Below are 56,709 nucleotides of genomic sequence, written 5' to 3'. Positions count from 1 at the left end.
ACAGATTACTTGGAAAGTTTCGGTGTGAAGGTCGAAACGTAGTACCTTGGGTTCTTCACAGTTGGTGAACCAATAAAGTGACCCATCTAAATACACGGGTTTATGGTAAGCGTTGATCTCATAAGAAGAAGAAGGGACAACGTACCTCCATGCATTGGTGGTAAAATCGAAAAGCTCACACGTAGTAACATTGTCTAGGCCAAATATGGATGAATTATATAACCAAACCGGCTTGTACGTGCCGGTTACTTTGTCTCTACCGAGTCCAAGCTTAGCACTTGGGAAGTTGACCTTTTTTCTATCGAACAAAGGGATGTGGAGCTGTTGATAGCTGCAAAGAGGAAAACTCGGATACCATCCAGTTGCAGAATTCACCACGTAACTCGGATTGTGGATACTGTAGAGGCATAGCATACCTTCGCAACTGCCATAGCAGAACAAGGGGCCCAAATATGGGAACCTTACCGTCCAAGCTATTGATGACCCGAACTTAAATGATTGATAATCTCTTAGTCTCACAGTATTTTCACCATTGACACAGATGAAAAGGACATCGACACCTCGTGATTGCCTACAGTGGTCCAGACGTCGTTCCTTGAATTGTCGAGAATCGATTGTCGATTTCCAATTCTTGCACACAGACCTGTATACAAGGAGAGACTGGATGGGAAGTCTCTCGAGGATGAGCTCTACCACATCGTGGGGGGGCAATTCCACACACAGACGAAGTCTTTTCAACAACATTCGTATCGTCTTCTAATTGATCAGAGGCTATAAATATATATTTATTATTTATAGGATACGGATTGAGCAAACCGACTCGGAAAAGGAAGTTTGAACACTTTCTCCCTTTCTAACATTTTTTTTCTTTTCGTTTTTGTCAATAATTTAGTCGGAAAAAACTCTACAATATATTACAGATTTCACCAAATCAATTCAATTCAATCCGATACTAGAATTATTATTATTATTTTATTTTATTTTGTCGTCGTCAGTCAAATACAAGAATTATCCAATTGAGTAACTAACTCTAAAAATTGATTATATTCATCATGTTGGTACTATGATATTTTATTAGATTACAAAGTGGTTAATTTAAAAATATATTTTCAATTAGCATCAAACAAATTTAAATACAATTATTGTAATATATATATATATATATATATATATATCACGAACTAATTGAATCATTTTAATATTAATATTTTAACAACAAGTTCAAACTACTATGCAATAATTTTTGTTTTTTTATCTGAAGATTTTCCATTATAAAATACGATTGTGAAACAAGGGTGGAATACGTTTTTGAAACACCAAACTGGAGGAAAGCAAAGATATCTCCAGAAACTAAAGCCGAAAAGAGAAAAACTACACCCAAACGAGTGAAACTTATAAAAAAGCAATCTACGTAACATGAAGGAACCACGAATGGAATAGTCCCAATTACGCCCAAACAAGTGAACCACAGAGAAGGCGAGTTGAAGTAGAACGAATCGCACAAGGAACCTGACTGAGAATTTGACAAAGGAAGATGAACGCACTAGCTCAAAGAGGACGACCAAACCAACCTTCTTGCAAAACTGGAGGAAACCCAATCAAGTTGGTAAACTGAACCATCCACGATTTGCAATAAGAGTAACCCGATTGAATACTCAGCCATGGAAGGGCAATCAGAGACGAACCACAATCATTATCCAAGACAGGTTACCGTAGCAGAACAAGTTAATCAGGCTAACAACAAAATCAAAGAAGAGAGGCCATAAAAGAGCTGATACTAGATTGCACAAAAAGGCCAACCCGTAGTTTAAGGACCTCTAAATCCAAAGATCTAGCCTGATTAGACCATCCTAACATTACAAGAAAACCTGCATTTTGGGACTCCTATTTGTGACTGTTTTTTTGTCGCAAATATTTGTGACATTTTTGTGACTACTTTACTACGTCTTAATGACAATATAAAAGACGGATGGAAACATGTCGCCTATTAACGACAAAAGAAAATCGTTGCAATTCCGTCTCAATTTAGTGACCATATTCGTACACTTTTGTGACTAATAAATTTTCGTTGCAAAATATACGCAATTTGTGAATACTTTGCAACTACCGTTTTGGTACGTAATATTTGATTTTTCAAGAACTGTGTAGAAATTGTGCGACTTATTTGCTACGACATTAGGACGTCTTTGCAAACACGTTTGCAACCGTTGTGCGACTAACACCTAGAGTAGCGACTACTTTTAGACGAATTATCCACTCTCGATCTTTTTATATTTCAAATTTCATATTTGAGATGTGTTTACATCCTTAGTTATACATTTATGCTTGTATTTGATTGAATTTAGTCATTAAAACTTTTTAAATGTCTTAAATTTCAATATTTACAAAACAAACATGCATAAGTTCCAAAACTATCTTAACTAATACATGTCACCATATAAGAATGTGTAGGACTTTAGACTAAATTTGATCTTGTGTTATAAAAACAAAGCTTTACTAACTCTTGCTATTGTATCTACTATTTACTACTAATATGAGTGATTTATGGTGCAAATCAGCTCATAATGTGTGAAAATCAAGCTTTTGGGTTGCAACTAATAACAGATAGTCACAGAAGAGTAACACTTTGCGACTAAGTTGCCACCCTTGTCCTACTGTTTGATTTTTGGAAAACTATGTAGACATTGTGCGACTGATTTGCTATGGTATTGGGATGTCTTTGCAACCACATTTGCGACCGTTGTGCGACTAACACCTGAAGTAGCGACTCCTTTGAGACTATTTATCCACTCTCAATCTTTTTGTATCTCAAATTTCATATTTGAGATGTATTTACATCCTTAGTTATACATTTATGCTTGTATTTGATTAAATTTAGTCATTAAAACTTTTTAAAGGTCTTAAATTTCAATGTTTACAAAACAAACATGCATAAGTTCCAAAACTATCTTAACTAATACATGTCACCATATAAGAATGTGTAGGACTTTAGACTAAATTTGATCTTGTGTTATAAAAACAAAGCTTTACTAACTCTTGCTATTGTATCTACTATTTACTACTTATATGAGTGATTTATGTTGCAAATCAGCTCATAATGTATAAAATCAAGCTTTTGGATTGCAACTAATAATAGATAGTCACAAAAGAGTAACACTTTGCGACTAAGTTGCCACCGTTGTCCTACTGTTTGATTTTTGGAGAAATGTGTAGACATTGTGCGACTGATTTGCTACTGTATTGGGACGTCTTAGCAACCACATTTGCAACCGTTGTGCGACTAACACCTGAAGTAGCAACTCATTTGAGACGATTTACCCACTCTCGATCTTTTTGTATCTCAAATTTCATATTTGAGAAGTATTTACATCCTTAGTTATACATGTAGGCTTGTATTTGATTGAATTTAGTTAATAAAACTTTTCCAAGGTCTTAAATTTCAATGTTTACAAAACAAACATGCATAAGTTCCAAAACTATCTTTACTATTACATATCACCATAGAAGAAAGTGTAGGACTTTAGAAAAATTTAAATATTGTGTTATAAAAATAAAGCTTTACTAACTCATACTATTGTACCTACTATTTACTACTAATATGAGAGATTGATGTTGCAAATCAGCTCATAATGTTTGTAAATCAAGCTTTTGAGTTGCAACTAATAACATACAGTCACAAAGGAGTAACACTTTGCGACTATCTTACCACTGTTTTCCTACTATTATGTTCTATGACCAGTTTGCTACATATTTACGACTTCTTTGCCAACTGGTTGTGCGACTGTTTTGCTACTGCTTTTTGGCGGTTTATTTTCCCACCACTAATTTTGTGGATTTTGTCTAATTATTTTGGCGTTTTTTCCCCCAATTATTTAATATGCGACTCGTTTGCGACCAAAGAGCAACGTTGTTTTGTTATTAACTAGGTAAACACTTAAACGATTAAACACTTGTTCCTTTCTTAAAACACTCAATCTAGGGTTTTCTCACAAAAAACTTCTCTACTCTCAAACAGATCAAACAATTTTCTCTCAAACAGATCGATCTAATCTATCAATTCTCTCCTTCCTCAATCCAATCTTTCAACTCTCTCCTTCTCTAAATTGTTTCTCGTCCATTCTCACATTTCTCTAAATTGTTTTCTTACTTCTCTCTCAATCTTCTCATTTCTCGATCTAATGCCTCCTAAGGGTAAGGGTTCTTTCAAAGCTCGCGGTGCCAGAACCGCCATAGGTGTCTGAATCTTTAATGGTAATAACAGATCCTCTTCTCATTCGTGGAACCCATCTGAACGGACACAGTCTGCGACACAGTTTGCAACCCAAAGCCGTCCTTCACAGTTTCCGCCGAGGACAAATCCAGCGCCGATAACAAGTCCATCGCCGAGTACACATCCACCGTCGAGGGAAAATCCTGAATCGAGTACACATCCACCACAGAGGACAAATCCAGAGTCGAGTACACATTCGCCGCGGAGGACACTTACACCGCCTTCGAATCCTCAACAACTGCCTCCTCCTCAACCGGAGAATGATCAGTTTTGTTTGCCGCATCAAAACCTTAATCATGAAGAGGAAGATAATGGTGAAGTAGGAAACCAAGAGCATCAAAACCCTGACCCAAATGTCGATTACTACCAAAATCTGTTTCCTAACTCTTCCGAGCCGAGAACATCTACCACTTCTGTCTGAGCATCTTATCCCTGGAGTCGATACTCTATGGTATTAAAACTCTCTCCTTTGCTTTTGCTTTAAGTATCTTGAAGTGTAGAAAGGATATGTTGTTACTCGGTTTGCTTTAAGTATCCATAAGTGTAGTTGTTGCTTTAAGTTTCTATAAGTGGATGTCAAATTTCAAACTCGATTGTTACTCGGTTGCTTTAATGTGTTCACTAGTTTGCGGTAATGGGTTCACTAATTGGTTGTTGTTTGATATTCAATAGTTTCAAGTCCATATTTAGTAGTAGAATTACTCAATTAATGTAACAGGTTTAACCGGCACAAGGAAAAGCTGTCTCGAGCGATTGTTGGAATCTTTAGGAGAAAGTTTGATGGGCCATACTATAGTTGGAAGGTTACTCCACTGCCCATTCAAGAGCAATATTTCAGGACATTTGCGGCAAGGTTTACTCCCTTATTTTTGTACTCAATATATGAATTGGTATTGTTGCTAACTAAACTAATTTGTGTTATTGTAGTGGAAGTATAATTGGGATATCGGGATTATTGAGCTCGTTAAAGAAGGTTTCTTGAAGATTGCCACGAAAAAGATGAAAGGCATTGTCAGCCAAGCTAAGAGGAATGGTGTACAACCACCATGTATTCGTGATACATTATGGGCTCTTATGTGGGAACATTGGAACATCCATGATGCCATTGAGAAGAGTGAGAATGCTTCACAGTGCAGAAACTCTACTCGTGGAGGTCTTGGAGTGCACAAACACTTAGCTGGTCATAAATTATTTGTGCAAGTTCATCAAGAAATGGTAAGACTTCTCTTTCCATCCACTTCACCTTAAAGTTTTTCTGATATTACCATGATTTAATCTGTTTCACTATCATTGTAGGAGGAAGAGTTGGGGCGTCCTTTATCAATGGTGAAAGTATTTCTTAAAACACACACTCGGCCCGATGGATCATTTGTGGATCAAAAAGCCAAACAAGTTGCTGAGACGTATGAGAAGACCATAGAAGAGAGACAATCTGAAACGGACGATGATGGTCAAGATGTTTCAGAGAGTTCAACACATCGTAATCTTTCCATTGATGAAAGAAATGAAATCTTCTTTCAGGTAATTCGTTTATGTATTTTTTTTACTTCTGGTTCCATTTAGTCTATGATGATTACTGAATGTTTATCTTTTGGTTTAGTGTACTCAAACAAATAACAAAGGCAACCCATTTGGACTTGGATCACTTGTGGAGACACTAAAGAAAAGAAAAAGGACAGAGAGTTATGCGAGCGCTTCTCCATCAACTCTTGTGGAGCTTGAAGATCAACTTCGGCACAAGATTTCTGAACACGAGGCTGAGAATGCACGACGTGATCAGGAACACCGAGAGTCTCAAGCTGAGATGAAGAAGCTTTTCCTCTTCATGAAAGAAAAAAATCATGAGTTCAAATCATTTGTGGTTTCTCCTCCTGAATCATTCACAAATGATGCCACCCATCCAGCTACCGCGCCTGCAACCACTGCACCACCCAACGAAGGAGGCACCAGTCCAGCTGCCAATTCCCCTTCCTCTAATACCGCTTCCAACTAATAAACTTCCAATTCTCCTTTTTTTTAATGAACTTGCTTTGAATACTATTTGTTGGCTCTTTAGGATGATCTTTTTGTTTTGGATGTTTGCTTGATTAGTACTTTATATCATCATTCCTTTTGATTAATATCATTTCAAATCCGGAATTAATCAGATTTAGGATTGCTAAACCATGACTAATATGTGACCAAACCAATTAAAAAAATGTGACTATTTTGTGACCAAACAAATTCAAAAAATGTGACCACTTCGTGACTAATCCAAATTACAAAAATTATCGCTAAACCCAGAATCTTAAATTAGTCCCAAAACTGTCATAAGCATAGGACTGTTTTATACAGTCGCAAAAATGTCCCCAAATAGACTTCGTTGCAATTTAGTCAGAAATGTGCAACTATCACAGCCAGTCACATATACGTCGCTAATATACGACTATATTGTAGAGTCCGAAACCAGTCGCAAATAAGCGACTTTGTTGCGACCAACATATTTGCGACCGTTTTATAGTGACCATCTTAAGTGGTCGCGAAGGAGTCGCAAAACTCTTATTTGCGACGATTATTGAAGTTGCAAATGGCCTGTTTTCTTGTAGTGTAAACAAAGGAAGACATAAGCGATCAAACAACATAAAAACAAAAGCCAAGTCACTCAACACAACCAAAAGAGGAGGAACCCAAAAACAATGAGACCATTGTCGCAAAACCAAAGAAAACTTCAAAGTGAAGTCAGGGATATAAGAAGCTGACTAAATACAAGCCTCATATGAGACAGCACCACCGCAAAGCCAAAAAAATCCAAGAAAAAGCTCTTCCGATCCACCTTGAAAGCAACCGGAACATGCGACAAGTCACCACTGACTCACAATCAAACGAGAACAGAGCAGATGAACTAGAATGTCGAGACATTTGAATAAGATCGGGAACATGAAACCTCCACGACCATATCGGAAAGACGAGAAGGAGCCGTCGGGGAATAGATCCACTTTTGAACATCAAAAATCGGCGACCAATTCTCCGAGATAGTCACCACGCTGGAAAGAACTACCATCACCGAGAGAAAAGGACAAAAGGTGGAGACAACGAAGCTGAGGTTTGACAAAGCTATGAAAAAAAATAGGGACAACCTAAAACAAGAAGAAACTGAAACCGACGATGGTGCTGTGGAAGCCACCCATCGCCAACCATCGAAGAGAAAATATTGGTTGACGATTAGGGTGAACGCTTCCTCACGAGACAGAGAAAAAAAGGACACTCTTGTCTTCCTTGACTAGACTACTATGCAGTATACAATCTATAAATTCTATGTAGTCTAATCTAATTTAAGTACGTATTGACATTGTTCATTTTTTTTTGTGTGTGGAAAAGTGTACTTTTGTGCTCACGCAATGCCACTTACACTACTTTAAATTTTTGGATGTTTACTTAGATTGAAAATATTAATCTGGTATATAATAATCCGAGCTTAAGACCACCTCTATTGGTTATGAACGAGAGGTTAGGTGTCTTAAAAATAATCATAAACTAAGATTTAAGACATCTCAGTTTTTTTGTGTCTTCATCAAGAGATTAGCATCCTTTCTTTAGTTCTTTTAGACGTTTTTATTAAAATAACAAAAAAAATTATAAAAAACGTTTAAGACACTCATATTGAATATCACCAATAATAATGCTCTAATCAAAGATATGACCTCTATTGGAGTGTCCCAAAATTACGTACTAGTTGAATATCATTTTTAAACAATACTGAAAATAAAATAATTTAATGGTTCATTCACAAAGAAACAAACACAATTTCAAATAAAGATCAAAAGTTTTCAAAGTAATAATTATTAAAGCAGACAAAACATAGTTTAAAAAATAATTGCATACAAAATTTTAAACATATACTAGCTATAAATCTAGAAATGTTGATTGTTAACAGATGGCCAAACCTTATTGATATCAGACGACCTCACATCAGCAATATCTTCCTCATCATTACACTCTCCAAAAGTTGTTCCATTAAGAGGTGGCTCTTGGTGGGTATCATTGTTGATTGATACAATGTTGCTCCTCTCGAGAAATTGTGAATCGTCGATGCTAACAGTGCTTCCTCCATTTACTCCAAACTCAGGGCTCAAGAAATCAAAAAGGTGTTGCCTTGGTTGCCTCATAGACACAGTTGGATTATCAAACATAACATGATCTTGTAACTGTTGAGAGATTGGCCCAGCAAAACCATGAAAGGTCGACATTGGGGCCCCAACTGGCGCTATATCCAAATTAGGGTTTTCGTTGCTATTGTTACCTTGGTATAGAGCATGGTCATGGTTTTTGTTGTGAGATATCATACCCATCTTGATGTCTTGGTCGTTTCCTTGTTTAGGCGTTAAAGGAGATGGAAAAAACCATTTATCAATCAAGTAATGGCTTTGATTTTCCCTTAGTGCATTACCAATGCTAATCCTTTTTGTTTCTTCATCAGTCTTCCAAGATCTCTCATCATTTCTGGTGTTCCTAAGCTCCTCGAACTGTGCCTCAAATGGAAGAATCGGTGGATCGCGAAGAGGAGAATATTGCACAAATTTTGACTCTTTTCTGCGACGTATAATATTATCCCTTGAGAAAGATATCAACGCAAAAATCTCACTCAAGTCAAGATCATCAATTCTTCGACCACGATGCAGTTGCACCATCAGCTGATCAATGACATAACCCATATGCTTCTTATTACTCTTCAAGAATTGCTCATGAACCTTCTCTTTCTTTTCTTTCAGGTATGACTCAAGATTCATTTCTTTTTTCTTCTTTTCGATCTCCGGTAAGGAAAAGAAATCGTCGAGGAGACCACGAGCCTTCTCAACAGAAGGCCATACCATTGGCTCAACCTCCTTAGGGCTGAACATGATAATGCACACCATTACATCACACAATATCGTAAGTTCTTTTACCTTTTTCAGTAACCCTACCCTTATTTTCTTCACATAATTATTTTCTTCAACCTCCTTAGGGCTGAACATGATAATGCACACCATTACATCACATAATTATTTTCTTCAATTTCTCCTCTCTTGATTTCTCATTCTCAACCCACGCGAGTTTTAATTTTTTTATTGCCATGGTCACTCTTTGATTTTAAACTTTAAACAAGGAATAAAATCCTTAACACTAGTGCTAGTCAAAAGAAAAAAGATACGTTGAATAAATTTGATAAGATGTAAAATTAATTATTATATATTTTAAACTATTTAATTTTTATTTTCAAAATCAAACCAAAAGAGTAACACTTAAATCCGAATTGAACCACCAACATGTTCTAATCTTTATGTGGTTGTTGTGTTCTATGGAATTAAACACATTTTACATAAAATTAATTTTACTTCTAAATATATGCCAAATAGTATAGTCATAGTCAATACATAATGAATATGACTTTTAATTCATATTTTTTATGATTAGTTAGTACAAATAATTTTATTGACTACATTGTTTTCATTATTTTACAATGTATTAATTATTTTTTTCCTACAGATATTTTGGAAATTAAATGTTGACTATACATTCCAATTTAATTGTTGTTTTAGTACTTTTTATGCAAAGTTAACTTCCAAATTTTTATTTACTAGAGAATATAACCCACATGTTGCGTGAGCTTAGTACATTATTATGTTTTAATTACTATTTTCCAAATTTTTAAGAGTTTTTTTTTTTTTGTAATCACAACACAACTGTAGTATTAAAGTTTATGATAGTGTTGTCAGTGTGTTACATATGGATAAACTTGATACTAGGACTTTTGGTCTATCCTAACAGTTTCAATTAACCTTATGCATGGTAGTACTTAAGGTGTCAATCCAAATAGGATGATGCTAATCATAAAAGATGCAATCAAGATAGAAAAAGTTTTAGGGGAGGGGGGTTATCTATTTACCTAATGAAGCAAAAATGAAAATGCAATGAACTAAACAACTTAAAGAAGTAAGCAGAATTAAGCTACAGAACAAGTGCAATAAACGATACTAAGCAGAATTAACTAATAAGCCGAAGTTAACAAGAAACTAAAACAGAATAATGCATAAATAAGAAAGTAAACTGGAGAGCGAGTGACTGCTCGATCGAGCATGGTATGAACCAAGTTCGAGCACTAGGTCGAGTGATGCAGGACTAAAGATTAAGAGCAAAAGTAAAGTGCAGAAACTATAAAGCAGACAATGGCAAGTAATTAAATGCAAGAAACATAAGCAAACAAGTAGTAAAAAGATCCTAAGGATGGTAATAATTGGTTGGTATTTGACTTAATCTATCTAGGTTGCTTAACAAAACTCAATCAACAAAGAGCTAATCCTTAGACAATGATCTCATAAACTTGTTAATCCACTTTCATGACAATAGCAATCAAATTTAGTAAACTCCTAACCTAACTCTCATTGGTGAAACCATACTGAACAGGCATTAAGATCCTAATGAAGCAAAAATGAAGCAAAAATGAAAATGCAATGAACTAAAAAACTTAAAGAAGTAAGCAGAATTAAGCTACAGAACAAGTGCAATAAACGATACTAAGCAGAATTAACTAATAAGCCGAAGTTAACAAGAAACTAAAACAGAATAATGCATAAATAAGAAAGTAAACTAGAGAGCGAGTGACTGCTCGATCGAGCATGGTATGAACCAAGTTCGAGCACTAGGTCGAGTGATGCAGGACTAAAGATTAAGAGCAAAAGTAAAGTGCAGAAACTATAAAGCAGACAATGGCAAGTAATTAAATGCAAGAAACATAAGCAAACAAGTAGTAAAAAGATCCTAAGGATGGTAATAATTGGTTGGTATTTGACTTAATCTATCTAGGTTGCTTAACAAAACTCAATCAACAAAGAGCTAATCCTTAGACAATGATCTCATAAACTTGTTAATCCACTTTCATGACAATAGCAATCAAATTTAGTAAACTCCTAACCTAACTCTCATTGGTGAAACCATACTGAACAGGCATTAAGATCCAGATTCATTATTTGTCAAAAACCACCCTAGGCAATTAATCTCTTATGTTAGGCACAATAATCTCTAATATTAGTCTAATCCAGAATTTTAAACATTTTTTGAATGATAAAACATCTATGATTTATCCTTAACTTCTCAGAACAAATATAGCATAAAGAACACCTAATCCAGAAAGGATTCTATAGAATTCAAGCACAACCTAAACTAACTAAGTTCACTACCAACCTAACCCATTCTTAAGAATCTATCTCTACTTAGATATAATAAATAAGATTTAAGAACACAAACCTAAAAATTAACCAAACAGACATAATCAGAAAGATAATGATGAGATCAGCAACTTTGTAGAAAAAATCAAATGAAAGTACTTGAAGGATCAAAAGTTATTAATATTACAAGTTTTGGTGGCTAAAAACCTTAGAAAGCAAAAAAAACGAGAATGTTCTGCGGCCAGAGGTGAGAGGTTTGTTTATAGGAAAGCAGGAAAACCCTAGTTAGATAGAAGACATAATTGAGAGTCGGTGGCTTTTGCTTGACCATGTGCTCGACCGAGTGCATGGTCGAGTGGTTGGTCGAGTAGCTCCAGTCTTAGATCTAGGATGATATATAATCAGTAAAACAGTTATAACTCTTGAACCACAACTCCGGTTGGCCTTAAACCACCGGTCTTGGAAAGCTAACTCGATTGCTGACAACTTTGATGAAGAACGCTGAAGCTGAATGCCAACGGAAGATCTTCATTCTAGTCGATCTTTGAGGGGCTAGTCTTGAATCCGAGTGAGTGTTCTTTGGTAACGGTCGAGTGTGTGCTCGAGTCCATGGTCGAGCGGTTGCTTTCCTCTTCTTTTGAGTCTTATTCCCTTGCTAGATGTCTCTTTGTGATCACAACTTCTCCTTGGTGATTCAAAAGTACCTAAATTCACCTATTTATGCACATAAATATGCAAATTTTATCCTAATGCATAAACTGAGAATAAGAGACATAAATGTGCTAGAACTAACTCTAAAAAAATGCAAAACAGAAGATAAATGCATGCTAAAACATGGTAAAATGTAGAGATATCAAAACTCACATTATATGAATTCCACCCCCCCCCCTACCTCAAATAAACCACATTTCATGTCTTCATCCCATTTGATCGATGGATCATGAACATTGTCTTTACCATGGAAATATGATCCTCTGCATTAAATTTTGGGATCCTCTGCAAAAATTGTGGTATTAACTATTGGGAGATTTACTTGGATGTTATACATTTTAGGTAATATTATCAGAATCTACAAAAAAAAAAAGATTTTATTACTAGAATACTTCGGATATTTTCAAAATACCCAGCGTGCCCTTGTTTTATGTTAACGGAAAAAACGTAATTACAAAAATGACATTCCCACATCAGACGCCACGTCAGAAATTGCTGACATGTATTAAATAACTCAGTCGTAACACGTTACAGAGGTAATGACGGCTGAGTTATAGGTATGTTGCGGCTGATTTATGGAAAAAAACATTTGAGTAAGAGCGGACGGCTTACTTAGAGCATAACTCTGCCAAACGTTACGGCTGACTTATTAAAATCTGGCTGAGTTATGCTCTAACTCAGCCGTCTTTACGGCTGAATTTTCACCCAATGGTTGAGTTGTCAAAATTTTGGCTGAGTTATCACTTCGACACGGCTGAATTAACTTTTTTCGGGTGGCTGAGTTATGAAAAACGGCTGACTTATGAGATGTAACCATAACTCAGCCGTGATAGGCTGACTTATCGTACAACTCGGCCATTTCACGGCTGACTTAGTAGCAAAAGATTAATTACTAGAATATTTTTCAGTTACGGCTGACTTATTAAACGATACGGCTGAGTTACATATTTTCAGTTGATGAAGCGGCTGAATTTAACTACCATTTTTTGTTTTTTAATTACTGTAATGTTATTCATGTTGTGACTGAGTTATAATTTGTTTGATGGCTGACTTGCCACGTCAGACGCATCATCCATGTCAGCATTCCATGTCATCATCTTTCTTCTCCGGAAATACGAAACATCGTTCCTTTGAGTCTTGTTCTTACATGGTTTTTACCTTCTTCTTCACCTTGTTCTTCTACTTCTTCTTCACTTTCTTCTTCACCTTCTTCTTCACCTTCTTCTTCACCTTGTTCTTCTACTTCTTCTTCACCTTGTTCTTCATTTTCTCTCATGGATCCAGTTCCGGTACTAGTTGTTTCCGGTAATTGCGTAAAGAAACAGAGATGTGTATTTAACACCGACGATAGAGGGTGTATAGTTGTGCAGATACATGGAGGCACAACACACGACAAACTTGTGGAGGTTGTTCTTGAAGACTACGGATTGGACGCGTTCAGCCATGAGCTAAACGCATGCTCTCGATGTAAAGTTGGGTACAATGCGAAAACTTTTCCGATGCAGTATTATTGTAATACATTTGTTTTATTTTGTGCAATAACTCAGGCGTCAAACATTATAACTCAGCCGTCATATTAATCGACGAGACCTTTCATTTTCCGCTTTCAGATTATTCCTTGTGATAACTCAGCCACAGAGCATTATAACTCAGCCGTCATATGAATTGACGAGACCTTTTGTTTTCCCATAAATACTATAACTCATGCGTCAAGTAATATAAATCAACTGTTTGCTTTCAGATTATTTCTTATGATAACTCAGCCACAAAACATTATAACTCAGCCGTCATATGAATCGACGAGACATTTTGTCTTCCCGTAAATACTATAACTCAGTCGTTAAGTTTTTTTTTTTTGGGTTGTGACGTGGAAAATCGAAAATGATGTGTATTTTAATTTGCTGATGTGTATTTTTTTTTTAAATCAAAATCGATAAACTAAACCCAAGGGGTAAATTGTAATTACACTCAGGACAATAAATATTTGAGCAATTTTTAGAAGATTGTTAGATACGAGAAATAAACCAAGGATAACATTTGAATAATTCTTTCTTAACTATTAGGTTTTCCAAAACAAAACTAATTCAAATATCATGTTGTACAAAATAAGATCCAATACAGAGACTATGTGTTAGTGCTTTTTTCTTCGAATGTTGAGTTTCCTTTTGCATGTTCCTCCTCCATTGCATTAAGAAATGAAAAAAAAATATTGTTTTACTGATTTAGATTTGTTTCTTTTTCTTTCAATATATTTTAGGAATCTTTATGAACCTTGATTTATCAGTTTTAATATTTGTTGAATATAACATACAAAGACAAATATATATGGGAAAATGTCATTAAAATCCCAAGTCTACATTTTCATTGATTTAAAGCCCGAACTCTGCTTTTGGAGGAAAAAAACACCAATTATTTGTTGACTTCCAAATAAATCGCAAACTTTCGTTGACTTAGTCTTTTGAGGCACAACGTTAAGTGGTCAAACAAAGAAATTAAACTGGATTAATTATCTCGTTAACGAGATCCGTTAATATCAAAATGACGATGTTTATAACACCTTAAAACCCCCAAATTGAGAAATCGATTCTCAATTTCCCCAATTCACATACCTCTTTGTTAGAGCAGATGTCGAAAGAAAATAGTAAATGGAAGAGACAGAAAGAGAAGAGATCGAGATTCGACACTAAGGAGAGATGTAGAGACAAATTTTACGTAAACCCAAAACAGTTTTTCTTTTATTTATTTTGTTTAAAATTCAAAAGGTTAATTTTGTCTTTCTTTGTAGGGTCTATGGCAAATGGGAAAAGGGATTTTAAGAATTGGCATTTGTAATAAATTTACACACTGTTCATGGCATATTTTATAAATTTCTCTAATGGACATGTTCATGTCTTTTAGCTATTTCAAAATGGCTTACATTTTCTAGGTGATGGTAAATAATATATTTGTAACATACAATATATATAGGTGTAAAAAATACACTTTTAATAGTAACATACATAAAACATTTGTATATGGATATAAATTAGTGTACTATAGCTAAAACATTTTTATAAATTATGTACAATAAATTTTAATATATTTGTATTAAATTTATTTTATTTACAAAACTTTAAACTCGCACATCAGGCGGATATTTATCTAATAATTTAATAATACATACCAAAGTCTAACTACAAAAGTACAAATACACAAAAATTATCAAACTTCGGTTTGGTTTCGTTCATTTTTAGGAGCGAAAGCTTCGATTCGATTCATCATTTACTGACTGGTACCGAAACATAACTGAAACAATATTTGGTTTGGTTTTTTGTTAGAAAATTCTCAAACTTTTCAATAATATTATTTGCAAAGTTTTTGTAAATTTTGGTTCAGTTCAAAAGTTTGGTTTGGACCAAAATTAAAAGAATTTTGAAAAAAAAATTGAAAATACTTTACTTAACCCAAACAGAACCAGTTAGCGATGTAATAATAAAAAAAAAATGATCTTTTAAGCTTATGCCCAGTAGTAGTTCCCACAGTTAGATATTTCCATATTACTTGGATTTAATTGAAACAGAAATTAAAATTTCTTTCTTTTTGGTCTGCACAAGTAATTATTTTTTACTGATAATATACACACAGTAAATGTTATGTCTTCGCAGACACGCAAAAGCCTAATCCTATGCTCTTTTTAGTAACTGCACCACCTCTGCTACCAAAAAGGCCATACCTTAAAACTTTTTTTTTTTTCTGTGTGTTGGCTAAGAACCCTTTATTATAATCCTATTTTAATTAATTCTTGGATTTTTTATTCACAAATAAATCTGAATTTACAGCTCTAGCTGTACTATTGATACATTAAACGAAGAGAGGACGTTTCGAAATCAAAAGGAATCTTAAAACATTTGCATTTATACGTATACATTCTTTGGAGTTCTTAAAATTTAGAATTCGTTAAAACATATTTTGAACGACCAAGATAACTTAATCTTCGTAAATTGATACTTAATGATGAATATTTAAGGGGTCTAACTAATCACATACATTGGTATAAGTCTGAACCGGTTTCTCTTGGTTAATCTGAATCCAACAAGAATTCTAATTCACTTGGGAAATTTTAAGGCAACTACAAGAGAGAGAAGTAGATAGGAAGAGAAGAAGATAGAGACATAGAGTGTGTGTGGGAAAGTGAGAGAGAGAGACGAGAGGAAGTAGTAGAAACTCTGATTTTCTAACTAGAGAGAGAGATGACAAGGAACTCTGATTTTCTTGGGGTCATAAAAGAAAGGAATAACGGAAGCTTCTTCATGATTCTTCAGACTGTAAATGTTTCTTCAGAATACATGGTAACATGGTTCTAAACTCTTTTTGTTCTTCTACAATTTAGTTTGGAAAATGGTTGATACTTTTTTGGTTCTCTGTAACAATGAGTCTTGCTTGTCCTAAAAGGTTGAATCTTGTTAGCTTTCTGTAACAATGGGTCTTGTCTTAAAAGGTTTAATCTTGTTACATGTGTTTTAAAGGTAGGATATTTTCGTTGCGGTCTCAAATAACTCACTAGTTTTGTTGCTTCTCTGTCTGAATGTGAGCTGTGTTTTCAAGGTTGAATCTTTTGTTCAACTGTATTTAAGGGTCTCAAAAAAACCTCACTAGTCACTGCCATTTTTATCTTTAACGAACATGGTTTTGTTGAATCTCTAAGTTCTCTTTCTGGAATGTGTGGATCTATGCTTTACAGTTCACCTTTGTTTCTTCTTGATGTGAGTTCTGTCCTGTGTTCTTGTAATCTTGTTGGGTTTGTTTTTGTGTTTGATGGAACAAAGTTCACTATATTTTGACTATTTTCATTTCATGTCTTCTTATATATTTTGTCTCTTCTTCTTATTCGCATAACCTAAGCGAGCACTTCCTCATGACTTTACGAGAAGCTTCTCGGACAAAGAGCTCTCCTGTAAGATGAAGATAAGAACGCAATGGGGACGCTCTTGGGAAGTAGGGATCTCCAAAAACCCGAGGTTCTACTTTATGGAGAAGTCCGGATGGAAGAAGTTTGTGAGTGACAACGCCTTGGGACACAGTGAGTTTATTACCTTCACTCACAAAAGGAAGATGGACTTTACTGTGAAGATCTTTAAGCAAGACGGCAAGGAGATGATCCAACCTCCACAACCCGCAGCCTTCTTGGCTTCTTCAAGTAAGAAGATTTGCTTTTCGGATTATGAAACAGTGAACTGGATGAAGTCATTTTGATTCTTTACTTTTGGATGATGAAACAGGCAGTATCGAAATAGAACAAGAGGAAGATGACAAGAGGGAAGATGTCGTGGACCTGACAAGAGCAGCTGAATCTAATGGTAGGAAGCTCAAGTTTGGGAAGAAGCCAGCTGAAGGATCCCAAAGTTCTAAGAGGGCCGAGAAGCTGGTTTGTCCCGGGAGAGGTGTCCCAGGAACCTCTTCCTCCACTGCTGTCAAATTCACCATAATAATCAATAGACCATACTTGCTACAATACCTGGTACGATAAGACAAAGCAAGACACTAATATGTGGTTGGTTCCCTAGTCAAAACAATTTTTTGTTTTGTTTTTCAGCTGATACCAAAATCTTTTGCAAACTATCATCATATTCCGAAAAAGAAGGCAACGTTCAAGATCCATCATCCAGATGGGAAAAGGTCATGGGATGTGGCTTATCTGCCAAGAAAGACGCATGACATTTTCTCTGCTGGATGGCTACGTTTGTGTAAGGATTACCCTCTTGCTGTTGGCCATACCTGCGAATTTACACTCATCAAACCAAAAGAGCTGCTTCTTGTTGTCTCCATACCCTAAGAGAGAGTCGCTACTCGCTAATAATGATGGATGTGAGGGGTGTCTTAGAGAAGAACCCACTGAGGAACAAAGACTTTGTAATGGTGTTGTCTTTAAGTTTTATGTTATGACTTTAGTTTGGTTGATATGCTTCTGACCAATTTTAAGTTGGTATCTAACTTTTCTTATTATCTTATCTATGGATCTTGATATGCTTCTGACTAATTTTAATATGTTATTCAGGAATCAAAATCTATCAAGGCAAAAAAAAAAAAAAAAAAAAAAAAAAAAAAAAAAAAAAGCCGAAGTCTGNCTGTTCATCTAACAGAGGTATATTTATAAAATAAAGTTTCTGAAAAAAGTATGAACCTAAACCGACAAAATGAATTAGAACCTGCGAACCAGATTTAGAGGTTACATAATAACTCGGTACAATCAAGTTTCTCAGGCAAATTCGTGTCCCAAACGACCAGGTTACAGTATTCAACAGAAGTAGAGATCATTCAGATGAGTTAGCAGCTAAAAAATGCATCTCTTAGGTGAAAGATCATGGCCTAAGCTTACAATGGTCTTCAATCTGCCATGACCAATCAATTATCAGATTTTTCTGCATCCAAATTAGACATTGCCTCAATGACAGAGCAGAAGGAGCTGTCATTAGGAGTAATGCCTTCACTTTTCATTTCCCTTAGTAGCTCCTCTGCGAGTTCACCATCCTGGTTTTTACTCAAACCTTTTAACAAAGCATTGTAGGTGAGAAGAGTAGGATTAAATCCGAGACTCAACATCTCATCCCGAACCATAAAAGCATGTTTTGTATCCCCTTTCTTACTATAACCACTTATTAGAGTGTTGTAACTAATGTGGTCAGGTTTGATTCCTCTTCTCTTCATCTCCCCCATCAACTCGCGAGCTTCCTCAAATTTTCCTTCACCACAGAGCCCTCGCATCAAGCAATTGTATGTCACATCATCAGGATTGACATTCATCCTGTCCATCTCCTTCAGCAGTGAAAACGCACGGTCCATGTTCCCTGTAGCACAATGACCATCCATCAAGGTGTTCATCATCACAAGATCAGGCTTCATTCCCATGCCTAGAACTTTCCCAAACAACTCATCGGCTTCCTTCGTTCTATTTCTTCTACATAGGACATAAATAAGCGACGTATAAGTAAACTGCGTAGGCTGAACTCCATCGGTCAGCATTTCATCGTGCAAAGCAAATGCTTTCTTTGCATCTCCATGCTGGCTATATCCATTTATGAGTATATTGTAAGTAACAGAATCCAATGCAATACCCTTCTCTCTAATCTCCCTTATCAATATTTCAGCAGCTTCTATCTTATTCTCCATAAACAAACCATGAATCAATGTGTTGTAAGTATAAAACGTCGGCTCCATACCTTGTTTCACCATCTCATCCCTGTAAGCAAAAGCTGTCTCCAAATCCCCATTGTTACTACAACCACGGATCAAAATATTATAGGAAACAGAGTCCGGAACCAACCCAATCCCCTTCATCTCCCTCAACACCTCAGAGGCTCTTCCTTCATTACACATCCAAGACAGAATCGGGTTATACGTCTGCAAATCTGGTTGAAAGCCTTTAGATTTCATTTCATTGATAATCAAACGAGCTCCTTCGATTCGTCCTCTCAAAGAAAACCCTTGAACAAGACTGTTGTAAGTAACAATGGTAGGCTTAATTCCAAAACTCTCCATGATCCATAAAAACTCTTTGGCCTTCTTTAACTTCCCTTCTTTGCACAATGCATTGATCATTATATTGAAAGTGTATACATTTGACTTAATCTCCATCCTATACATATCAGCATAGAAGACCCAAGCACTCTCTGTACGATTCAACCTTGATAACAAACTCAAAATACAGTTACAAGTTTCAGTTTTGAGATCAAAACCTTTCTCCTTCATCAGGTAAAAGCACTCTATGGCTTCATCAACCATTCTCAGTTGACAACAACATCTGACCAGGAGATCGAAAAGAATCGTGCTTTTAGTCTCCAATCGATCACGGGCAAGCACCAGTTCATCGAAAAGGTCTATAACTGAGTTCTTACGACTCGTAATAGCTTCTCTCAGCAACTGAGTAACGGGTTTGGGAGAAGAGAGCTTAGAGACAACAGCGATGGCTAAGCACTGTGTTAGAAAGTCCAGGCGACGAAGATCGATGTGGTTGACGAAGTTGAAGGCTAAATCAGGAGTCTTGACGAGGTTGAGCAGAGTTGTTGATACAAGCCAAGGTGTGAGTTTGTCTGCAAGGTGTTCGACGAAATGCCACTGAGAAGATTTTATCGAGTCGAGCAAAGTAGCAGAAGTTATCGGCGGTGAATCTGACTCGGTGGTTGACGTTAGGGCCAAAGAAGAGAGACGTGAGGCGGTAGGAGAATAGCCGGTGCCGGAAAGAATTGAGATTCGGTGGCGGGGGAATGTGAATCTTCTCATGGCGCAGGGTTGACGAATTGAAGAGGTTCACGCGGTTTATAAGTGATGATGATGCAATCTTTTGGTCCAATTCGCGGTTTAAATTGGGATTGGTTATTTCGGTTTAATGTTAGTGTAGTAGATTACGGATTGTTGGTTCAAATAATTACAAAACCGAGATTAATTCATTGCTTTTGGGTAAAAATATCTCAGTAGTTTGTTAACTAATTTTTTTTTTTTTTTTTTTCGGTGAGAAAACGATGTGTTTGCCGCTGTTATTTTATCGTATTTTAACTAAATTCCTTTTTATTTGAGAAAACAGTGTATTTGCCGCGGTAATCCAACCACATTACTAACTAATTACCGTAAAAACGCTAAATCATGAAAATTGAGTTATTGTATTGTCAACAAATGCTCGTTAAGACGACACATAAACAATATAATGTCTTGACAATTAAATTTGTGGTCGTGAATTTGAAAAAACAACGTTGTTTTGTGAACTAGGAATTTTATAGTGCTACTAATCAGAGAGCCGAACTTTTATAGTGCGACTAATCTCATAGTTTCACCATGTGAGTTTGCGACCACGGCTATTTTGAATTGGGTTATCGAAATTTTTTATTTTAGTTTAAACAGATATCTAGGATCATATGATTTTTCTTAATCATCCTTTTAATTCGCCGAAAGCAAATAAAACTTTTAATTATCTATGAGATTTGACATAAAAATATATATTTATAATAATTTTAGATTTCTAGTATTTTAAAATTTTTCTCTTTGCTAATTATGCTTTATTGTCTTTGAGTTATTTTTTAATACTAAGTAAAATATAAATTTGATATGATGCACATATTATTTTTGATATGAAAGTTATATGTCTTATCCATTTTTTTTGCACCAAATATGTCTTATCCATTAATATAGGATATATAAGATTAAAATCTGATTTTCTGATGATGTAATATAAAGCTAAATCATATTATAAGATGTAGTGCATGAAATTTTAATTCCAGTTAAAAATATATCAAATAAAATATAAAATTAATATGCAATGTATTACTTATTTATCAATTAGTTGTAACTAGTTTTAACTAAATTCAATATACTGTATATTTTGTCTACCCGCGTAAACAGTGTTTTATAAATTGTAGTATTTTAATTTGATTTTGGTTACTATATCTGATTTGGCTTTGATTCAGGTGATCACGTCAATAAATCAAATGTTTAGGTTGCATCAAGACAAGAATTACGGCAAAGAATCAGAATTTATACTACATTAATAAAAACAAGATATTACAAAACAACCAAGGACAAAGTTACAAAGTTACAAACAAAGGGGGAGCTACAAAACCCAAAATGATGGGCACAAATACAAGTATCAAGTATCATAGTCTGAAACCAGAGAACCATTCATATAGGCCTCTTGACTTATTAAGAATCCAATAGCTTTTTGAATCAATCTTCATTCTCTTCTCTCTCTCTAGGCACAGCACCAAATTCTTTGATTAGAATCTCAGCCACCAATGGAACCAAATGCGTGACACGAACACCTTTCTTATAGATCTCTCCAATATGCGAGTCACTTCCTATTCGTCCCCCGACATACACGTCAGCACCCTCAACTGGCTTACCTTCGTCGCCGCGTGTTAAGCATCCCATAAACCCGATATCCGCAACTTGGACTTGTCCGCAAGTGTTGGGACATCCTGTCCAATGCATCCTTATCGGTCTTGGCACAGATACAAGTCTCTCTACTTCTTCTGTCACTTTTAAAGCTCTTAGTTTTGTCTCGATGATAGCTTGTCCACAAAACTGGTTACCAGTACAAGCAACTAAGCCTTTCATAAGGATAGATGGCTCAGGGGAGAACCTGCTCTTGAGAAACGGCTCTTGAAGCAAAGCTTCAGTTTTCGAGGAATCCACATTTGGGATGATGATGTTTTGCTCTACCGTGAGTCTAAGCTCGCCTGAGCCGTAGGTGTCAGCTAACCGAGCAAGCTCGTCCATGTCATCAGCTTGTAGCCTACCAACCGGAACATGAAGGCCAATGAAGCTAAGACCTTCTTGTTTCTGAGGGTTGACTCCAAAATAATCTCTCCTCTCCCATTGTTTATTCACAAGATCCTCCGAAGATCCTCTCTCGAGTTTCCCATTTGGCATTCTCTTCTCTACTTCAGCTCTAAATCCTTCAACACCCTATACATTTATTTGCAGAAAAAATCAACAATCAAGAACTTCAAAATCTAAGTAAATGATTGCAAGAGGAAGAATGTACTTACAAGTTCATCGATAAGCCACATCATTCTTGTCTTCTGTCGGCTTCCTCGAGTTCCAAGATCTCTGTAGGCCTCTAGAACAGCTTTGCAGAGTGGAAGAACATCATCAGCAGGTACCCAAGCATCAAGAGGAATAGCTTCTTCACATCTTTTGGGACTAAAGAATCCTCCAACAAGCAAATTGAATCCGAACCGGCCATCTTTAGTGGCAGGCATGTAAGCTAGATCATTGATATGTGGATGCTCATAGAGATCATGAGTCCCCACCACACACACATTCCACTTTCTTGGCCTGCAACAAAAACCCTTTTAACTAATACATTCACATACTCAATCTTAGCATCAACGACTCAAAAAAGTGAACTCACAAGTTGGTGAAATCAGGATTGCCTTGGGCATTAGCAGTGATAAACTGTGAAAGAAGATTCGTGTAAGGCCTAGTATCAACAATCTCCTCCGGGTCAATCCCAGCTATAGGATTACCAACAGGGTTCCTCACATTATCCATTCCACTCTGTAGACTAGTTAACCCAACAGAAGCAAGACCTTTCAAGATCTCAGGCACATCAGGCAACACAACACCACGGATCTGCCAGTTCTGTCTAGTTGTCACATCAGCACATCCATCTTCACCATACTTCCTAATCACACTCGCTAAATACCGAGTCTGTGCACTTGTAGTCACCCCATTTGGTAACTTCAACCTCATCATAAACTTACCATCTGCAACAACAACACCAAAAATAGATAAATCCAAATGTACTAAACGATTAAGAGTAAAGACAAAACCTTTCCACTATTAGATCCCACAACTGAAAACAGAGGATTAGAGAACATACACTGATGCTTTCTACGGTGGAAGAGACCAAGCCACTTGAGTCTAACATCAATATCATCTTTAGAAGACTTTTCACTATCAAGCTCTTCCATTGACTTCTTAGCAAGCTCTTCAATACCATTCTCCATAAACAGCTTCATTGGCTCTCTCTCGATCTTAACCTTCTCCTGAGGATTGATCCCTTTGCGAAACTTCTCCTTGAGAATATAAAACCCATCTTTCAACTCAACCCTTGGCTCAAGCCGATCTGCGTCGACGGATGCGGTGGATTCGGCAGGAGCGGTGGTCTGAGCTGCAGCGACAAGAACGGATCTTTTGGGTTTGGAAGAAGGGAGGAGAGGAGCTGTGAAAGTGAGAGAGAAAGAAGTCATGGCGGAAGAAGGAGGTAGGAGAAGGTTTGAGACGTGCGGCCATTTTTGTAGAGGGAAGAGATGAGCTCTTGAGTAATCCAAAGGGTCAAGTCTCTCTGAATCGCGTATGTTGTGAGGATGAAACAGACACTTGTGATTTCTCTCTTTGTTTTATTCTTTTTTTAAAAATTTTGAAAAATATATATTTAAAATTTTGTATTATTAATAATATAATTTATTCACTTCGTCNCACATTATCCATTCCACTCTGTAGACTAGTTAACCCAACAGAAGCAAGACCTTTCAAGATCTCAGGCACATCAGGCAACACAACACCACGGATCTGCCAGTTCTGTCTAGTTGTCACATCAGCACATCCATCTTCACCATACTTCCTAATCACACTCGCTAAATACCGAGTCTGTGCACTTGTAGTCACCCCATTTGGTAACTTCAACCTCATCATAAACTTACCATCTGCAACAACAACACCAAAAATAGATAAATCCAAATGTACTAAACGATTAAGAGTAAAGACAAAACCTTTCCACTATTAGATCCCACAACTGAAAACAGAGGATTAGAGAACATACACTGATGCTTTCTACGGTGGAAGAGACCAAGCCACTTGAGTCTAACATCAATATCATCTTTAGAAGACTTTTCACTATCAAGCTCTTCCATTGACTTCTTAGCAAGCTCTTCAATACCATTCTCCATAAACAGCTTCATTGGCTCTCTCTCGATCTTAACCTTCTCCTGAGGATTGATCCCTTTGCGAAACTTCTCCTTGAGAATATAAAACCCATCTTTCAACTCAACCCTTGGCTCAAGCCGATCTGCGTCGACGGATGCGGTGGATTCGGCAGGAGCGGTGGTCTGAGCTGCAGCGACAAGAACGGATCTTTTGGGTTTGGAAGAAGGGAGGAGAGGAGCTGTGAAAGTGAGAGAGAAAGAAGTCATGGCGGAAGAAGGAGGTAGGAGAAGGTTTGAGACGTGCGGCCATTTTTGTAGAGGGAAGAGATGAGCTCTTGAGTAATCCAAAGGGTCAAGTCTCTCTGAATCGCGTATGTTGTGAGGATGAAACAGACACTTGTGATTTCTCTCTTTGTTTTATTCTTTTTTTAAAAATTTTGAAAAATATATATTTAAAATTTTGTATTATTAATAATATAATTTATTCACTTCGTCCATTGACTTTGTGTTAATATACTAATTAGCATCATAACTTCTTTTTTTGTTTCCCTTTAATTATGAGTACTCAACATGAGATATTATTTGATAATTCGATTTCTAATATTTTTCTTATCTTATATTTGAAAGATAAATATCATATATATATTTTAATATTGGTGTAACGCCTAAATTCAAAGACGCAATACATAATTTTTTAATAGGTTGAATAACAATCCGATTTTAAATGAATATAGTTCATATTATTAGTATATTAAATGAATATAATACATATTATTAGTATACAAATTACTACAGTCTTTACCAAAACAATTTGTGTCATTAGGGATATATAAAAAGTTTATGATTCAATGATTAGAGAAGATTCAAGGCTGATGTGCTCATTAGATTTAAAGTAAAAATGATTTATCACAAAATATCACAAGGTAGAAAAAAAAGTAGTCTTGATTAAACAACTAAGACAAGTTGTGAAGCAGCATCTCAATCTANCGATTAAGAGTAAAGACAAAACCTTTCCACTATTAGATCCCACAACTGAAAACAGAGGATTAGAGAACATACACTGATGCTTTCTACGGTGGAAGAGNCTATTGTTAATTAGGTATTAGTCATAGGCGTTCTTTAGCGTTATTCTAGAGACATGAACCAAACATCATCGCAACGTCTTCTTTCTTGACAACACCAAAACGTTAACATTGTTTATTTTCTCATACTTCTGNGCTTCATTGGCTCTCTCTCGATCTTAACCTTCTCCTGAGGATTGATCCCTTTGCGAAACTTCTCCTTGAGAATATAAAACCCATCTTTCAACTCAACTCTTGGCTCAAGCCGATCTGCGTCGACGGATGCGGTGGATTCGGCAGGAGCGGTGGTCTGAGCTGCAGCAACAAGAACGGATCTTTTGGGTTTGGAAGAAGGGAGGAGAGGAGCTGTGAAAGTGAGAGAGAAAGAAGTCATGGCGGAAGAAGGAGGTAGGAGAAGGTTTGAGACGTGCGGCCATTTTTGTAGAGGGAAGAGATGAGCTCTTGAGTAATCCAAAGGGTCAAGTCTCTCTGAATCGCGTATGTTGTGAGGATGAAACAGACACTTGTGATTTCTCTCTTTGTTTTATTCTTTTTTTAAAAATTTTGAAAAATATATATTTAAAATTTTGTATTATTAATAATATAATTTATTCACTTCGTCCATTGACTTTGTGTTAATATACTAATTAGCATCATAACTTCTTTTTTTGTTTCCCTTTAATTATGAGTACTCAACATGAGATATTATTTGATAATTCGATTTCTAATATTTTTCTTATCTTATATTTGAAAGATAAATATCATATATATATTTTAATATTGGTGTAACGCCTAAATTCAAAGACGCAATACATAATTTTTTAATAGGTTGAATAACAATCCGATTTTAAATGAATATAGTTCATATTATTAGTATATTAAATGAATATAATACATATTATTAGTATACAAATTACTACAGTCTTTACCAAAACAATTTGTGTCATTAGGGATATATAAAAAGTTTATGATTCAATGATTAGAGAAGATTCAAGGCTGATGTGCTCATTAGATTTAAAGTAAAAATGATTTATCACAAAATATCACAAGGTAGAAAAAAAAGTAGTCTTGATTAAACAACTAAGACAAGTTGTGAAGCAGCATCTCAATCTAGTCGTGTGTGGTATTATGAATGGACTACTTTGAATAAACAAATGATATATCTATTGTTAATTAGGTATTAGTCATAGGCGTTCTTTAGCGTTATTCTAGAGACATGAACCAAACATCATCGCAACGTCTTCTTTCTTGACAACACCAAAACGTTAACATTGTTTATTTTCTCATACTTCTGTCTTTAGATTATTTGCACTATGCATGTGACTTCGATTATGTTTGATTCGATTAACAATATGTTCTTTGGTTTGGTTGATTCGATTAACCGAGAAATAAAGACATGTCGAATTTATATTATTATGTTTTTCTAAAACATACATGTCGAAATTATCTAAAAATGAAAATATTCGGCTCAGTTCACGATTAATTTTGGTTCTGAATTTCAACAGCAAAATTCTGGTTATTTCGATTTTTTTTAAATTAAATTCGAGTTTTTGAGTTAAATTGGGTTTGATTCGATTCAGGTATTAGTGAAAACCGGTCTAAACTAGTGCTTTCGACCCAAATCTATTGCTCAGGAAGGAAATGATTGTGTTGGTATAACTATTAAGGATTGAAAGAAAATAAAATTTAGGATTGTGTCATCCAAAATTTATCACTTTGGAATTAAAAAATAGCTAGTGGCTCTTGTAGCTATTAAAATCTTAAGGACATAACGTATGACTTCTCAGGACGTCTAAATAACAAAAGAAACAAGTTGAGACCATCGCCACCGGTTGAACTCATAAACATTACTCAAAAAAAACAAATATATATATTTTAATTGAAACAAATATAAACCAATGATAAGTGGCCATGTGTATTAATAGTGTGATAATCGTTTCTTCTTTTGGTAATCTGAGAAACGATTTCTCTTCTCTTTCTTATCTTTTTAATATTTTTAATTTTTTATTCACTAAATTTTTAGTAAAGTAACCGTAGAGTAACAACAATGGGTGGAAATGCCCTAAGCCGCCAGCCATCCATCCATCCAAATTTATTCTCCACCGCTACTCCCACGTGTGGCTTCCACACTCCCTCCTCTCTCCTGGCTACTAAAAATATCTATCACATCTTTTGGAATAATTTGACCACGTGAATATCCATAAATCAAAACTTGACCAAACTTAAAATCTATAGAGCCTCTGAAGACTATTATACACATCTCTACGTTTCGGTGTTTTATTATCTGGATTAATGTTCGAGTAGTAGAGTTAGACCATTCTCTAGGAGGCCCAAATAGTCTCCCCCGATGCCCAATGCAATTATATGAAATAAATGCCACTTGAAAGTTTAAAGAAGCCTAATTGCAGAATTGGATAAGCATCTCAAATAAAATACTTCTCTGCAACCAAAGCCAAGTTTCATTAATTAAGACAGCAATATTAGCTCCCCAAGATACAATTTTGGAGCATTTGGCGTAAAAGTTCCTAAAGGATTATACAATCTTTTTTATAAAAAAAAACTATGATTGAAATTTATATTATTTCTATCCGATTTAAATTTGTTCTTTTTAATTTTTAATTTCCATACTTTTCAGATATGAATATGATTTTTTAATTAATGGACTTTTATTTCGTTACTAAAAATATATTAACATAATAGCGACGACTTAACAGTAAATAGTCGATATTACAGCAGTGTATAATAATCACTCATTAACCAGTTGTGATAAAATATAATTAATCGTTTATGATCGACAATCGTCATTAATATTTGTGATTTATGAATTAACGATTTGTCGTTAATTATATTTTTTTGTCATTTATGTAATGTATACTCCTACGTCAAATAAGATTTAATGTATATGTCCAAAAAGATTATATTTTAGAAAAGTTTATAGTTAATATTGAATAGAAAATATAGAGAAGAAAAATCATTGAAAAAATTATATATGAGTTATATATTTCATAAAATTAAAACAAACTTTAAAGTACAGTACCTAATTAATTATTTCTGATCGGTAATCGTCATTAATATTTGTGATTTGTGAACTAGCGCTAACGGTATTTTGTCGTGATATTCTTTTATCACTTTGGTACTTTATATTTCTAATTCCGCAAATATGAAATATTGTCTATGTACGAAAAAATTTAAGATAATTTTATAAATATTGAATATATAAAATAATGAAAAAGTTATATGTAAATTTTCTATTCCATAAAATTAATATGAACGTTGAAACAAAACAACAACAAAATAATTAAGGTTTTTTTTATTCATATTAAGTTTGACGGTACTAGACATTGTCTTATCCTGAGTACTTCACAAACCTCACTTGACTCAGACTAACGGTTGAATACAAACATTAATTGAACACTTTGTTATATTACAAAAGTGCCATTCTTCGGACATAACTAGAAGAAACTCTTATTTCATCAATTTGGTTTGCCGGAGGAGTGCCTCGCCGAACACGCGACCACCTTAGCCCATTGTTTCAGCTTCTTCTTCATCATCTTTCCATCATCACCTTTTCAAAATTAACTTAGTTAAAATCAAACAAACGAAAAAAAAAGAAAAACGAAGAAGTTATTCCAAAAAAAAATACATATATACACCTTTGTTGACAATAGTCATGGTGCTAGAGTTGCTGACGTCAGGTTCCGACGCAGATGACGAGGTCCGAGACAAGTGGTTGTTGTACTGTCTGTGAACTGCGGTGTACAAATCCAGAGCTGGGATGGTTTTGGAGAGCCTCGGGCTAAAATCAGGAGAAGCTGGCTCAAACCCAAACCCTAGGTCGACGCAGCCTTTAAGCTCCTCGATATCGTCGTTTGTGATGCAGCTCTTGCTGCGACGAAGGCGATCAGATGGATGCCTCTTCTTCATCCGCAGCCAAGCCTCGTCGCGGTTTACCTCCGCTGGCAAAGACTGTTGCTTCATCAGAGGTTTTGGCGGCTGTGGCTGGTTGTGGCTCGACATTGTAGCTGCTAGGTTTTTCTTTTTGCCTTTTGAGTGTGTAAGAACCACTTCATATGAGGCTATATAAAACACGAGAACAGTACATACAGTACTTATATAATACTATAGTATGTTTTATTGAAACGCTTATTCAATTTACTATACCATATAAGACTCATTTATCACCATACATTTCCATATAATTTGAGTATAACTCATTTAACCACGCATATGGAAAAATATTTATAAAAAAAAAAATTGAAATTGATATATTTAACATTACTATTTAATTTCGTAATTAGATATCACATTATGCAGGGCCGGTTCTTGAATTTTGGTGGCCTAAAGTATAATTAAATAATTTATTTTTCTATATAAAAAGTAACAAATTTTTTTTAGTAAAGTACTAAAAGATAACTGAAAAGATTTTAAAAAATTATTGAATACTTTAACAATGTAAAACAATATAAAATTTAATTTTTTCTAACTTGTATGCAACAAATTTATTGATTAGCTTCTTATAGTCAAATTTTTCGATGATATTTCTCGATAGACATCATTGGTAATCTAAAAAAGTTGACATTATTATATAAAATAAGGATTAAGGAGAATAAATAATTAAAAAAACAAAAGCTTACTTAGAAGCAGCAATGATCGATGTACTTGTATCAAATTTCTAAATATTAGTTTTGTTTAAAAAAGTTGAATATATATCTAGTTGTCAAGTTAAATCAAATATTTGTAAAGTTTACTGATAAAAATAGAAATTAAACTAAAAAATAATAAATTAATTAAAAAAAGTTCGACTACTCTAAAAGCAAAAAAAAAAAAAAAAAAAAAAAAAAAAAACCAAAAACCTGTAAACGAAGCAGACGAAAACAAAAAAAACTGTAAAAAAAAAATTGAAACCGTAAAAAGAAGCTTGCATCAGAGTTGATGCTGTATCGAGTCGAACTCAAGACTTGCCTCATAAATGCATGACATATATCCAGCAGATCCAACTAATCTCTTGAAAATTATATCTCTTAAAAATATTTTTATATCGTGTGGCCTAAAGCAGCTGCTTTGCTTGCTTTATGGGTGGGCCGGGCCTGACATTATGCATAAGATAGACAGAATGAATTAAGTAGAACGGATTAAAAAATAGCTAGATGATATCATCAAGCATATTACAATTTATATAATACAGTATATATATTTTTCATATGTTTTTGATTATTGGTAGAAATTGTGTTCTTATTAGAATTTGTTAATTCTCCAAAACCTGAACTCTTCAATCCTTTTTTTTTGGGTGTTCCGTAGTCTACTAGTTTAAAAATGAAAGAAGAGGAGGGACATCTTTTATTTTTTGAGAAACAATATGGCTTAGAAGTATATATGAGAGAAGAGGAAAATAAACTTCTTGGTATTAACTTTAATTTTATGTTTCTAGTGATCTAGTATAAGGCTGGCCAAAATTTTAATTTTTAAATTTAAAATTTCTTTTGCTTCTATCATTCGATTCGTATTTTTCTTTTTTCTTTTTATCATATATGACATTTTTCCTCTAATGGCCAAAAAGCCATACTCTCCCTTATTTGCTTGGAGGAATGTCTTTTCAACGAAAGGCTTTGTGGAAAAAGGAGCAAGATGGGCATTAAAATCTGGTTGTGATATTTCGGTATGAAAAGATCCTTGGATACCGGATAGTCAACCAAGACCTGCTAATGGTCGCGGGAGACTGCTCCATCCTAATTTAATGGTTAATCATTTGATCAACCCACACACTATGGAATGGCATCTGCTCATCCTTGAGGAGTTTATGGATCCAGAGGATGTTCAGATTATTCAGGCTATGCCAATCAGTAAATCCTTTAAACCGGATCGATTAATTTGGCATTACACTAAATCAGGGAAATATACGATCAAATCGAGATATCGGCTAGCCCGTGATTTAGTTAAGGTAGTTGAGTCCGGACCGACGTGTATGGCCCTTAGGGCACAAGTTTGGAAACTTGACGTTCCCTCAAAGGTTCAACACTTCTTCTGGCAGATAGCGTCCGGTTCTCTTCCGGTGTTGGAAGGCTAGCTCATAGGGGTGTTCGGTGCGATACTCTTTGCACACGGTGTGGGTTGGTGGCTGAGACGATAAATCATGCTCTTTTTGAGTGTTCTCGGTCTCGTAGGATCTAGGATTTATCTCCGGTTTCGTTAACATCCGATGGTTTCCCCTATGGCTCAGTTTATTCTAATTTAGATTTTGTATTCTGGCGAGTGACATCTCAATCGAGTGTCTCAGATATTTGTTTTCGATTACCTTGGATTTTATGGTCAATTTGGAAGGATAGGAATAAAAAGGTTTTTCAAGGTACGGAGGCGGCGCCATTAGATATTATAAACCAGGCGGCTAATGATAAAATTTTGTGGGAGGAGGCAAGGTCATTCACAGGCAGAGCCATGGATTATTCGACACCTCTGGAAAATCTGGAACCTTCTCCGCGATGTCAGGTTGATGGATCCTAGAAGGAGTCTGAACCCTTTGTGGGTTTGGGTTGGTGTTTTTGCAATAGAGAGGACAAAGTGTTACTTTTGGGAGCAAGATGCAATAGACGAACCCCCTCACCCCTACACTCGGAGTTACAAGCCTTTATCTGGGCTATAGAATCCCTGCTGGCGGCTGGCGTTGATTGTTCCCTATTCGAGACTGACTGTGCAGAGCTAGTGGCGATGGTGCAATCTCCGGATGAATGACCCGCATTCTCTAACCTGTTGGATGATTTCAGTCTACTTAGATCTTCCATCCCCGGCTTCATACTACGCAGGATTCCGCGTTCGACAATTGTGAGGGCAGATTGTCTTGCCTGTTCATCACGTTCTTTACTCTCAGAAACTACTTCTCTCCGGTTTGGGCAACCAACCTTGGAGTTCTCTTTTAATTTAATGTTCGGTTGACAAAAAAAAAAGTTTGACTATCTATATATTAATGTTTTTGATGACCCTTAAATTAGGGGACCCAACACGATTACTTCATCCCTTGTGCCTTAGGACCGGCTCTGGTGCTCTTTGCAGTGATTCAGGTGCTACTAGAAACAAAATGGAGCACAGAAAGAAACACTCATAACAAAACAACAATCGATAATTTTGTTTTTAAATTGGTTCACAATGAACTTGGAGAAGACAGTGTCTAAGCCACTATCATTCAAATACGAAACATTTTAGAGTTTTTTGTTTTACATTATATTACAAAAACTGTCATTCTTCTGACATCAATTTGTTTTCCCAGAGGAGTGTCGCACCGAAAACCCTACCACCTTAGCCCATTGTTTAAGCTTCTGCTTCATCGTCTTCCGGTCATCACCTTTTTTAAGTTGCTCCTCAAAAACGGAGAATATTCAGATAAACAAACAAAAACTGATACCGAAACTAGAATTCACACATACTGACATACCTTTGTCGACGATTGTCGTGGTGCTGTTGGAGTTGCTGACTTCATGTTCTGACGTGAATGAAGACGTCCGAGACAAATGGTTGCTGTATTGTCTATGAACGGCGCAGTACAAATCGAGAGCGGGTATTGTTTGGGAGAGCCTTGGATTCAAATCAGGTGATTCTGTCTCAAACCCAAACCCAAGCTCGAAGCAGCCTTGAAGCTCCTCGATATCGTCGTTCGTAACGCTCTTGCTGCGACAAGGGAGATTGGATGGCCGTTTCTTTTTCTTACGAAGCCAAGCCTCCTCGCGGTTCATGTCTGGTGACCACGAGTGCTGCTTCATTAGTGATCTGGGCAGTTGTGGCGCGTTGTGGTTCGACATTGTATTGGCCATGTTTTATTTTTCTTTTGGTTGTGTAAGAGCCATTTCTCTGATTTGTAACACCAGAATCTTAATGTTGTAAGAAAAAGTATATGGTTTCGGAAAGGGTAGGCTCCTAAATTTTTATATTAGTTTTTTAAAATGGTAAAGCCATATTAAAATCCATATTTTGGGGTTGTTTTAGTATTAATAAGGAACATATTCGCCAGCACATTCCAGTTATATTACCTTTAATGGAGAAACTCTATCTCTAAAATGTGAATATATAAAGAAAATATTAAATTTCAATAGATTTTTATTTGAAAAATACAGTATGTGACGTGTCAGCAATTATTTGAATTCTATATAGAGGGACTTTTAAGAAATGAATTAACATCTTGTTGAGATATATTTATAAAGAAATTTTAGTATAAAGATAACCTTCTTAGTTTTTTTGTCAGACCGTTTAGGCAGTAAAAGATTTATGCATTATATTTTTTAAAATATTGCATTCTTAATGATTAAGAAAATGGTTTGCTGACCAGAAAAAAACTTCTTTTTTTTTTTTGACAACAAAAAGGAGAAAGAAAAAAAAAACTTCTATAAGAACCAATTTCAATATTATTTAATTTTTTCTATTAATTAAGTTATGACAATTTTGAGAGACGTCCAGAAAAAAAAAGTTAAGAATATATTTTATATTCTTTTGAGAAGTGGGTTATATAAGGCTCAAGAAAATTGAGGTCCCTGAGCTGGGAAAATAGAAAAAATGTCATTTTCCTTACGTTTTTCTGAAGTAAAACTTTTTGAACCCTTTTTTGTGAAGAAAAAAAAACAAAAATTTGAATGGACTCTGTGCTCTAGCACCTCTGGCACATGCCTAGAAACCGAACGAAAGTTATGGTCAAGCGAGTAAAAAAGATGCAAATTTGTCGGGTTTTTGCTGATTTGATTACCATTACTTGTTTAACCACCATTGTGTATGCCAAAGACAAACTTTTCCGGAAGACAATGAATGGTTCTTTGTAAACTAATCTAATCTAAACACCATTCAAGAAAAGTAAGAAGTTTGGAAAACAAAATGTATAAATTAGGTGTAACCGTGCAAGTATGGCAACCGTGTTTAGACCATGTTGTCCATTATTTGCTCACTTGGATTGATCTTAACTCATGTATGAAATGTTGGTTCTAACTTTACGATGTATTGGATCATTTTCTCTCTGCAAACGAGATGAAAAAACTACATGAGATTGTCTTTTGCTCTTACAAGACCCTCTCTTTAGTGCAATGGTCTCTCAAAGCTTCAATCATGATTAGTGTCTCTACTAAACATATTGATCGGATTAACTTTCTAAACCATTATATATGCCTATTTATTTTTTATTCGAGTCACAAACAAAAATTTACAAATCCTACGTTTTTCTTATCTCTTCATCTAAATTTTGGATTTCTTTTTCAAACTGGTATCTTTTTTTTTTTTTTTTTTTTTTTTTTTTTTTTTNACCTCAAACTGGTATCTTTAACCTTCAAAATTTTAGGTAATTTATTGCCTTATTAAGTTTACTAAAAGTTTTTTTATATAATGTGGGTTTTTGCCAAAGTTGAGAGAAAGCTTAAATCTTATTGATGTTAAGATAGATATATATACTACAAGAGATTACAGTATGTTAAACCTAAACACATATGTTAAGTTGCCTAATTACAATATAGGTCCTTAGCCTAATAGTTTTACAAGCCCAGATCAATTTTCCATTTGTATAATATTGTTCGCTATGGGTCATGTGGCGAAGCTCACACATATATGTTTTTGACTACTAATTTGAATTGGGATTGACTTAACGTACAATAACTCTCCCCTCAAACCATGGAACATATTATTTTGACAATATCTGCCAGATTATTTCAGTATGAATCTTCACAACACTTACACATCTCTAATAGTGAAATCATGTATCTGATAAAGTGAAGTCAAACATCTATATGTTTGTCTTCTCGTGGTGAAAATGTTGTTAGAAAAAAGCTTAAAGAAATCTGGCCGTGACGAACACATCCACTATCTCTTGTTAAAAACTCATTTTATGTCACTAAATAATTTAACTAGAAATTTTCTTTGGTTATTTGAACAAGAGCCATATGTTATGATCCGGTGGTCGATAGAGAGCAACTTGAAGAAATGAAAAGCCCAACTTGAATGGCATGCGTGCAGTGCTGGCTTAACTATATGGACGACCAATGCCATCGCCCGGTATCAAAGATCCAAAATATTATTTTGTATGAATAAAAGAGGTCCAATTTTTTTTAGGGGAATTGGGCTGTATAACCCAAAAAAATACTATAATTTAAAAACTAACCATACTAACCATGTATGCACTATATTCTCTATATTTTATGTATTAATGACATGATTTACCCTCTATGATCCAATCTCCAGCCACCACCACCATTCATTCACCACCATTCCTACCACCTCCGACCACCGCCCATCCCACCACCTCTGCCAGACCACCGCCGGACCTTCGCCGGACCACCACCGGACCACCGCCGGACCACCGCCGGACCTCCGCCGGACCACCGCCGGACTACCTCCGGGACATCGGCGGACCACCGGCGGACCACCGCCAAACCGCCACTGGACCACCGTCGGCACCACCTCCACCTCTTAACCACCATCCCCTAGGGTTCCCAATATATTATCCCTTAGGGTTTAGTTTTCCCCTAAACCACCACCGCCGACCACCGGCTTCCGGTCGCCACCACCATCTCCTCCGGTCGCCGGCCACCGGCCACCGTCTCCGACCAAGAGCCACCATGCTCTCCATCACCTGCAAACACTAAAATGGTAATTTTGTTATACCCCCATCCTAATCTTCATATTTTTTCAAATATGGTGTTATTTTATACTATGGTTTTTTTGTTTTGGTTATTAGGCAAATTCACCCTTTTTTAATATGAATAAAAGGGGGTCCATATAATTTTTTGTTTAGGAACAAAAGGATTTCAAAAATAATTGCGAAAATGATGCATAAATAGTACTAAATTTTCTTTTGGTCGAAAGAAATAGAATTTTTTATAATTTTATATATATTAAAAGGTCTATTTTAAAATTGGCACAGAGGTAAATGTTTGAGCCGTTACTACGTACGTGATGCTGAGAAAGGGAGAGCATATGTGTAGTTACGAGGCTACCTTGTAGGCTTGCAAGTGTAGATTTGCAGAATATATAGAGATTTTTAATAGTAAATAAGATCCCATCATATGGGTAAAAGACACGAAATCCTACTATATTAATTGGGAAATACAAATATGAAATTAATTTTAAATGTGTAAAAAATTACATTTAGTTGTCATTAGAAAAATTTAATTAAGATTAATAAATTAATTAATTAAAAACAAAAATCGGGGATACATTAAATAAAATAAATTATAGAAAAGTAAAAAAAAAATCTAATGGAATCAAAACTAATCTGTATTAAAAAAAAAATTAACAGCTAAGATTTTAGAAATCTAATCAAATAAAATCTACAACTACAAATTTTATCATACTATATTAATTGAGAAGTACAAATATGAAACTAACCTTAAAATGTGTAAAAACTACATTCAATTGCCATTAAAAAACTTAATTAAAATTAATTAATTAATTAATTAAATAAAATTAACTAAAAATGAAAATCGGGGACACATCAAATAAAATAAATTGTAGAAAAGTAAAAAGAATCTATTAGAATCAAAACTAATTCGTAATTAAGAAAAAATTAACAGATAAGATTTTAAAAACCAAATCGCATAAAATATACAGCTACAAATTTTATCAAAAAAAATTTCCACCACGGGTTAGAATTATTACAGACAAGAAAAAGAAGACACAAGAAAAAGAAGCTACAAAAAAAAACAATGAATGTTGTTTTCAAAGAGGCTTTTTAGAACTTTTACTAGCTATATTTAGTTGTTCTTTTTTACATGTTAGTAAAGATTGTGTTTAGTTGACAAATGTTTAAAAAATTTTATTCATCACATACAAATGTTTTATTAGCAGGTTTTCAATAAACAATTTTAAAATACAAAAATTATAATATAAGCAAACCAAATTTTTAATGACAAATTATTATAAATAATATAATAATAAAATAAATTAGTACAAATTTTTATTAAAAAAATGTTCAGCCCGCGGTTCTCCGCGGGTTAGTACCTAGTAAACTTGTATTCACCCAACCTTCCCATTTTAAAGCTTTAAAACAACCAGCGAGACACATGTTGTAGTTGTACATCTCATTTGTCTCGAGAATTAGCACTAAAGATAAAGATTCATCTAAACTTCATATATTTGTATTCTCTGGAAAAAAAATTTAAGTTTCAATTTCTAGAGTCTAGCCTTTTTGGATGAACTTACAAATTAATTTTTTAAGTTTCAATTTCTAGAGTTTAGCCTTTTTAAAAAGAACGTTGTTGTTTTAGCGCAAAGGATTGATAGCAATTTTGATCACTATTGCAATGATCTAGTTGGTAAACATTGGATCACTTATGCGAAACGAAGGAAAGTACCAGTCAAGAGAATTTATATAGGCTAAATGATTGATATCTCAAGTTATGATTCAAAAGAGACGTGAAAGTGTTTTTCAATTACAAATCTTTTTGTCTTACTATTTAAATAAGCCCAATAAAAACAAAAAGGGTGTGCGTGAGTTTTTGGGTTTGTGTTAGCGGATGCGTAGGATTAGAGACTCTTGGCGTGGCGATGAAGTTGAAGTTGTCGATCAGTGTTACTTCATTTATGTTTAAACTCCTAAAAAGACTAAGATTTAGCAAGCCATAAACAAGACCTAGTATTATGACATAAAAATTATGACATTTAATTCCAAATATCCGTTCTACAATAAGGGCAATAAACATTGGTGTCTAGCCAAGGCAATAAGCATATGGAGTGAAACTTATGGGCACATGGTAAATGTACCAATTTTTCACCCTTCTTGAATCGATCTAGACATATCGCACAGTCTTGTTGTTCCCTGACCCGCCACTTGAACCATTCCATCAGCCTTCCTCGGCTCTTCTTCAACCCGACCACTTCGGTCAGTAACTCCCCGTGAGGTTTACCTTTCACTTGCTCCGGTTTATTTCCTTTGTCTTTACCATTTTGCCTGAACTTAAAAATCGAAAACAAAATTCAAGAGAGAGTAATGTCAAAAGTTTTGGTTTTCTTGGAAGCTGCCAAGTAGTTTCCGGGAAGTTTCCACTACAAAAAACAAACACCACGCAACTAATAACACTTGCTAAAATACGCCAACCTGACCCAACGTGGGGCTAACTCTAAAGAGATAATACAATAATTTGTCCGACAAAAGGCGATCTCACAATTATATCTTCATGTGATACCACATGTTTAGAATTAGAAGACATCATCATGCGTCCTTATCATGAAAAATATAGAGCTATAAAAAGGCTTTGAAGCTTCTAAGGCGCATTTTAAGGTGATTTATGAGTTGAGTGTACTATCATACGCCGTTTTTTTAACTAAGTCGAACCTTGTACGCGGGATTCTCAGCCGCTCGTTCAGCCTCTGCTTCGCCTCTTTGACTGCTCCGTCGAGCTTCTCATCATTGTCCTCTCCATAAGTCTTGCTCCTAACACTTCTCTCCTATAAATTTTTATAAACTTTAAGATTCTAATCTTCTCCCAAAAGAAATGTTTTAAAACATATATTATATCATTCATTTTTATTAATACCGAGAAGGAGACATGTGCCTGATGACTCTCATGATTGGTAGTGTAGAGAGAGAACGATGGTCGCCTAGTCCACACGTGTCCTGCCGTCGCCGCCACAGCCGTGTTGGAAGATTCAATCGGTGGAGCACCACCGTGGAAGCGTCGCCTCCTTGCGCATTCAACTCCGGGAAGCATACCAGCCATAGCTTTGTGTTGTTGTGGATTTGCTCAGAGAGAAAGAGAGAGAGGGAGAGAAGAAAAAATGACCGGCATCTACTACTAATATTTATATTTGTATATTACTAATAATTGAGGATAGCAAATATTGGCATATATAAAGATGGGTTAATTAGGCAGACAAGTCCACAAGTTTTAGTACTTCATTAGATAACTCTATTACTTTTTGTCTATCTTTTGCGTCTCTAGTATCACAAGCTATGATTAACGAGTTCGTCAAATTGCTTAAATTTGTAACGTTAATATGAGAAAAAAAAAACTTAGAATTCATCATATGTTGCAACTTTGATGTGAAAAGCTAGTCATTATTTAGGAAAAGAGTATCAAGATGCTAGCTAATTAACATTTAGATAAATAATGTCGGAATATTTAAATGTTATAAATAGCACGAAAAAGTATATTACTCCCTCCGTTTCAAAATATAAAATGTTTTAAAGAAGTTTTTTGTTTCATAATATAAGATGTTTTCAAGTTTCTATAGAACTTTTAAATTAGTTTAGTATTTTATATTATGCAGTATTGTTTCTGATTGGTTAAACTTGTTAAAAGTAAAGATTTCTTAATCTGCGTGCTTTAGGTAAAACATCCTATATTTTGAAACGGAGAGAGTATTAAATAAATTCTATGAGGAGAATTGCAAAAAAAAAGGAAAAACCTAAATGGAAGTTAGGTAGATGTGATTTAAGTGTATGTTTGATGTGTTTCCCATTTATAATCAAGTGCTTAAATTTTTTTTTTTAATCTTTAGATGTGATAGCGTTGTCCTTGTTTATTAGTATTAGAAGTTGCTAACTCTAACTAATGTTGGGATTTCTTTTTTAGTTTTTGTAAATAACACCTAGAAATCTAGAATTATATTATGAAATAATTTTTTATAAGGATAAGTGCAGAAGAAGAAAAGAAAACCTAGATGGTGGTTAAGTCGATCTGATTTAATTAAGCCCCTGATTGGTAACGGTTGTTACTTTTGGCTGTAAAGACTTTGACTTTAAAATTTTAGCTGTAGAGAATTTGGCTGTAGATGCTTTGACTGTAGATACTTTAACTGTTAAAATCTGATTGTTTACCAACAACTTTTAAAGTTGTAGCTGTTATTTTTATTATTATTATAAGTATTAATAATAAATATATATTATGTCAGAAATTAATTTATATAACATTTTAATGACAAAATAAATTTTATTAATGATAAATTAAAATTTTAAAAAATATAAATCAATCAAATATGAAATTTTGTTTGAAAACTAATTAAAAACAAACAAATATAAGAATAATTTTTGGTAACAATACACTTCAACGATAAATTAAAAGATAGTAATAATACAATAGTCAATATAAAATTTTGCTAACAATATTTTGATTTTTCTTTTGTTTTTGGTGATTGATTCTTGATTATACTAGCAAATATCAATAGTGTCTTTTAATTGTTTTGAATGTTTTTTTTTCTATTGAGTAGTTATATGAGTAGTCAAAAATCTATTAACCACTAATCAATGCATTGTTTGAATGTTATTCTCTTATTAATGATGAATTTCATAAACTCTTTTATAGTATTATTAGTGATGATGATGAAAAAATAAAATTTATTATTGAAATGGGTCTTAAAAGAAAGAGAAAAAAATGAGAATAATTAATTTATAAAAATAAAATATGTAAAATATTTATATATACTTTTGAAGAGCTTTTAAATATAAAAGGGTGAGAAAAAGAATGCTTTAAAAATTGTTTTGTTTTAAAGCATGAATTTGACGCTTAAAAAAAAGAGAAAACAAGGAAGAGAAAAAAAAAAGTGACTTTTAAAACTTTTAAAAAATTAAAAGCCAAAAAAGCCTGATTGGCATAAAAATAACTGTCATGGCTTTAAAAAATTTTAAAGTCTTAAAAGTAGGCCCTGATTGGTATGTTTTTCTGTTCATGTTGTGTTCCATGTATTATCAATTTTGGGGTTGCATGATTAACAAATTTATGTTAATACGAAATAAAGCATATGAGATAGAGAAAATGGATTTAAACCATACCAAATATGAACAAAAAAGGTTGATGAAATTACTCCTACACTTTTCTCTTGACTGACACAGTGTCCATTTGTTCTTTTTGTTATTATTGTTAGACCATCCACAATGGCGTGGATTTGGCCCGTCCCCAATATTTATTGGATTTAAATTTAAATGAAAAAAGCCCAATATCTGAAAAACGGTTCTTATTTGGGGACGTTTTTTTACCGTCCTCTTCGCCACGTGTAGCCGTGTGATTTGTTCTCGAATAAGCTAGGTCTAAAAAAAATGTATTCGGGAGACAAAATCATCCCGAGTTCTTTCTTCTCCCTCTTGACGGCGACCACGAAGGCGATTCGATCCTCCACGACGTTCTGTTCTTTTCACCGGAAAATCTTGCCAGATTAACGAAGCCGATCTTCTGTCGCATCCGAAGCCGGTCCGATCTTCAATACCTAAGACGTCCAGCGGTTCGATCTTCTCTCCCGAAGCGATCTGTCCCTGTCACCCGAAGCTTGTCCGGCGGTTCGAGCTTCTCTCCCGATGATATCCGTCTAAATAAGGTTAGTCTTCTTCCCACTACATGAGATTTAACCTTGATTGGCGCCGATTATCGAATTAGGGTTAGGGATTTGGGATTATCGAATTAGGGTTAGATAATTAGGGTTTGCGAATTAGGGTAATTGAATTAGGGTTATTCAATTAGGGTTAATTAATTGGGGTTATTGAATTAGGGTTATTGATTTAGGGATATTGAATTAGGGTAAATGATTTAGGTTATGTTTCTTTGGTGTTTTTTTTGTTTTTTTCATTTGTTCGATGGATCGTTATGTCTCTGTGTGAAGATCGAGTTGTGTCTGTGTCGTTTGTCCTTTGCTGTAGTTGTTGATCTTATAAACATGTTTGTGTCTTGGTCAAAATTTTTTTAAAACATTGAGTATCGTTAAACTTTGGTTTTTTTTTCTTAAATGTTAAAGGATCATCATCTTTGTGTCTCGGTCTATTTTTTTAACATTGAGATAGGTTAAATTTTTTTTTATCAAGGTTTTCAATTTGGTGATTGTTGTGTCATTGGTATGGTTGGTAAAATGTTTTTGACATTGATTTTGATACAACTTTTGGTTGATTAAGATAGTCATTGTCATTCGTATGATTTTTGGATAAATTTTTTTAACAATGTCATTCGTATGATGTCTCGCATTGATTCGTATGGTTGTGTTTTTTTTTAGGTTTCTCATTTGGTAGTTGTAATGTTTACTTGTAATAAATTGGTAGCATTGTTGTGTAGTTGGTTGTATTTAATTTTAGTGTTGTTTGTTCATAGTTTCTTGTTTAATTTGGTAGTTGTAATGTGTACTTGTCATAAATTGTGATTAGACATTTGTTGTTTGGTCTTTAAGTTTTGATAGTTATTGCAAGTAAGGTTTTAAACCATAAATCTCTTTCATTTATCTTCCCTTTCTCACTTGTAAATGATATTCACTTCTCTTCTATACTCGCATCTCTTATCTTCGCATTCCTTCTCTTCTATACCCGCTTCTAATCTCTGCTTTTCTCTTCTCTTCTCTTCGCATTGATCATCTTCTATACCCGCTTCTCTTCTCTGCTCTTATCTTCTCTTCTCCTCGCATTCCTTCTCTTCCTTATCCGTTTCTTCCTATGGATTCTAATAATCCCTTCTTTCAGTCTTCTTCTTACTTCAACTTGCTTAACAGTCAAGAAGAAGGTGGTTTAAATGATAACTTTCATTGGGAAAGTTATCCACCTTCTGGACAGAGCTCACAACCTTCTCCTCACAGCTCCCAACCTTCTCCTCACAGCTCCCAACCTTCTCCTCACAGCTCGCAAGAAACACCAAAAGAGCGCAAGGAGAGAAAGACATGGACACCTGCTGATGATGAAGTCTTGATCTCCGCATGGCTCAACACTTCAAAAGATCCCATCGTTGCAAATCAACAAAAGGGAGGAAGCTTCTGGAGCAGGATTCAAAAATACTATTGTGACACTCCTCACGCTAGAAACGGTGGGGAACAGATGCTGGTGACACATTGCAAGCAGCGTTGGCACAAGATAAATGACCATACTAACAAGTTCTGTGCCGCATTCGCAGCTGCGGAGAGACAGAACAGCTCTGGTCATTCTGAAAATGATATCATGAAGAATGCACATGATATCTACTTCGCTGCCCATAACAAGAGATTCAACCTTGAACATTGTTGGTTTCGTTTAAGGTTTGAGCAGAAATTTCTATCCCTTAACACTATTAACACGACCCCAGCTCAGCCTGCAACAAAGAGGAAACAAGCTGGNGACACTTCTGGTCTTTCACCTATACAAAAATGTACTGCAGCAATTCGTCAATTGGCATATGGTACTTCGTCTGACAGTGTTGACGAGTATGTCCGAATTGGTGCTTCGACAGCTCGAGAATGTTTGCACGAATTTACCGCCGGCATCATCCAAGTGTTTGGAGATGAATACTTAAGACGTCCTACACAGGAGGATCTACAAAGACTACTCTTTCAGAATGAACAGCGTGGATTTCCCGGGATGATTGGTAGCATTGACTGTATGCATTGGGGGTGGAAGAATTGTCCCACGGCTTGGAAAGGCATGTATTCACGGTCAACCGGAAAACCTACAATTGTGTTGGAAGCAGTAGCTTCGTATGACCTCTGGATATGGCATGCCTTTTTTGGAGCTCCAGGTACTATGAACGATCTTAATATTCTTGATCGATCTAATGTTTTTGATGACATAATAACCGGTCAAGCTCCGGAAGTCAACTTTGTTGTCAACGGAAGGGAGTACAACTTGGCGTACTATCTCACTGATGGTATTTATCCAAATTGGGCAACTTTTATTCAATCAATCCGACTTCCACAAGGTAGGAAAAAATCTCTCTTTTCTAAAAAACAAGAAGCTGTTAGGAAAGATGTTGAGCGTGCCTTTGGAGTCTTGCAAGCTAGATTCGCCGTTATTAAAAATCCGTCTCGTTTATGGGATAAAAACAAAATGGCAAATGTAATAAGATCATGCATAATACTCCATAATATGATTGTCGAAGACGAACGACATACATACAGTTACCGAAACATTATTTCTGAATTTCAACACGGAGAACATGTGGATCAAACATTTACCGTTGGTGCCGCCGGTGTGGGTTCAAATATCAGCAGTACGATTACTCGTCAAACAAGACTTCGGGATAAACAAGCTCATGATCAACTAAAACATGATTTGATTGAGCATATTTGGACAAACTTTGGACATCTTCCGGATAATGAAGTTTGATTTTAAAATTTCTATGAGTTGAATAAAATGTTTGTTTTGGTTTTGATGTTTTTATGTTATATTTTTAATGTTATTAATTTCTAAATTGTATGTTTTTGTATTTTCTTTCTTTAAATAATTAATCTTTAAACTTTCAAAATAATATTATTTTATTTGGGGGACCAAACCCAAATACACACCAATGCTCCTACTAAAAATAAGAAACCCTCAAAATATTAGTATTAAATGTGGGGGACCAAAAAAAGTCCCACACCATTGTGGATGGTCTTACTTGACATGATGATGTTACAATATACTAGTATTTTATATATAATTTAGGCTTCATTTTTACTGTTATTTCTAGTATTTTAAATAAAATGAAATGTACTATTTACGTGTATTAAAATATTATAGATTTATTTTAATACACGTTAATAGTGTGACTGTGTGAGCATCTGGCTGAATAAGGGAAAAACAAATGCTGCTAATTAATGTTGGTTTTTTTTTTCTTTTCTTTTGATAAGGTGCTGTTACATGTTCGGTGCAAAACGTTAAAATCGTTTTCTATTGTTAAATCAAGTTAAACTGACGAGTACGTAGTCCGTGAATTCTTGTAAAATTGAAAACCATTCACGTATATATTATAGATACACGTGTAGTGATATTGAAAAATATATATATTATGTTGAGAATTTGAATTATTTTGTTTCCTTTAATGACATAAAATGAATAGAAATATATTGTTTCCTAACAAATAATCTCTGATATGAAGTTTAGACCACATATATTATATATGGTCACCGGCTCACTGCATTTGAAAGAAGAATTTAGACAATGTGAAGATTTTGTCTGTGGACCAAGAAAAGGACGAAACAAAGCTCGCGGCAAATTATCATACACACAACACAGCCCATGCATTCGTCCAGATCTAGGCGTCTCTTCTTTTCTTAGAAATAAATAACTATGGATTTGATTAGTAACTATATCATTAATTACCATTCAAATTTCTAAGAAAAAAATGATTGATTTGATTGTAATATTTTGAATCAAATAAGAGTTGGAAAAACTACAAGGAAGAAAGACAAATCAAAATGAAGTTTTTTTTTACCATATAAATTTTAGGTTTGTGGCCCATTTATTCTCCGCGCCGGCTCTCGTTATGACTTATCTCTTATTGATATATTTTTGGTTAACCACATTTTTTTTTACTGTTTTATCACTTTTATGTCACAGATTAGGTCTGATATATTTTCAGTTATAACTATTTGACAAAAGAAACATATATTTCATTATTTGACATAGAACTTCCGTAGCTAGTTCCCTTATAACGTGAATTGTAGAACATGCATGCCTTCTCTGGCTCCCTTATAACGTGAACTGAGTTCATTGGCTATACGAGAGCTATCATTGTCAGTTTGTCAATGTCACACTTAGCCCTGGGCAAAATACCCGGATCCGAAACCCGAACCTCGAACCCGATCCAAAAAACCCGAACCGAATCCCTATCCGAAAGAAGAAAAAACCCGAATGGATTTAGGATTTCTGAAATTCGGATATCCGAACCCAATTTTATCCAAAATCTAAAATAAATCCGATCAAAACTCGATGATATACGAACCCACAGATATAACCCTATGATCATAGCCTATTATCTCTATCTCTAACCCTTTTGATTTGTTGCTTTTACCTCTCACCACCGGTTCGTTTTCCCGTTACTCTCGATCTATAAACACTATTTATTCGGATTTAATCCTCATTCTTCAAGCTGGAAAACCTAAACTGCTACTCATCTCCTCCGTCTGAGACTTCACGGAGACATTCAAAGGTGATTGTTTTTGTTGTATCATGTATCATTTTTGTTTGCGAGTTCTACTCTGTTTTAATTTCTGTTGTATCTTGTATCAATTTCTGTGTGTTTTTGGATTTGTTTGTTCGATTGATTGATTTGCAAATCTCCAAATTAGGCATAACAAAATTTTCTCAATGTTTTAGTTTAGCTTCATGTCTTGTATTGTTTTAGTTTGATCATTTGATTGGGTTCTGTTTTAGTTTAGCTTCATGTTTCATGTGTGATCGATGGGTTTTGTTTTTGTGATCGATGGGTTTTGTTTATGTTTGAGCTTCAATGTCTTGTATTGTTTTAGTTTGATCATTTGATTGGGTACTGTTTTAGTTTAGCTTCATGTCTTGTATTGTTTTAGTTTGATCATTTGATTGGGTTCTGTTTTAGTTTAGCTTCATGTTTCATGTGTGATCGATGGGTTTTGTTTTTGTGATCGATGGGTTTTGTTTGTGTTTGAGCTTCAATGTCTTGTATTGTTTTAGTTTGATCATTTGATTGGGTTCTGTTTTAGTTTAGCTTCATGTTTTGTATTGTTTTAGTTTGATCATTTGATTGGGTTCTGTTTTAGTTTAGCTTCATGTTTCATGTGTGATCGATGGGTTTTGTTTTTGTGATCGATGGGTTTTGTTTGTGTTTGAGCTTCAATGTCTTGTATTGTTTTAGTTTGATCATTTGATTGGGTTCTGTTTTAGTTTAGCTTCATGTTTCATGTGTGATCGATGGGTTTTGTTTTTGTGATCGATGGGTTTTGTTTGTGTGATCAATGGTGGTCTTGTTTGTGTGATCGATGGTGGTCTTTGATGTGTGATCGATAGTGGTCTTGTTTGTGTGAGCATTTGTTTTGTGTGATCAATGATCGATGGTGACATGGTGTTTTCTTTCACTAACTTATTTGTTTTTTTACAATTAGCAGATGGATTCATCATCTCCACATCAACATGATCGAGATAATGATGCAGATGGATTTGAGTTTGATGACCAAGGAGAAGGGTTTCAGACTCCAGAAGCAAATCAATGGGGAAAAAGAAAACAGAATCATAAAGATGGAGATGAACAACCAAAAACTCTGAGGCAAATCACTCCAAGGTCAGGTGTATGGGTTCATTTCACAAGGCTACCAAATAACCGCAATATATGTACCTGCCACTATTGCAAGAGAGAATACAAGTGTCCATCAAAGTCAGGGACTAAAAATTTGTGGACTCATCTTGAAGTCTGTAAGGAGCACAAGGCGTGGCTAGAAGGAAAAGATCCAAAGTTGAGTCAACAGGTCATTAATAAGGATGGAAATCTGCAAAATGCTAAAGTTCCAGAGAGTGTTTTCAGAGAAGCATCCAATGAGATGCTTGTGATAGGGGAGTTGCCATTATCTTTCATTGAATGTATGGTTTGGAGACACTTCTGTAGCAAGGTATAGTGTTCTTTTTTTGTTTTTCTTTCCTTTTGTTTTTCTGGATTTTATTGTAATGATACTAATATGTTTCTATATGTTTATGGATGCAGATGAATCTATATAAACCACACTCCAGAAGGACTGCCACAAGGGACATTGTTGAGATGTTAATTCAGAGAAAATCGACAATGAGAAAGTGGTTCATTGCTAACAAACAAAGAGTCTCACTCACAACAGATATATGGGTTAGTGATGTCACAGGTAATGTCATTTATCCTTCTTTTTACTCACAAATGGCTCGTTTTTTAGTTCACTTATCTATTCTAATCTTATCTTAAAATTGATTGCTAATCACAAGTGCAAGTTATATGGTCATAACAGCACATTACATTGATCAGTATTGGCGACTAAATAAGCTTATAATAGGATTCAAGTATGTGACAGACCACAAAGGGAAGACAATTGCAGCTACTCTTCTTGATTGTTTAGCTGATTGGGGTATAGAGAAGGTCTTCTCTATTACAGTGGACAATGCAACCGCAAATACAAATGCTTTGAGTAAGTTTGAGACTGCTTTCTCTCTCGTTTCTGATGAGTCTTTAGTTATGAAAGGAGAGTTTATGCATGTGAGATGTGCTGGTCATATCATTAATTTGATAGTGAGAGACGGGTTGACTGAAGTTTCTGAGAATGTACTTGCAATCAGGAATGCTATCTCTTATTTTAGATCAGGCACAAATAGGCAAAACGCATTTGACCAGAAGATAAATTCTGTTAGGATGACAAGGTGTAGTTTGCCTTTGGATGTTAAGACTAGGTGGAATTCGACTTATTTGATGTTGCAGAGGGCAATTAAGTACAAGGTAGTATTTGATAAGATGGAGACAGAAGATAAGCTATACAATGATCATTTCTTGGAGACAGATAATGGAAAAAGAGAGTTGGACCTCCTAGCTTCAATTACTGGTGTGCGGTTGAAAGGTTAGACAAGTTTTTGGAGATTTATTACAACTCAATATTGATTGTCTCGGCTTCTACTAGACTGAATTCTCATAAGTGTTATGGGGAGATTGTCAACATATCAACCAATCTTGACATGATGTGTTCTAGTTATGATTCTGAGTTGAAGAATAAGGTTGAGGAAATGTATAAGAAGTTTGATAAGTATTAGGATGGGATTAGTAATATCAATCTGATGTTGATAATAGCAACAGTATTTGATCCTAGTAAGAAGCTGCATTTTGCTAAGATTTGTTTTGCCGAGTTGTATGGTGAAGAGACTCCAACATATAAAGAGATGTATGACAAGGTTTACAATCTTCTGGTTGATATGTTCAAGGAGTATAGTGATCGGTATGCTAAATCTCAGCCTTCTCAGCCTTCTCAGTCATCTCAGTCTCAACATTTTCAGTCATTTCAGCCAGATGTGTGTGAAGCAGATAGTGTTCCTCGTCTTTTCACAATTGATAAAAGGTACAAAGCAGCGTTAAATGAGATTGGAGTTCAAGTAACAAAAGATGAGTTGACTACATACCTGAAAGAGGCTGTTGAGAATCCAGATGTGATGATGGGGACTGAGTATGATGTTCTATCTTGGTGGAAAGTCAACTGTGGTAAGTAACCTATTCTATTACAAATGGCTCGTGATGTCTTTGCTATGAAAGTGTCATCTGTAGCATCTGAAAGTGCTTTTAGCACAAGTGGTAGGATAATAGAACCATGTAGAAGTTGCCTAACTCCCTATATGGTTGAGGTTTTGATGTGTACTGAGCAGTGGATGAAACAAGACATTGCAATTGAATCAAGAGTTCTTACCAATGCTCAAATTCTGGCAGAAGTAGAATATGAAGATCGACTTGNAGTGCTTTTAGCACAAGTGGTAGGATAATAGAACCATGTAGAAGTTGCCTAACTCCCTATATGGTTGAGGTTTTGATGTGAACTGAGCAGTGGATGAAACAAGACATTGCAATTGAATCAAGAGTTCTTACCAATGCTCAAATTATGGCAGAAGTAGAATATGAAGATCGACTTGAAAAAGGTTTGTATATCACTAGATCTTGTTATTTTTTGTTATTGCCTCTCTTATAGTTTATGTTAGCTCATCCAATTCTTTTGTTTTCAGAGTTCTGCATTGAAGATTAAGGTCTCGACTACTTGAAGCTACAAGGTGTTTTGTTGTTTTGGTTTTACAATCGGTGACAATTCTACAAGAACTATCGGCTAGTACTTGGTTTTTTAATTTTGGTTTACTTTGTTGTCTCTCTCGTTTAGTACTAGGTTTATTAAGACATGTTATGTGGTTGTTTAAACGAGATTATGGTTTGAATTTTGAACATTGGTCTCTTTCTGTTTATGGTTATTGATCGGTTTATTAAATGAAATTGAGTTTGGTTTACTTAAATTTGGATTGAGATCGGATACCCGATCCGATCCGAATCCGATGGATGTTTATCCGAAATCCGACCCGAATATTAGAAATACCTGAATGGGTCTAGGACCCCTTAATCCGAAATACCCAAAAATTCGAAATACCCGACCCGAATCCGATCGGGTCACCCGAATGTCCAGGGCTAATCACACTTTTTCTGATGGATGCCAAGTGGCGAGCGTGGCAATCGGAACGAGAACCTAGCCATCCAAGACGTGGGCGAGGAAAGATAAAATATGTGCATATACCCTGAATCTTGGATGTTGAATAGTATAGTGGGAGTGGGATGATCCACACTTTTATTCTAGCTAAAATAATCATCAAAATGCACACATATTACCAAATAATAGACAAATATCACTCATTTACACCAAGTATAAAATGAAATATTTCTTCTTTCCATTAATCATAGATAGCTAGGGTTAGAGCGTGCTGATAATATATTATGACAAGAGGGTTTAGGGAATTGCTCTCTTGTATTATTATCTATCCCACATGATATAACATATATATAGTGATACAATATTAGGGTTTTAGGTTATACACCAGACCTACTAATAGGCCGATAATGGACATCCATACAATATAGAATATTCATAACAATTATAAATATATTTGCTTTTCTGAAGGTCTGGCGAGACCTGTTGTAACATTCCCAATTTTATGTAATTGGGCCGGTCTGTTTTTCTACCCATGTTAAAGCCCATTAGTCAAAAATCTGGTAAACGACAAAGGGTTTTGTGCATTTGTGTGTATGTGTGTTTATATCTTCGTGGAAGCCGTCAAAAGGGAAACGCAAATTGAAACCCTAAGAACTTAGCAACTTGATCCTTGTGTCTTGAGCAGAAGTGGACGTGCTCTTGTTGTGTTGTTAAGAGTGGAGGAGAAAAAAGAGTCGTGAGGAGAAAAGAAGAGAGAGAGAGAATGGGATGTGTAGAGAGGGGAGAGAAGTAGACGTCAAGGAGGTTGTGGGAACACTGGTGGGGTCTGTTTATTCATGTCATGGCTGTTGAAAGCCTCGGTGATGGTGGAGGAGCAACGCCGGAGTAACTGAAAGGTGGAGAAAAGATAAACAAGAAAGAGTTAAGAAGGAAATAAGAACAGTTTGAAGAGGCGACTTTGGAGGCTCGTCCGACGCCGGATTTGACATCAGTTTATCAATATAAAATCACCAGCGCGTTCACTATCAATCCATGAGCTTGTAGCAATTGGAAGTCCGATCAGAGTTATATTCAAGAACTTATGTTCGTTGCTTCCTGCTCAAGAAATATCAGACAGTCCAAACCTGCAACCCTAGAAATCAGATTAGAGGTTGTCTCCTTGGAACAGGGTTTGGTAGTCCAAAAGTTACCCGATCAAGCTGAGATTTGGTGGGGAGCTTCACGGTACTACTAGCTACAGATTCAACGGTGGGATAGCGATTTTAACGGTTAGTTATGGTTTTATACATGTGTTTCCGAGACATATTTGTATGGAATAAATGGTGACATTGTAATGTTTGGTTGGCAAACTGAGGTTGGCTGGAGCTGCAGCTTGAATGAGCGTACTTTAGTATTGGGTCTGACATGAGAAAGGAGAAATGAGTTTCAACATTTAATTAGTGGCAAAGGTGAGGGTGGTAATCACGAAAACACAATGATTACTTTCTAAACATGTTCTTCATGAATTGCTTGTCTAGGCTTGGAAACTATGTGATTTGATATGTCTATTGTTTGATATTGTGTGCTATGATGATATGATGATTAGATGTATGATTATAATGCATGATGACATGGTATGCTGATACGATGCAAGGTAGAATGAGTTGATGTGTAACATGATAACTGTTGAATGATGATATGAAATGAGATTATGTGATGAGGGTGCGAACATGAAATTTGTTTCGTGACTCGATGGAAGGACCTGAGATTGGTTCGTACCTGGTAATTGGACGAACATGAGATTTGTTTTGTACCTGACGATTCAACGAACATGAGATTTGTTTTGTGACATGCTAAGCTGATGAGATTTTGGTTTAGTGATATTGATGAATATGTGTGTATCGATGAATGTGTTGGTGTTTAAATATGGTTTAAATGATAGTATGATTATATGCTAGATTAAATATTATGTGAAACCGTTATATTTGTTGGATGTATGTAAAACATGTGGAGTCTGATTTTATGCTAAGCATTGATTGTTGAATTTGATTAGAATATCGTCATTGTGTTCACCCTTTTATTTTTTCCCTCAGGTTAAAAGTTTTGTGAGTTGTGGAACAAGTTTTATGATTGAAGAGTTTTATTTTTAAGAAAAAAGCATTTTCGCGGAACCATTTGAATAACACCTTATCTTGGCCGATAAGGCGGAACGGGTGTTACACCTGTGGCAAGAAATTCTATTTGAAGTCTGGTCGTCTTCAATCTCCATCAAGATAACATCCCTTCATCTCATCTTTTGAGGATATTATCCTTTTGGATAAGTCTCCAACAAGTACAATAAATTTCTCGATACAATTACCAAGTTAATTCTTGGGAAATACTTGGCCAAAAGAAAATTGAACTTATCACCAGAAGAAAATTACTTGGCCAGCCTTGGTCGTTTGTCTCCTTCTAGACAAGCGACCTTCTCTGGAACCAGAATTGCTGAATCGTATCTGTTTAGGTGGTTTAGATACATCCAATACTAAGGCTATCATCCAGTAGCTTTGCTAAAGTTGGATTATTTACTTGCATACATGATCCACTGTTTAATAAGTTTTTCCTTCTCACTACATTTTTCATCTTGTATTCTCAAAATTCAATTGAGAATGACGTAATTAAGTTATTAGAAAAAGAAAGCCAAGGTAAAAGATAGGAGAATTGCACCCTATAATCAACAAAAAAAACTTCAATTCAAAAATTAACTACACTAACCATTAAAACATAATATACACTATATAAACTACAATATATACCATTTTATCTCTCCACCACCACCTTACCCCTTTACCACCATCACCATTGCCCATCACCGTCGGCCATCTTCTCGGTTACCACCGTTGACAACCACCACCGGCCATTTTCTCCAATCACCACTGCTGTCCATCTATTCCGACCACCGCTGCCGGCCATCTCTTCCGGCCACCACCGTTGGCCATCTTTTCCGGCCACCGCCGCTGGCCAACTTCTCGGCCACCACGGCCGGCCATCTTATCCGACCATCAACCACCGCCACCAGCCACCAACCACCAACCATTGCCGCCGGTCATCTCTTCCAACCACCGGCCACCGCCGCTGGTCACCACTGCCGGCTATCAGCCACCATTACCCTCCTCTATTACAACACACTAAAATAGTAATTTTATTTTATCCTCATCCTATTTTTCTAATTATTTTGAATATAATACTATATTCTTAATTTTATTTGTGATATTTGTTATCACACAAATTAACCCTAAAAGAAATAATAATGGGGGCCAAAAATATAAAAGTGACGTAATACAACTATACAAGACATGGAGTTAAAAATGTCTATGTTGGAACATTGAAAAGGTAAAGAAGAGTAGGTTTGAACCTAATATTCATCATTTCAGCTAATGACTAAACAATATACAGTATGTGGCCTCGTTACATTATTAAGGGCATCTACAGATCGGTAAATAGTTAAATACTAAAAAAAGAAATGTTTTCAATAAATTTTTTTTTGAAACTTAATACAGATATATAAATAAATTTTAATTTGCTAGAAAATATTAAATCAATTATGAGATAACATATGGTAACAACTAACAACGTCTTTTGTGAGTTTCTCACTTATTTCTCTCTTCTTTTTCATCATTTAGAAAACTTAAATAAAGCACTATAATTCAGAAGCTCGAGACAATCTTAAATATATTATGGAAATGTTTGTTTTAATAAATAATCAGATTAAGCATTTTTGGCTTAAAAACAAAAATTATATAAAAAGTCGTGTTTGATTTTAAGTGAGAGATCTACGATTGTAGACTTGAATAAAGAGAAGATCGATAGTTTATGTTCAGAGGTTTATCATGAACTGAAAGCAGTTGATTTAATAAAAAAAATTGAACGAATCGAATTGCTCTGATACCATGATAGATGAAATATATAGAATATATAATATATTATTGCTTTTATTATATTATGATGAATGACATATGTTTATATAGACTATATAAGAAGAAGAAGCTAATTAACCTAATTTCCATAAATAATAGATCATAGTAATTATTAACAAATATATACTCTACAATATTTTTTTCGCATTTTGTTTTACGTTATTACAAAAATATCTAAGAAAAATACTCATTAAAATAAAATAATATATATGTAACGAAGAAATAATTAATATGATATCTCTTTTTGTACTCTTTGTGTACCACTATCTAACTATCTAAAATTTTCTAATTGAAGCACGAAATTTAAGACTAAATTAATTCTTAATATAGAGTTTTTGTCTTTCTAAACATTAAAAAAAAATATTTTACGTTTGATTTAAACTAAATTAACCACTAAGAAAATAAATTATATACCTTGGTTCCACGTAAATAATGCAAGTATTCTTTTTTTATTAAATATTACAAAATTTAATGAGTATTCTTCTAGACAACTTATAAATTTTTCAAATTATATGGTTAATGATGTAGTCTAATATCACAAGATCCTTTTACTACATTATACGATAAAAACAAATTAATACATAAAAATTTAGTTTTCAAAAAAAAAAACAAACATAAAAATTCTAATTTGAGAGCTGTATTGTGTTCTTTTACGGATTTAAATGTAATGTAGTTGGATTGTTGTTTTCAATAGATACCAAAAACTAATACAGTATATATGTTGTTGATTCTGGTTTAAATCGGTTAAACCGAGTCTTTTAAAAAGTAGTATTTAAAATTTATAATTAAAATAATAAAAACTGAAAAATATATATCGACGACAAGTGTAAGTTCGGTGTACAAGGGACCCACTTCTCTCCATTTTCGTTTCCTTTTCTGTCATCAGATCTGAGCAAAAAAATTGAGATTTTGCTCTTTCTTCTTCTTCTTCTTCTTCTTCAATGGCGGTTTCTTCTTCTTCGTCATCTTCTTCCTCAATATGTCTCAAATCCACTCGATTTCACTCAGTTCGATCTACTTCTTCTCCGTCGCGTCTATTCCCAGTAACTAGCTTCTCCCCTCGATCTCTCCTTCTCTCCCAAAGACGATCTCTCCTCTCTTCTTTTAACTCTCGCTTTCGTCTCTCACCTCTCTGCGCCCGTGATTCTCGAGGTATATATACTGTTTACTTCGATCTTCAAGTACGGGTTTATGAATAATGCGTATTTTTCTTTGGTTCTTTGATCAGTGATCTCACACTTTCGCTACTTAAACAGACTAAGTAGAAATTGGAGAGTATGTCAATCAATCGAATGCTCTTAGTAATCTGCTATTCTTTTTATATTTTGATCGATTGATTATTTGATTTAGACTCTACTTTTTTTGGTTAGCCTCTGGTCTATGCCAAAATGTTTTCAATTTCTTGATCTAAGATCATAAAATGTAGTTCTAGCTAGTTTTCTTTATGATGATCTAGTATGAACTTTGAGAGATCTGCAAGGTTCAGGGAGACAAAGATATAGAGTCAGAACAGTGTGAAGATCTTGCATAGACTGAGACTATAGAAAAGCTTTGTAGGAGTAACTAAGGGTAATTATCATTTATCAAAGTTCATCTGATACATGTGGGATTGAAATTAGTTCATAAATTAAGTTGACATTGTTCTCTTCTGGTTGTATGACTTGGTACAACTCTAATCTAATTTTATTACAGCTTAGCAAAAAAAAGTAACAAAAAATGATGGATTAGTAGATGCTTAGGTTGACATGTTGTAGTATGTGATACACAGGACACTGCTTTCACTTCTTTGTGATAGCCTTTCGATTATTAGTATGATACAAAGAACTATTAAGTTTAGCCATCCTCAAGTCTCGTTTTTTTTTTTTTTTTGGTTTGACTATGTGCAGCAGCTGAAGTTACACAACGGTCGTGGGAAGACTCAGTCTTGAAAAGCGAAACGCCGGTGCTAGTAGAATTTTACACGAGTTGGTGTGGTCCATGTCGGATGGTCCACAGGATAATAGACGAAATAGCTGGGGACTATGCCGGAAAACTAAACTGCTATGTCCTGAATGCAGACAGTGACTTGTTGATAGCTGAAGAGTACGAGATCAAGGCTGTGCCAGTAGTTCTATACTCTTCAAGAACGGCGAGAAACGAGAGTCCATCATGGGTACAATGCCCAAAGAGTTCTACATTTCCGCCATTGAAAGAGTCTTGAACTCATGAAGAAGGTTAAAATCGTTGATGAGAAACTCTTCACTACCACGTTGATCAAAGATATTGTTGGGAGATTACAAATCGCTCCATTTCGATATGGTTCATATTTCATTGACACTCGATTGCTCTTAGTCTTTTGTCTTATGTTTGAACCTC

The 56,709-nt window shown here is 35.0% G+C and overlaps 8 protein-coding genes and 1 pseudogene across 10 annotated transcripts in view; 2 read left to right on the top strand and 7 right to left on the bottom strand.

Annotated features, from left to right (window-relative positions):
* LOC104748721 lies at positions 8,161-9,554 on the bottom strand (annotated as a pseudogene).
* On the top strand, positions 16,333-18,051 carry LOC104747381 (B3 domain-containing protein At2g16210-like). Its single transcript, XM_010469009.1, has 4 exons — positions 16,333-16,490; positions 17,044-17,338; positions 17,421-17,659; positions 17,735-18,051. The coding sequence occupies exons 1-4, from the start codon at positions 16,392-16,394 to the stop codon at positions 17,972-17,974; spliced, it is 873 nt and encodes a 290-aa protein (XP_010467311.1). The 5' UTR covers positions 16,333-16,391; the 3' UTR covers positions 17,975-18,051.
* LOC104747380 (pentatricopeptide repeat-containing protein At2g15630, mitochondrial) lies at positions 18,287-20,444 on the bottom strand. The gene has a single exon (XM_010469008.2). The coding sequence runs from the start codon at positions 20,416-20,418 to the stop codon at positions 18,544-18,546; it is 1,875 nt and encodes a 624-aa protein (XP_010467310.1). The 5' UTR covers positions 20,419-20,444; the 3' UTR covers positions 18,287-18,543.
* On the bottom strand, positions 21,654-23,882 carry LOC104747379 (ferredoxin--nitrite reductase, chloroplastic). Its single transcript, XM_010469007.2, has 4 exons — positions 23,513-23,882; positions 23,042-23,396; positions 22,677-22,965; positions 21,654-22,593 (listed from the first exon to the last, which is right to left on the bottom strand). The coding sequence occupies exons 1-4, from the start codon at positions 23,880-23,882 to the stop codon at positions 21,853-21,855; spliced, it is 1,755 nt and encodes a 584-aa protein (XP_010467309.1). The 3' UTR covers positions 21,654-21,852.
* On the bottom strand, positions 24,097-24,960 carry LOC104748720 (ferredoxin--nitrite reductase, chloroplastic-like). Its single transcript, XM_010470318.2, has 2 exons — positions 24,455-24,960; positions 24,097-24,338 (listed from the first exon to the last, which is right to left on the bottom strand). Exons 1-2 carry the CDS (start codon positions 24,822-24,824, stop codon positions 24,097-24,099), a joined length of 612 nt encoding a protein of 203 aa, XP_010468620.1. The 5' UTR covers positions 24,825-24,960.
* On the bottom strand, positions 28,943-29,652 carry LOC104747377. The gene is made up of 2 exons (XM_010469006.2): positions 29,272-29,652; positions 28,943-29,183 (listed from the first exon to the last, which is right to left on the bottom strand). Exons 1-2 carry the CDS (start codon positions 29,633-29,635, stop codon positions 29,092-29,094), a joined length of 456 nt encoding a protein of 151 aa, XP_010467308.1. The 5' UTR covers positions 29,636-29,652; the 3' UTR covers positions 28,943-29,091.
* Positions 32,782-33,475, bottom strand: LOC104747376. The gene is made up of 2 exons (XM_010469004.2): positions 33,042-33,475; positions 32,782-32,951 (listed from the first exon to the last, which is right to left on the bottom strand). The coding sequence occupies exons 1-2, from the start codon at positions 33,415-33,417 to the stop codon at positions 32,860-32,862; spliced, it is 468 nt and encodes a 155-aa protein (XP_010467306.1). The 5' UTR covers positions 33,418-33,475; the 3' UTR covers positions 32,782-32,859.
* LOC104747375 (probable E3 ubiquitin-protein ligase RHY1A) lies at positions 38,183-39,517 on the bottom strand. 2 transcript variants are annotated; one of them, XM_010469003.2, is made up of 3 exons: positions 39,109-39,517; positions 38,907-39,019; positions 38,183-38,522 (listed from the first exon to the last, which is right to left on the bottom strand). In XM_010469003.2, exons 1-3 carry the CDS (start codon positions 39,289-39,291, stop codon positions 38,234-38,236), a joined length of 585 nt encoding a protein of 194 aa, XP_010467305.1. In that variant the 5' UTR covers positions 39,292-39,517; the 3' UTR covers positions 38,183-38,233. The 2 variants fall into 2 exon arrangements, with proteins under 2 accessions (XP_010467305.1, XP_019092419.1); XM_019236874.1 differs by having other exon boundaries at positions 38,384-38,527; positions 39,109-39,507.
* Positions 55,208-56,709, top strand: part of LOC104747374 (thioredoxin M3, chloroplastic-like) — a 1,615-nt gene continuing 113 nt past the window's right edge. The window contains exons 1-2 of one of the 2 annotated variants that reach the window (XM_019236977.1): positions 55,208-55,506; positions 56,244-56,709. The exon at positions 56,244-56,709 is cut by the window's right edge and continues 113 nt beyond it. In XM_019236977.1, the coding sequence (XP_019092522.1) occupies positions 55,296-55,506; positions 56,244-56,554 (522 nt within the window). In that variant the 5' untranslated portion in view covers positions 55,208-55,295 and the 3' untranslated portion in view covers positions 56,555-56,709. Of the gene's footprint in view, positions 55,507-56,240 lie in introns of both variants that reach the window. The other variant, XM_010469002.2, reaches the window with a different exon arrangement.

This window comes from Camelina sativa, chromosome 15 (genome assembly GCF_000633955.1).
Source record: "Camelina sativa cultivar DH55 chromosome 15, Cs, whole genome shotgun sequence".
In the NCBI taxonomy this organism is placed as follows: domain Eukaryota; kingdom Viridiplantae; phylum Streptophyta; class Magnoliopsida; order Brassicales; family Brassicaceae; genus Camelina; species Camelina sativa.
The sequence above is the reverse complement of the archived record's forward strand: the minus strand, read 5'-3'. Positions and strand labels throughout refer to the sequence as shown.

What these genes read in the sequence shown, in the direction of transcription:
- LOC104747381 (XM_010469009.1), top strand. Translation starts at nt 16,392, where the DNA reads ATGACAAGGAACTCTGATTTTCTTGGGGTCATAAAAGAAAGGAATAAC. An exon ending in ATGTTTCTTCAGAATACATG is followed by an intron (nt 16,491 to 17,043) that starts GTAACATGGTTC and finishes GCATAACCTAAG; the next exon opens with CGAGCACTTCCTCATGACTT. An exon ending in AGCCTTCTTGGCTTCTTCAA is followed by an intron (nt 17,339 to 17,420) that starts GTAAGAAGATTT and finishes ATGATGAAACAG; the next exon opens with GCAGTATCGAAATAGAACAA.
- LOC104747380 (XM_010469008.2), bottom strand. Translation starts at nt 20,418, where the DNA reads ATGAGAAGATTCACATTCCCCCGCCACCGAATCTCAATTCTTTCCGGC.
- LOC104747379 (XM_010469007.2), bottom strand. Translation starts at nt 23,882, where the DNA reads ATGACTTCTTTCTCTCTCACTTTCACAGCTCCTCTCCTCCCTTCTTCC. An exon ending in AATCCTGATTTCACCAACTT is followed by an intron (nt 22,966 to 23,041) that starts GTGAGTTCACTT and finishes TTTTTGTTGCAG; the next exon opens with GCCAAGAAAGTGGAATGTGT. An exon ending in TGTGGCTTATCGATGAACTT is followed by an intron (nt 22,594 to 22,676) that starts GTAAGTACATTC and finishes ATAAATGTATAG; the next exon opens with GGTGTTGAAGGATTTAGAGC.
- LOC104747377 (XM_010469006.2), bottom strand. Translation starts at nt 29,635, where the DNA reads ATGTCGAGCCACAACCAGCCACAGCCGCCAAAACCTCTGATGAAGCAA. An exon ending in CATGACTATTGTCAACAAAG is followed by an intron (nt 29,184 to 29,271) that starts GTGTATATATGT and finishes AATTTTGAAAAG; the next exon opens with GTGATGATGGAAAGATGATG.
- LOC104747376 (XM_010469004.2), bottom strand. Translation starts at nt 33,417, where the DNA reads ATGGCCAATACAATGTCGAACCACAACGCGCCACAACTGCCCAGATCA. An exon ending in CACGACAATCGTCGACAAAG is followed by an intron (nt 32,952 to 33,041) that starts GTATGTCAGTAT and finishes AACTTAAAAAAG; the next exon opens with GTGATGACCGGAAGACGATG.
- LOC104747375 (XM_010469003.2), bottom strand. Translation starts at nt 39,291, where the DNA reads ATGGCTGGTATGCTTCCCGGAGTTGAATGCGCAAGGAGGCGACGCTTC. An exon ending in AGGCACATGTCTCCTTCTCG is followed by an intron (nt 39,020 to 39,108) that starts GTATTAATAAAA and finishes AAAAATTTATAG; the next exon opens with GAGAGAAGTGTTAGGAGCAA. An exon ending in CTGAGAATCCCGCGTACAAG is followed by an intron (nt 38,523 to 38,906) that starts GTTCGACTTAGT and finishes TTTTAAGTTCAG; the next exon opens with GCAAAATGGTAAAGACAAAG.